General features: G+C 43.2%; 6 protein-coding genes across 9 annotated transcripts in view; 4 read left to right on the top strand and 2 right to left on the bottom strand.

The window, feature by feature from the left end:
* tnksb (tankyrase, TRF1-interacting ankyrin-related ADP-ribose polymerase b) overlaps nt 1–6,101 on the top strand; it is a 38,836-nt gene extending 32,735 nt beyond the window's left edge. For both annotated transcript variants that reach the window (XM_030791234.1, XM_030791233.1), the window contains exons 23-27: nt 888–962; nt 1,088–1,193; nt 1,536–1,722; nt 2,478–2,634; nt 6,015–6,101. In XM_030791234.1, coding sequence (XP_030647094.1) covers nt 888–962; nt 1,088–1,193; nt 1,536–1,722; nt 2,478–2,634; nt 6,015–6,101 — 612 coding nt within the window. The remainder of the gene's footprint in view (nt 1–887; nt 963–1,087; nt 1,194–1,535; nt 1,723–2,477; nt 2,635–6,014) is intronic.
* A 3,142-nt stretch (nt 6,102–9,243) lies between these two features.
* Nucleotides 9,244–11,079, top strand: LOC115827932 (leucine-rich repeat extensin-like protein 5). 2 transcript variants are annotated; one of them, XM_030791828.1, is made up of 4 exons: nt 9,244–9,470; nt 9,745–9,811; nt 9,903–9,947; nt 10,112–11,079. In XM_030791828.1, exons 2-4 carry the CDS (start codon nt 9,758–9,760, stop codon nt 10,724–10,726), a joined length of 714 nt encoding a protein of 237 aa, XP_030647688.1. In that variant the 5' UTR covers nt 9,244–9,470; nt 9,745–9,757; the 3' UTR covers nt 10,727–11,079. The 2 variants fall into 2 exon arrangements, with proteins under 2 accessions (XP_030647688.1, XP_030647687.1); XM_030791827.1 differs by lacking the exon at nt 9,244–9,470 and adding an exon at nt 9,564–9,623.
* Nucleotides 11,080–11,932: 853 nt separating this feature from the next.
* On the top strand, nt 11,933–19,512 carry idua (alpha-L-iduronidase). The gene is made up of 14 exons (XM_030791674.1): nt 11,933–12,320; nt 12,609–12,749; nt 12,900–12,982; nt 13,235–13,342; nt 13,422–13,517; nt 13,649–13,851; nt 14,562–14,741; nt 15,747–15,963; nt 16,337–16,543; nt 16,908–17,029; nt 17,530–17,655; nt 18,370–18,446; nt 18,541–18,641; nt 18,810–19,512. Exons 1-14 carry the CDS (start codon nt 12,166–12,168, stop codon nt 18,911–18,913), a joined length of 1,920 nt encoding a protein of 639 aa, XP_030647534.1. The 5' UTR covers nt 11,933–12,165; the 3' UTR covers nt 18,914–19,512.
* Nucleotides 19,513–19,755: 243 nt separating this feature from the next.
* Nucleotides 19,756–24,022, bottom strand: kcnv2b (potassium channel, subfamily V, member 2b). The gene is made up of 4 exons (XM_030791698.1): nt 22,721–24,022; nt 22,027–22,275; nt 20,258–20,312; nt 19,756–19,859 (listed from the first exon to the last, which is right to left on the bottom strand). The coding sequence occupies exons 1-4, from the start codon at nt 24,020–24,022 to the stop codon at nt 19,756–19,758; spliced, it is 1,710 nt and encodes a 569-aa protein (XP_030647558.1).
* Nucleotides 24,023–36,908: 12,886 nt separating this feature from the next.
* Nucleotides 36,909–41,276, top strand: rchy1 (ring finger and CHY zinc finger domain containing 1). Of its 2 annotated transcripts, XM_030791373.1 has the most exons (9): nt 36,909–36,966; nt 38,013–38,132; nt 38,363–38,478; nt 38,685–38,763; nt 38,859–38,903; nt 39,029–39,087; nt 39,399–39,428; nt 39,730–39,850; nt 40,561–41,276. In XM_030791373.1, exons 1-9 carry the CDS (start codon nt 36,913–36,915, stop codon nt 40,699–40,701), a joined length of 765 nt encoding a protein of 254 aa, XP_030647233.1. In that variant the 5' UTR covers nt 36,909–36,912; the 3' UTR covers nt 40,702–41,276. The 2 variants fall into 2 exon arrangements, with proteins under 2 accessions (XP_030647233.1, XP_030647234.1); XM_030791374.1 differs by lacking the exon at nt 39,399–39,428.
* Nucleotides 41,277–46,824: 5,548 nt separating this feature from the next.
* Nucleotides 46,825–61,243, bottom strand: lrp13 (low-density lipoprotein receptor related-protein 13). Its single transcript, XM_030791696.1, has 19 exons — nt 61,210–61,243; nt 60,247–60,408; nt 59,599–59,819; nt 59,125–59,349; nt 58,661–58,790; nt 58,157–58,344; nt 57,755–57,941; nt 57,310–57,522; nt 56,532–56,715; nt 56,012–56,213; nt 55,669–55,842; nt 55,230–55,430; nt 54,298–54,841; nt 53,902–54,021; nt 53,541–53,648; nt 53,054–53,309; nt 52,566–52,853; nt 52,058–52,160; nt 46,825–47,481 (listed from the first exon to the last, which is right to left on the bottom strand). Exons 1-19 carry the CDS (start codon nt 61,241–61,243, stop codon nt 46,825–46,827), a joined length of 4,197 nt encoding a protein of 1,398 aa, XP_030647556.1.
* Between the last annotated feature and the right edge of the window lie 1,229 nt (nt 61,244–62,472).

The following is a 62,472-nucleotide window of genomic DNA, read 5'->3' as shown; positions in this document are numbered from 1 at the left end:
ATCTCAGATTTAAAAACTACAGATAAGAGTGGAATACAAATGGGGAAAGTGAGAGGGGCAACGCAGACAGGCAGACAGACAGACAGACAGACAGACAGACAGACAGACAGACAGACAGACAGGCAGGCAGGCAGGCAGGCAGGCAGGCAGGCAGGCAGACAGTCTCTCACACTCTCCCCCTGCCTGAGTTAAGAGCAGTGAGTGGGTTTGTAATTTTATATTTACAGAATGACTGGTTTTACTTAGATGACGGCCAGTATATTTACAGAATGACTGGTTTTACTTAGATGACAGCCAGTATATTTACAGAATGACTTGTTTTACTTAGATGACAGCCAGTATATTTACAGAATGACTGGTTCTACTTAGATGACAGCCAGTATATTTACAGAATGACTGGTTCATGCTTAAACATGCTTCTCTGAAATGTCAAAAGAACTTAAACTTTTTTTTAAAAATTTCAATAAACCCTCTCCCAGAGGAGTACAACAGCTGACTTAACTCCTTATATGTAAATGTATTTTGGATTGCACTATATTTAACTGTACTTTTAAGACTCAGTTCTCTCAGCCTATCAGCACGGTCAGTAGCACTCAGCAGCATTCAGTAGCACACTGGCTAATTACTGGCCGTGTTTCTGCCTGGCACAGGCCAAAGGCTTGACTAATTTTGTGATTTGTACTGAACCTCACGCTGAGATGTAGAGTAATTCTGTGATTTGTACTGAACACAAGCTGAGATGTGGAGTAATTCTGTGATTTGTACTGAACACAAGCTGAGATGTGGAGTAATTCTGTGATTTGTACTGAACACAAGCTGAGATGTGGAGTAATTCTGTGATTTGTACTGAACACAAGCCTAAAGAATCGGATATGTTGGTTTATCAGATGCAGAGCACAATCCGTGAACATAGAGATGGTGGAAATGCAGGTGGCATCTTTAACAGATACAAGGTCATTAAGGTAAGATGTGTGTGCTTACACTTCCTGTTTATCTATGTGTTTACCCTTCCTGTTTATCCTGTTTTTGCTTGGTGTTGTCATGAGTGGTGGTATGAAATCAAAGACTTTTGTTTGTATTTGAGTAGATCCAGAAAGTAGTGAATAAAAAGCTAAGGGAGAGATACACACATCGGCAGAAAGAGATCGGCGATGAAAACCATAATCAGCACAACGAGCGCATGCTCTTTCACGGTAAATCCTCCTCTCTTCCCTAACCACTGACCAAAGACACTTTACCACAACTAACCACCATGACAAATGCAGTACCAGCCAATACCAAAATTACGTACAAAACTAGCATCCAAGGTAATTAAGCAGTTTACCGAGCTGTTTACCACAGTGAGTGTACGCACTTTCACATGGCCTCCCACATCAACTTAAGAAAATATTTGTGTCAACCAACATCAATGAACACTCAGGGATGTTGTTATACTGTGCTAAATGTCATATGAAATTTGGAAAAATTGTGAATATTTTCTCATGTCAGACCAGAGCAGAAACATCATCTCATAATCATTGGGTTTCCTGCTCCAGGGTCTCCTTTCATAAACGCCATCATCCATAAAGGTTTTGACGAGCGGCATGCCTACATTGGCGGGATGTTTGGAGCTGGAATCTACTTTGCGGAAAACTCCTCCAAAAGCAATCAGTATGTGTACGGGATTGGAGGCGGCACAGGTTGTCCTACACACAAAGACCGGTCCTGCTACACCTGTCACAGGTACACCCTCCTCCCGCTGTCCGACACCCCAACCAGCACATGCTTCCATTTCAAGTCAATTTGTATCGTTTGTTTTTTTGTATAGTTATCTGTTTACTGGCATTGCACTTTTTATAGTCAACAGCTGTCTTAGAGCAGCTTTACAGAGATCAGTCCCTAAACCCCCTAGGAAGCAAGACCAAAGCAACAGTCGCATGAAAAAACTAGAAATGAAGGGGTAGGCTGAGGAAACCCTGTTAGGAACCTGGACTCAGCAGGGGGAGCCCATTCTCCTCTGGACAGCACATAAAATATAGATATTTACAGTATATAAGAAGTCCAGTGTTACTTATAAAAGACAGATCTTGGTTCCACAGTCAGGTTGTGACTGCATCACAGGTGGGCCGCTGGCTGTGAGTAGGGGCTTGCAGAAGGTCGGGGCAGGAGGTCGGGGCAGGGGGGGGTTTGGTACTGGTATCTTCTAGAGCTCAAATGTTGAGGCAGAGAAGATGAGAGGGAAGAAAACTGTTATTTATGTTGAAACATGCAGCGCAGTAATTTAAAATATCTTAAAATGATTTGATCTAAATTTGAATCTCCATTGTGGAGCAGCTGCAGTAGCACTGCCTAAGAGGTTTTGAGTGTGTGAGGTCGTTCTCGTCTTGAATGCCTTCATATAGGACCACTCTGATGTGTTAGTGGAAGGTGAGAGAGCGGGAGAGTGTTGTGTTGTAAGTGTTTCTGGGCCGTTTCATTGGCCTGTTCTCTCCCGTCAGGCACATGCTGTTCTGTCGAGTGACACTGGGGAAGTCCTTCCTACAGTTCAGTGCCATGAAGATGGCCCATGCCCCGCCCGGACACCACTCTGTGATTGGTCGGCCCAGCGTAAATGGCCTCGCTTACGCTGAATACGTTATCTACCGAGGAGAACAGGTAAGAGAGAAATCCTCGACACTCTTTATGTGACCAGAATCAACTAAAGATAAATAGAATAGAGAAAAATAGAAAATAGAATAAAAACAAAAACTTGAACTTGAAGAAACAGCTACTGTCACATGTCTTTATAGAACATGGCTTTGGCACCATTTTTGTTTTGTTGACAGCTGCAGTGGTGTATTCTGACTGTGTGTGTGTTTATTCTGACTGTGTGTGTGAGTGTGTATTCTGACTGTGTGTGTGTGTGTGAGTGAGTGTGTATTCTGACTGTGTGTGTGAGTGTGTATTCTGACTGTGTGTGTGTGTATTCTGACTGTGTGTGTGAGAGTGTGTATTCTAACTGTGTGTGTGAGTGTGTCTTCTGACTGTGTGTGTGTTTATTTTGACTGTGTGTGTTTATTTTGACTGTGTGTGTGTGTATTCTGACTGTGTGTGTGTGTATTCTGACTGTGTGTGTGTGTGTGTGTGTATTCTGACTGTGTGTGTGTGTGTGTGTGTACTCTGACTGTGTGTGTGTGTGTATTCTGACTCTGTGTCTTTGTATTCTGACTGTGTGTGTGTGTGTGTAATCTGACTCTGTGTGTGTGTGTGTGTGTGTGTGTATTCTGACTGTGTGTGTGTGTATTCTGACTGTGTGTGTGTGTATTCTGACTGTGTGTGTGTGTGTGTGTATTCTGACTGTGTGTGTGTGTGTGTGTATTCTGACTGTGTGTGTGTGTATTCTGACTGTGTGTGTATGTGTATTCTGACTGTGTGTGTATGTATTCTGACTGTGTGTGTGTGTATTCTGACTGTGTGTGTGTGTATTCTCACTGTGTGTGTGTGTGTATGTATTCTGACTGTGTGTGTGTATTCTGACTGTGTGTGTGTATTCTGACTGTGTGTGTGTAATCTGACTGTGTGTGTGTGTAATCTGACTCTGTGTCTTTGTATTCTGACTGTGTGTGTGTGTGTATTCTGACTGTGTGTGTGCTCTGACCATGTGTGTGTTTTTGGACAGTGTATTTAGTAGGGCTGTTAGGCTTAACTAAAGACATTCATGTTTAAGGATTCTGTTAAAACCAGTTCATCTTGACTTTCTCTCCCCTGGAACGATTAACGATTTAAGTGGTTCCGTCACCATGCGTCTGGCATTTTGTCTTCCCTTAAACGGCCAAGGTGAACCGACGCTTTACGTTCACGTCTGTGAGTGAGAGGGATGTCAGCCGCCCAAGCTGAGATGGTATAGACCCTAAAACGTCCAATAACAGCCCAGTCTCCAGTAAAGGCAGGTTTCTCATAATCGGCGGTATGCGTGACCCTTTCAGTGAAATAACCGTCTGCCTCAAATAAACGCCGAGGAGAACTACACCGGTATTTAGTCTTCATGACTATAAAATCAAAGAGCAGTGGATTACACTGCTTACAGTAGTCATGTTTATTTTTAGTGGCTAAAAACATAATAACACTTGTTTTGAAAAGGAAGCCCCATTGTTTCTCCAGGCTAGGAAAAGGAACGCACATGGGTTAAAAAAAACAGCGTGAGGTTGTTTTAATGAGTTCAGTTTGCCTGATGCCTGTTCATCTGGTCATGAATTAGATGAAACATTAACGAACAAAATAAGCGGTCTTTCGGATCATGGTCGCCTGAATTCACAGTGATACCGTCATTTAGACTGTGCTTCCCCATCATAGGTTGTGAGGACAATGGACTTACTTTATTAGTGAGGACTTTATTAGTGAGGACAATGAACTTACTTTATTAGTGAGGACAATGTTGGACTTACTTTATTAGTGAGGACTTTATTAGTGAGGACAATGAACTTACTTTATTAGTGAGGACAATGTTGGACTTACTTTATTAGTGAGGACTTTATTAGTGAGGACAATGAACTTACTTTATTAGTGAGGACAATGTTGGACTTACTTTATTAGTGAGGACAATGTTGGACTTACTTTATTAGTGAGGACTTTATTAGTGAGGACAATGAACTTACTTTATTAGTGAGGACAATGTTGGACTTACTTTATTAGTGAGGACAATGTTGGACTTACTTTATTAGTGAGGACAATGTTGGACTTACTTTATCAGTGAGGATTATGGACTTACTTTATCAGTGAGGACAATGTTGGACTTACTTTATCAGTGAGGACAATGTTGGACTTACTTTATCAGTGAGGACAATGTTGGACTTACTTTATCAGTGATGCCTGTTTCAGCTGCTACCAAAAAGCACTGTATATTGTTTGTTAAGAAGGCTACTTGGGGAAAAAACATGGTGAATTTTCCTGGTCAGTTCTGCTACCAGTATCTTACAGAAGCCTGAGGGCTTTAGGTGAAATAAACACAGGTCTCTTATTATGGCTGAGTCTTCAATAAACGCCAGTAAAGTTAAGTCACTAAAGTGAAGAAATGCCTCTGCGTTTATTGGAAGTTTTACATTATTTCCACATTTTAACAATGCAATTAAAATCTATAAATATAGTACAAGAATGTGCTGACAAAATGTAATTTGCAGTTCGCCCTTATTGATAGCCTACATTTAGCAAAACAACACAAAAAACCCCGAATAGCCGAATCCCAACATTGAAAAAACCTACCCAACGAACGAATATCCAAACAGTGGAATATTTGGGGCCAGCCCTAGTGTTTAGACAGGGAGTTGAGATGCTGACTGTAGACTACACAGTGTTGCTGGACTAAAACCACAACTCCTAACGGAATAATGCACACATCACAGTCTCGGTAAATGTCATACGCTTCACGGTTGTGGCAGATCTATGACTACGCTGTTACCCTGGAACCCCAGCGACATGTAAATGTGATTGTGTCCAGTGAGGATGCTGTCTGACATAACAATCAGGATGACATAATGAGAGACTGGCCGAACCTTGCAGAGTGAGACATTTAAGTGAACATGATTAGTGACCATGACTGTGCTGAGAAAGCAACTAAAGTCCACCTCTGTGTATAACATAATTAATATATTATACATGTATATATCTGTATATATTGCTCACCACTGTCTATAATGCTGTATATACTGTAAGGTATAGCATCACTTACTGCTTTACTCACTTATACCTGCACTTATCTGTAAATAATACTATGCTTTTGCACTTCTGGTTAGATGCTACTGCATTTCATTGGCTTGGTACCTGTACTCTGCACAATGACAATAAAGTTGAATCTAATCTAATCTAATCTAATCTAATCTGCGAATGCCTGTCGTATGCATCGTTCCATCTGAGAAGGGCAAGCGGAGCTTCTGTCCATCTAATGTTGTTTACACAGCTCTAGAGCCCCATAACAGAGGGGGTATTCCAGAAGTTTAGTGAAGATGTCTGATGGTTCTTTGAGGCTTTCATCAGTGTGTTGTCCGTTTGTCTTTTCACAGGCCTATCCGGAGTACCTCATCACATATCAGATTGTCAGACCAGAGAGCACGACCCAGTCTGCAGCCGGAGCTGAGAGCAAATCATAGCCCATCAGCCTCCACATACATTCACCTAGTCTCACTTACACACATTCAGTGGTTCTCTCTGTCGCCCACACACTCAGTCACTGTCTCTCTCACTCCACATACTCACCTAGTCTCACTTACACACATTCAGTGGTTCTCTCTGTCGCCCACACACTCAGTCACTGTCTCTCTCACTCCACATACTCACCTAGTCTCACTTACACACATTCAGTGGTTCTCTCTGTCGCCCACACACTCAGTCACTGTCTCTCTCACTCCACATACTCACCTAGTCTCACTTACACACATTCAGTGGTTCTCTCTGTCGCCCACACACTCAGTCACTGTCTCTCTCACTCCACATTCTCACCTAGTCTCACTTACACACATTCAGTGGTTCTCTCTGTCGCCCACACGCTCAGTCACTGTCTCTCTCACTCGGTCAGCCATGTTCACTCATGGTTCATGACTTAGTCTGTCACTGACACCCTTTCACTGGCTGTCTTTCATTCACAAACGTATTCATTCACTCCTTCCTGCGCTCTCTCTCTGTCTCTGTTTCTCTGTCTCTCTGTCTCTGTCTCTCTGTCTCTGTCTCTGTGTCTCTCTCTCTCTGTCTCTCTCTGTCTCTCTCTGTCTCTCTGTCTCTCTCTCTCTGTCTCTGTCTCTCTGTCTCTCTCTCTGTCTCTGTCTCTCTGTCTCTCTCTCTGTCTCTGTCTCTGTCACGCCCCCTCCTTTATTCAGCCCCTCCCCTCACTGACATTGTCAGATACGTGTAAATTCCATGTGTGAACTCAGAATTTGCACTTTGAAAAAGCTGCATTAAGTTATTTGAAAACAGGCTCAGTTGTTGAAGTCTAATGTACAGGTAGTATGAATGCAAAGTGAAAAACAATCTGTGTTTACTGTTTTGAGTTTTATTTTATTGGAATCCATTTTTTTTCTTTTAATGCTCTTGAATTTCTTTTAAATAAACTTTGTGACAACATAACCATTGCTTTGTTTCATTTATTAAACATTTACAAGAAGACATAACGGTAATAGATAGTGTGTCTGGTTTTTCCTCAATCAGTGGAAATCAACATAATAAAGCACTTCAGCCGTCAGCTTCAATGCTGATGCTCAATAATACACAACAGAATGCTCTACAAAAATGATATCCTGGAAATCACATTAGGCATGAGACACACATTCAGATTCATCTAGTCATGTCACCAAATCAAGGTCAGTGACCTCAGTCTTCACTGACATCAGATAATCCAGCCATATCTCCATTCTAAAATAATCCAGCCCTATTTCCATTCTAAAATAATCCAGCCCTATTTCCATTCTAAGTGACAGCAGGTTGGCAGACATGCATCCACTGGACTAAAGTCCTGTCTCCTCTGTGTGTGTCTGATTGGCAGGTGTTGTTCTGTTGGCTGGCCTCTCCACGACTATGATGGGAGGTTGGATGGCAATATTAGGGGTGATGAGAGGGTTGTAGGGTGGAGAGGGGTGGAGAGAGTAGGCGGGGCTGTATGTGTAGCAGAGGTATAAGGAGTGATAGATGTAGCAGGGCTGGAGGTAGGGGTAGAGTAGAGAGTATGGGTTCTGGGATACGGAGAGCAGATTACTGGGAACAGGAGACAGGTCCTGTGACAAAAAAACGAATCATTTTCTCATTTCAAAGATGTCTGAGGGTGGAAGCATGTTGTAAAAATAAATGCATCTTTAAAGATCATAGGAATATTTTTTTAAGAATTGTATCTTTATATATGAGCACACAATTATGAACGAACCATCACCTGATTCAAAAATTAAATCTAGACTGATATACAAAACTATGATCAAAGGCCATTTACAGTACATTACGTTACAGTACAGGACAGTGCAGTACAGTGCATTACGTTACAGTACAGGACAGTGCAGGACAGTACATTACGTTACAGTACAGGACAGTGCAGTACAGTACATTACGTTACAGTACAGGACATTTACCTTGGTGCTTAGCGACCTGCTCCTCCTGCTTTGTGTTTTCTCAACCTTGGTCAGTCACAAAGGGTTGCGTTTACAATTCATTTGAATATTTAGAATTTATTTTTAATGCACCTTGCAATATATGAAATAAATGTTGGTATGTACTTACAGGAGCAGGAAGGCAGGAACTCAGGAGAGCCAACAGGAAAATAAATGTCATCATTTTTGCCTGTCACCTGGAGAATAGTTCACAGCTAAGGAAAAATGATTTGACAATTCTCTGAGTGAACAGTCTTAAAACAGGAACTATGTTTTTACATTGTATCAGTAATAAACCCAGTTACTTCACTAATATGTTGTGTAATGTTTAGAATGTGCCGACTGACTTACCCTCTGGGTTTTACAACAGAGTTTTCGGGTTCTCTTCTGTGTTTGACTGAAACATTTCTCACACATATATATCCTCCCCTTACCTCTGTGGGATTTGAATGCAGGGGAACTCCGGACACTTCACTCTGTTTCACGTAAATGATCTTCTCTAGCACTCCATGTCAGATTAGGAAGGTGTTTAAGGCAATTATGTGGTTTGAAGTGAAATGGAGTTTAATTTAAATTTCATACTTAGAGGTGAAGCCGAACAGTTTGATCTGAGGTGGGAGGAATGTGCCCAGTGCTGAAACCACACTGTGCAGCGCTCTGTCTGCACAGGCCACTGGCTCATTTCCAAAGTCATGTTTGTGTCTGTAATAAAATCAGATGTAGTAATCACATATAATTGTCTCTAGGGGCGTTTTTCCCTCCCGGTTTATCCAGACCTGTATAAGTAAATTAGTCTACGAGTGTGACATTTTAGGAAAAGCTTTTTTGTTTTGAGTAACTCATGTGAAGTTTCAGTACTGGAGTTACATATGTATTTAATTCAGGTTAAAGATCAGCGAAGTTCTATTTAGTTAAGAGAGAAAGCATTAATGTGTCTGTGGGTTGGGATTGGGAAAGCGTGTAGGAAGCCAGCCCTGTGGGACTTATTGCACCATGCAGGCAAAGGGCACTAACCGTCATTGTGGTTCTGCAGTAACCATGCTACAGCTGGAGGACATTCTCATCTGTACTTGAGTAATGCTGGGCTAACCTCAATAACATGACTTGGCAGGGAGAGAGCTAGTAATAACTATTCCATATCCAAAGGACATATTTGGGTGGATAAGACAAAACAACAAATGCATTACAGAAAGCAGAGTGACAGTTGATCTTAAGGACAGAAAACAGGTTGGGTTAAAAAAAAACGACTCTGTAGAAACCAAATAAGACTGATACTACCTTTAATTGGTAGTGTCTGCAAAACAGTGCGGTCTTGGAAAGTTATAGGGTTTTTTTCTCCTAAACAAACACTCTTATTGCCCTCTCCTCCTGATTAGACCGGCTATCCAAAAGGTAACGCGCAAGACCAAATATGATTGGTTCTCACCAAATCAGCGCTGACTTTATAACTGATCCTTCCCTCTGAAAAATTAGTTAAAGATATTTTATGATTCTACAGAATGTTCTCTCATCATTAATATTTATCACGTAGACCATAACATTAAGGTGAGGTTTGCATTTGATTGTTCTATTATGATACCGTTATGACAGTGATGCTATACGTGGCGTGAGGGCTGGAGGTGATCCAGGTAACAGTTATGTCTATAAAATGTGAATGATATTGCAGATTGAACAGAAAGATGAGGACGCTGATGTTACTGCTGGGTACTGTGTGCGTTTGTTTGGCAGCGCCAGTAAGTCACGCGATTTTATCAATTTATTCATTTCACCGTAAGTGCTAAAACAACAACAAAAAGTTTTAAAAGTTCCTTATTTTCTCTCCAGGTAGAAGAACAGCATCCGAGGAAAGCGAGATCTGCAAGTGAAGAGGTGACTGAACACTTTCTGTTATAAAATAATCTTTATCGCATAGCCTACTGGTTTTACAAAACAAGCGAAGATGTGTTTTAGGTCTACATATACAGACGTGCTTTAAAATGTTATTAGACCTTCCAAATGATACAGATGATTTCCTTTTCCCTCAACTGTTCTAGGATCTGCAACTGCTGTTGACTCAGATGAAAGAAACTCTTGCGAACGTCAATAACCGTCTGATCCCGCAACCCCCGCATCCACAAAGAACTACAACACGCCAAGTCGACGCTCAACCTACCGCTGTCCGCATCCCAACAGCAAACTTTAATCCAGCCAGTGCTGGGAGTGTACCAATGTTAAACCTTTACATTTCCCCTCAACCTCCGGCTGGTGTAAGCCAGAGTGCTATGCCGCAGAAAACAAACCCGGAGTTCGTGTTGGCCACACCGGTCGCCTTAACAGTACCATCGTACCCCTCGGCAGTTGTCCCACAGGGAACCAGGTACGCTATACTGTCCCCTCAGCAAAGTATCCCCATTCCTGTGGCACCATTTCCCGACGCTGCCGCTATTTCGCCTCAGACGGTGCCGGTCCCGGTCCAATACCTTCCTCCCCAGAGTCCAGCACTACTCAACCCATCATTCCCAAACCCAGGATTTCCTTATGGGAACCCTTTCCTACCACCGCCGGGAAGTCAAGTTAACCCCTACTCTCCGTACGATCCACCAACTATTGGGATAACACCTCCGATCATATTCAGAGAGCGACAGCCAGTGATTCAAGCTCGTGTTTAGATGACAATTTAAAGACAGTCAGTAGTCTTTGACTGAATGCGTTTTTCTTTCTACAAGCGCTGGGGAGGTCTTTTTAGAGTCTTCTAATCTATGCTGTAGCTGGGCCTGTTTTTTTTTTCCCCCTTCTGGATTGTTTACTGTGGATTTAGGCCTATTTCCCATTTACCTGTACGAACCTTTTCAAAGATTACAATAAAACGTACGTTCCCTGTATGGAGTTTTGTAAAATTATATGCATTGGTTTGGGCTGCAAGATAGAAACAATTTAAATATCAATAAAAGAACGATTTCTGATAGATTGTAATGAACACATAATGTTATTTATTTATTATTTGATTCATATTCACCCAACTTTCACCCACCACACGTTTTGTTCTGCAGCGGAATCAGAACTGAATGCAAATTCATTAAAATGTGTATGTGTATAAATTTGTATTGAATATGCATATTGCATGCGTATTGAATAAAAGGTTCTCGCAAAACAACAAGCAAACTAAAAAAAAAAAAAGACTTTTTATTGAAGTAGCTAGGCCTATAAATCATACAACAATAGGCTACACCTTCTTTTTCGTATACTTACAATAACCTACAGTGTAAATTCCTTCAAACTTCAAACCACCAATAAGAGGACTGTTTTAATACATTTACATTTATTAATTAAAAAAAATCCAAAATACTTTTATACTTTTTGATCCCCGAATAAAATTCCCAAAATAATTTATAGTAATCTGGGACAGATCGGAGATTTTAAAATCAATCAAACATATCACAGAAAATATTAGAACATCACGTTATTGTGATCAGTCTTCAATAATACGTCTTCCTCATGTGTATATATAGATATATACACAATTTAACGCTTTAAAATGAACCTCGTTTGCTTTTGGGGGTAAAGGTAACGTTAAGGGATTAACACATAGCTTCTTTAGCCTGGATCAACTACAATGCAAAGTGAACAGCTACTAAACTTTATTGTAGGCTACATGTTTGGCGTAGAGGCTACGGATTAGTTTGTTTGACAGAATCCTACATGTAGAATCATGAACATCGGTCATTAGCGGTGAGAGAGAAAGGGGGTAGTCGAGTGAGGAAGTGCGTTTTTCGTCGTCATATTGAAGGAAAAGTGTATACTCATAATACCCTTTATTTATTGTGTATAGAACAGGAACGAGGTCCCACCAACTAAACCATACATAGTACCGCGCCTGCCATGACGATGTCGCAGGGTGATGACGCAGATTAATTCCGATTTGCGCACAGTTTGTGTGCATTTTAAGGATTTGTTCTCTATATCACTAAATTATAATTCTTTATTTTTCTAAATGGTTGCCATTCTCTCTTGACTGGACCCGAGGGCGGATTTGGCGGGATTAGTTTTCAATGTGATTTTGGAAGTCCATGGAAGTGAGGCAGTCAGTTCGTTACGGATATCCAGCATAATGCACAATCTCAGACACAGCGGTTCAGTGTGGAAAAGTGTTGTTGTGTGGTTAGCGGGGTTGCAGTTTGGCTTGTGCTCGCTCGTTGATGTTACTGTGGATGTTCAACAGACACTACGAGAACTGAAGCACTTTTGGAAGAGCACTGGGTTTTGGTAGGTAGATGACAGAACCCGATTCTGCAAACACACCTTTGTCTGTGAACTGTATTTGTCTTTAAATGGTTAAAAACTGATTTTCTGGTCCCTGGTCCCTCAAGCTTTCTTCATCAAACCACACATCGGCCTCAAATATTTCTGCAGTTCCTACTGCGAGAGGGCTGAACTCAGCATGTTGAAGCCCTTCTGTCCGACCCCGACGGGGGAGTCAAACCGCCATCTCTAGAGCTGTTTTGATGCAAAAATATGACGTTTCTTGAAACTCTGTGTTTGTCATCATTCCAGTCCTCCGCTGCCGCACACTGAAGCACACCGCTTCGACCTGAGCACGGACCAAGAGATTAATCTGGCTTTGGTGGGATCCGTTCCATTTGGCGGAATCCAGCAGGTACGGATTCACTGGCTCCTGGAGCTGGTATCTGTTAGGTAAGTGCAGCATGTTCTGGGGTCACAGGTCGTTTTTTGAACTTGGTGGTGCTCAGATGCAAAATGCTCCTCTTTTTCTCTAAAGTTAAATGTTATGAGTTGAACAGGCTGGTGTTTACCTGGGGCTGTGTTTTTGGTGTTGGATTTTAGCGACGGAAAGGGGGGATTTCAGTACAACTTCACTCATTTAGACAATCTAATGGACCTCCTGTGGCACAACGGCTTAAAACCAGGTGAGTAAATCACTCAGATTTATAAACTGCACATTTATTAAAGGAGTGTAACCTACAACTTTCTAAAGCACTTTGTAGATTTGAATCCTTATTGCTCCCCCATCAAACTTATTTTTTGTGGCATTTTTGTAAATATTCTTAACTGCAGTGTTTCCTACCTACGTAGGCCCAATCTCTTGTTCCATCAGATTTAAGTTATCATTGAAAAATAAGTGAACTTCATATTACTGATGCGGTGAAGTTGTGTTTAAGGTTTCGAGCTGATGGGGAGTGTGTCTAATGCCTTCAGTAACTTTGAGGACCAGAAGCAAGTGGCTGAGTGGAGAAATCTGGTATATCTCACTGCTAAGAGATACATAGGTGAGTCTGTGAGAAATTCCCAGAGCTTCAGAAGCACTGTATTGTCTTGTTCTTCATTGTGTGTTGCGTGTATCTGCAGGGAAATATGGCCTGAGCACTGTCTCTCAGTGGAATTTCGAGACGTGGAATGAACCCAACAACCATGATTTTGACAATGTCACCATGACAATTCAAGGTACAGTTATAGTCAACCTTCCATTGGTCCAGTCTGTGTTCCAAGCCACTCATAGGCATTTGATGTTGAGAAGTAATAACAAATAAATCTTTGATACTCTCTGCATGTGAATGTAAACACTTGTCCCCCAGGGTTTCTGAATTACTATGACGCATGCTCTGAGGGCCTCCGTGATGCCAGCGCCACCTTGAGGTTTGGAGGTCCAGGTGACTCCTGTCATGAGCCTCCTTCCTCTCCGTACTGTTGGGCAATGCTACAGCACTGTTACAACGGCACCAACTTCTTCACCAGAGAGACGGGCGTGCGCCTGGATTACATCGCTCTGCACAAGAAGGTCTGCTTTACCCCCTCCCCACATTCTGTCTTTTGGAATATTGACAGCCCGTGACAGCCAATGACAGCCAATGACAGCCAGTGACAGCCAATGACAGCCAGTGATAGCCAGTGACAGCCAGTGACAGCCAATGGTAGCCAGTGACAGCCAATGAGAGCCAGTGACAGCCAGTGACAGCCAATGACAGCCAATGAGGGCCAGTGATCATAGATTACACTCAGTTAGTTTGCTCTTGACTTAAACAAACAGTGTAATGGAGGGCATGGTGCTGGCAAGTTGCACTGTGATGTGACTGTTAGTATCTGGCAGTGTGTCTACATTCACATTTACATGTATTCATTTAGTTGATGCTTTTAGACAGTCTGAGGGTGGTGTGTGTAGGCCTCTCTCTGCTTTGGGAATGTGTATTGCACTTGAAAAGTCAGACCTACATTCATTTTATTTTACTCTGCACTTTTTATGGTCTTCAGAGAAACCTTTTTCATAAAGGACTTTGATTGTGTTTGCCCAGGACTGATGTATTGTAGGAGAGAGCTGTTCTTTAGCTGTTGAATTAAATTCTATGTGTCAGTCACTGATCTCAGCCATATTCACACACTGCTCTGAGATCAGTCATACAGCAGCCACTGACTCACAGAATCAGCTTTTAAATTGGATCTGGTTCTGAGCCCACTGCTTGGAGTGTTTACATTGTTTTGTTTCTGTCCCAGGGTGGGGGCTTCTCTTTACCAATACTGCATCAGGAAACTGTCACTGTGAAGGAGATCCAGGCCCGTTTCCCAGGGTTCCGCTCCCTGCCCATCTTTAATGACGAGGCAGACCCGATGGTGGGCTGGTCCAAACCCCTGGAGTGGAGAGCAGATGTGACGTACGCAGCGATGGTGGTGAAGGTGTGAGAACGTGTCCATTTACTCCTCATCTCGAAAAGCAATACAGACAGGAAAAGATCAGAGGAACTAGCATTTTAAAAAATGTATGTGTACACTGGTTTTCTTTTTCACCTGATAATGGAAGCGTATTATTAGTGTTCTATTATAGTGTCTCTCCCGTGAAGCTGATTCCAACTTCTCCTTTAATTTTGAAGGTTGTGGAGTTTATTGTGGGCTAATGGATAATGAGATAAGAGGGAGTGTGTCTGTGCATATGCATATGAGATCAGAGGGGGTGTGTCTGTGAGTCTGCATATGCATATGAGATAAGAGGGGGGGTGTCTGTGCATATGCATATGAGATCAGAGGGGGTGTGTCTGTGAGTCTGCATATGCATATGAGATAAGAGGGGGTGTGTCTGTGAGTCTGCATATGCATATGAGATAAGAGGGGGTGTGTCTGTGCGTGTGCATATGAGATAAGAGGGGGTGTGTCTGTGCGTATGCATATGAGATAAGAGGGGGTGTGTCTGTGCGTGTGCATATGCATATGAGATAAGAGGGGGTGTGTCTGTGCGTGTGCATATGCATATGAGATAAGAGGGGGGGTGTCTGTGCGTATGCATATGAGATAAGAGGGGGTGTGTCTGTGCGTATGCATATGAGATAAGAGGGGGTGTGTCTGTGCGTATGCATATGAGATAAAAGGGGGTGTGTCTGTGCGTATGCATATGAGATAAAAGGGGGTGTGTCTGTGCGTATGCATATGAGATAAGAGGGGGTGTGTCTGTGCGTGTGCATATGAGATAAGAGGGGGGGTTTCTGTGCGTATGCATATGAGATAAGAGGGGGTGTGTCTGTGCGTATGCATATGAGATAAGAGGGGGTGTGTCTGTGCGTATGCATATGAGATAAAAGGGGGTGTGTCTGTGCGTATGCATATGAGATAAGAGGGGGTGTGTCTGTGCGTGTGCATATGCATATGAGATAAGAGGGGGTGTGTCTGTGTGTGTGCATGTGTTTCTAGGTCATTTCTCAACATCAGAACCTGCTCATCGCTGACAAGAACAACACCATCAACTACACGTTGCTTAGCAATGACAATGCATTCCTAAGTTACTACCCACACCAGTTCACCCAGCGCACTCTCACTGCCCGTTTCCAAGTCAACAGCACCCAACCTCCACATGTCCAGTTTTTACGGAAACCGGTCCTGACTGCGATGGGCCTGCTGGCGTTGTTAGGTGACCTGCTCTCACTTTGACCATTTGATTGCCAGACCAGTCTGGGTCACTCTTCCCAGTTTTCATGTTTTATACTAGTTCTTAGGTGGCTGACAGTAATGTGTTCCTGGGTAGTGGAGTTTCATTTTAAGCCACAATGGAATGAGATTCACTTTTCCATCTGGAATGAAAACTCAAAGTCTTGGAAAGGTTGCTGTGAGGTAATTGCGGGCAGTTTTCTTTTGCCTTTTGATTGGACTGAAAAAGGCCTGACCACTTTTCTAAACTTTCTTTGATACGTTAGGTTCCCTGTGTTTTCTGTTTTTGCTCTTTTGAAACTGCTGTCTGAAGCCTGAAGCTTGACCTCCTCCCTGTGTTTGAACTGCTTTTCCAGGTGAAACGCAGGTGGAGGCACAGGTGAAGTGTGACTCTTGTGAGAGAGACTCTGTTGGTGTCCTGGCCAGTGTGCACCACCCTCGTGTCCCCTTCTCCACCGACAGCTGGCAGGTCACTGTTCTGCTCTACAACAGCAGAGACACCCAGACTCCGACTGCTCCACATCTGCTGAGTCTGCACCTCACAGGCTTCTCCTCACACAGGAGTATGGAGTAAATGTTTGTCCTTTCTGTACATTTATGTGATGGAGAAGGACAATACACAATACTGACATTTTTCTGAACGTCTGGAAACACTGAGAACATTAATGTCAAAAGCCATAAACAATCTTTCCCACAAATGCCAGCCCATGTATAATTATGTATAATGTATTACTGATGTTTATAATACTCCTAAATTAACATTACAATCCTCAAAGATGAACCAGAAAGTAATCTACAGTCAGACTCGTGAAATCACTGTAAGTCATTTGTAAATGATTTTTTTTTAAACAGAATTTAAGATAATCTAATTTGCAAATAACTCTTGGTTTTGACCCCAGGTTTGATGTATGTTGATTTTGACCACAGGTTTGATGTACGTTGAATACCATCTAAACAATATTCAGTCAAGCCCGTACAGCCTGTGGGTGAAGATGGGCAGCCCGGCCTATCCTACAGCACAGCAGTTCAGAGAACTGCGAGACTCCGAGGTGTGACCTACTGCCCTCAGCCTCTGAATACATCTGGGACCTTTAGATCTTTAAATCATCCCTCTAACCTCTTTTCTCCCAATGTGAACCAGCCAATCATTTTCTCCCAATCTGAACTAGCCAATCATTTTCTCCCACTATGAACTAGCCAATCATTTTCTCCCACTATGAACTAGCCAATCATTTTCCAACCCTTGTCCTCAGACATAATCATTCACAGACAATAAATATACACTATGCCACCCATCCAATCCACCACAAACCTTTGGCAGTAAATTTAAGCTCTAATCCAGCACAAACCCTATACAAACAGTAAATTTAAATGTCTGTATCAGCTACTATAACCAGAGCTAATCCTTTTCAGACGATACCTTTCCTTCACTAGAGTGTCAACCTATTCCTTTTCAACACAGCTACAGTATTTCAACATCCACATACAGATTTTCAGAACATGTGTGAAATCTGGTCATTTGTGGGGGGGGATTCTGCATATTTCCCAGGATGCTTTGCGGTATGATCCTGTGCCATTCCCAGCTGAGGGAAACCTTACCCTCAGACGGACGTTTCCCGTTCCATCGCTGATCCTGATCCATGTGTGTTCACAACCTGATGTCGCTCCAGACCAGGTCAGTCAGATTATGGATTAGTCATGTGATCTGAATAAATCACAGGCCAGGATGAACATGACCTCTGCATCTGGTTTGGTGTATAGGGAACATTACTCTTCCTTATGTAGACTGCAAAAGTAAGGGCTTTATAGATATACATTACATAGTATGTCTGTACAAACTATGTTAATCAATTTATGCATCAAATAAATTCTGTCAACATATACCTGTGACACTGATAGCTACTGAGAAGCGGCTGTGGTGTGTTAGTGAGATGGTAAATGGTGTACAGTGGTGTGTTAGTGAGATGATTAATGGTGTACAGTAGTGTGTTAGTGAGATGGTTAATGGTGTACAGTGGTGTGTTAGTGAGATGGTTAATGGTGTACAGTGGTGTGTTAGTGAGATGATTAATGGTGTACAGTGGTGTGTTAGTGAGATGGTTAATGGTGTACAGTGGTGTGTTAGTGAGATGGTTAATGGCGTACAGTGGTGTGTTAGTGAGATGGTTAATGGCGTACAGTGGTGTGTTAGTGAGATGGTTAATGGTGTACTGTGGTGTGTTAGTGAGATGGTTAATGGTTAACTGTGCTGTGTTAGTGAGATGGTTAATGGCGTACAGTGGTGTGTTAGTGAGATGGTTAATGGCGTACAGTGGTGTGTTAGTGAGATGGTTAATGGTGTACTGTGGTGTGTTAGTGAGATGGTTAATGATGTGCTGTGGTCTCACAGGTCAACGGTTTGCGGTTCATCTCCATCACTAAAGGCCAAGTGCTCATTATCTGGAGGGACCACTGTATTGGCACAAAGTAAGACTCTGTTTAAGCAGTTCAGCAGAGCTGTCCTGCGTAAATATTACAGACCTCTCTGTTATTTAACACACTTCTCTGTTTGCATTTGAAGATGCATTAAGACGTATGAGGTGGAGTTTTCAAAGGACAAGTCTGTGTTTCACAGGATCAATACCAGAGATACTATATTTACATCATACACCTTCTCTCCAGGTAAGACCACTGCTTTTTCATACTGACCCACACAGAAATGAATCTTGAGTCAACAGCAGTAAAGTTCCACTGACTGACAGAGGAAGTCTGCATTGAGACCTAGCTGATCTGCACTGTTTTGTGGTGACTTACTTTGACACACATCTAAACACTTGCCCACCTTTTCAGAAAACCTGGATGTCACTGGCTTCTACAGAGTGAGAGCGGTAGACTACTGGGACAGATCTGGAGAGTACTCCCTCGTCGAGTGGTTCTCCCAGGAACACAGATGACAGACCTCTGGTCCCTTTACCAGCACATTGTGTGTCTGTCAACCTGCACCTTTTGTTGGATGACTTTGCTTCTAATATATACAAACACCAAAGTATTTTGGGTTTCCCCATTCTTACCATGTCCTTAAAGCAAAACATAAATCTATATGAAATGCAAGAAATTCTGGCCACCATACTGTAAGAAACTGCCTTTACTTTCATGTGCTGTAAATAATCCATCCTCAGTTTCAAATCAAGTTGGAGTGTGGAAAATACACCATTTAGACACACAGTCACACACATATGCATGTATTCAGTGAAAGTAGATTAGGCTCCAAATAAATTATGCACTCAAAAGACCATAAGCAGTAAATGAACACAGAGACAGATGTCTAAAGACATGGCTGAATAGAGGCAGTATGTGTAATTCTGTACAGGAGGGCACGCCCATCTTCTCTCCAAACCCATCTCACTTCAGGATGGTGTCTTCATTCGCTGTTGAGAGAAAACATTCAAAGTCAACTGAAGGAGAACTACTAAGGAACCTGAAGGCTTATTAACCAACCTTAATGACTGGCTGCATGTAAGCAGTTCTTGCAGTCAAACTGGTGTGACATATCTGTGGACTAAATAAATCACTTTTAGAATCTAATCTAGACTGCCCACACTGTATAATTCATTATCATGTAGTGGAGTCCATATTATTCAGGCCTGAAGTACAGTCTGCATCAGTAAGTGGATAAAACCCCTGGGTGAGCAAGCCCAACTCCATCAGTGGGCTCAAGGCATGAGGAGAGAACCTCTGTCCACCTTCTGTGTAAGATTCAATTCATGATTAGTCAGGAGTTTGTAACAGCTAAACTCTAACCCTCCGCAAGCTGTTTGGCAATTCGCTCCTTTTCCTCTCGAATCTTCTTCTCCTCCTCTTCAATCCTCCGCTCCTCCTCTGCGATTGGTTTCAGGTGATCTAATGAGGGAAATATCATCCAGGAAGATAAAAATTAAAGCTGTTCTCAAATGGTCCCTCAGAGGGATTAACACAACTAAATTACCATCATATTCACCAGATAAGTGCAGGTGATCTCCGATTTTAAATACAGGGCTCAAGACTGCACCACAAACGATACATGCAGTGCAGGAAAGTTTCTCAACGCCGCGCATTGTGTCAGACTGAGCCTCTGTGGAGCAGGTCCCATATGCACTGGTGTCTCTCAATACGTCTTACTGTGGTGGTTAGCTCAAGTATACACCACTGTAGCAAACATTTAGTGTCAATGCTGGAATTACCGAACAAACATCTCTACACAGCTGCCAGCATGAGTAAGGACCCGCCGCACTAATTCAATGTCACACAGAGTAACCCACCATATCGCCTCTTCCCATAGATGATTCCTGCCACCAACGCTGACCATCTGGCCGTCTGAAATCCGAAACAGTTTTGTGACAAAAGTAGAACTGCATATTTCCAAACTAAGAAATTTTGTCATTCATTCGCTGTATTAAACCGTAACACCTCACACACCTGGCGTTTGCGACAGACACAAGTTAGCGTTAGCATTGCTTTGACTTTTGAACGCGTCATGATTGGAAATAAGGTGCCAAATTTTCCGGCAGACAATGTTGCTCACACACAAAGGTATAAAATGCTTAAAATCACTAAAAATATATATATTTATATAGCAAACCTTAATCAGTGGCGAGACCTGAACCGGAGGGACCATTTTCCCGAATTCTGGAGGTCAAGACAGCAAAGGAGAGTGTTGTGGGACCGCAATGACGTTTCAGATCCTCCTCTTGTAGATTCCCCGGATCCTCATTTGTGGGATTACTGCCACCTAGCGAGGAGGAGTTTTCTGCCTAGAACGTTACCATTTGACGTTTTATACGGGTGGAATCGTGCCTCACAACACTTTTTCAAAGTTATTTTCGTTACCTGTAAAAAGACAGCCTTTTCAGATTTTGTAGTCCGCGAACACAATTTAATTACTGCACTGATCAGCTTCATTACAGCGATTCCGGACTATGCGCACACCCCGAGCAGCAGTCATTACATAATGAGAAGGTACACGTGCAGGGCACGGTGGCGCGCCTCATGTACAGACATAGATTAGTTATGAATTATGGAATAAATTAGGAATATGGCACCGTATTCTTGTCTCTCTCTGTGGGGCTGCAGAAGCATTAAAACGCAGTAGTGACTCCAACTCGCAATCAAAAATATGTGTTAATCCTCTTTTTAATTTTTAACTTTTACAACTTCATTTCATTACAAATTTAATATTAGCAAGCATATTTTAAGTTTAATAACGCCATATTTAATAAAACAACAAAGACATGTTTGCAGTTTAAAATCTGACAAAAAGAGGACAGTGAAAAGATATAAATGTCATCACAGACAAAAAGGGTGTTTAAACAGAGTATGATATGAATGTCATCACAGACGAAAAGGGTGTTTTAACAGAGTATGATATGAATGTCATCACAGACAAAAAGGGTGTTTAAACAGAGTATGTTTGGGTTAGGGTTAGGGTTAGGGTTAGAATCACTGAGTATTTTTCAAAACGATGATCATCATCATACAATAACTAACGTTAGAATAAGATTTCCATTCTCTGAAGGTACAACACTTTATGTCCCATTTGGCAAACTATTTTCCTCCAGATTATTCACCTCACACTGTGTAGCTCATCTCTCTCTCTCTCTCTCTCTTTCTCTCTCTCTCACCATATACAGAACAGGTGTCTGCATCTGTGTTGTGTGTGTGTGTGTGTGTGTGTGTATTACTGTTCCAGTGTAGAGTGGTAACTTGGATCTGTCCAGGCATCAGAGTTTGTCCTCACAGGACCTCTCACCTGAAACATTGTTCCTGGAAGGCCTGATAAACCAGGCAGGCTGAAGAAAAGGACCACCCTCCCCCTCAAACACTCACTAAATGTTTTGTTTCCTTTCCAGTTATGGATTCCAAAAAATGTGTCATTTTTCATTGTAAATATTTCAAGCATCAGATCTGCTTATATGTATTCTCAACATATTATACTTGTCTAAATCGCTCTGTTTTAATTGCTACGCTGTCTCTCCAGACTGGGTTTGACTGGTCCATTATGCTGTTGATTATAGGGCATTAGTTAGGACACTGTATCCAGACAACACTTGGTCATTCTTCTTTTTGCTCTCTGCATGAATTGGAGCTTTCCTCTGTTTCTCAGGTTGGATGCGTATTCATGGTCCTTCAGCTTGGCATAATAGTCTGAGAACTTGTTGAAGAGCATTGAGATGGGGAGGCCATTCAGGATAATCCCAAAAGAAATGCATCCAAAGGCAAAACTCCGGCCAAGCAGAGACTCTGGGAACACGTCTCCATAGCCCACTGTAGAGATACTCACCTGAGAGGGAAACACAAGACTCCATTAGACACTGATAGACTCCACAAGACTCCATTAGACACTGATAGACTCCACAAGACTCCATTAGACAGTGATAGACTCCACAAGACTCCATTAGACAGTGATAGACTCCACAAGACTCCATTAGACAGTGATAGACTCCACAAGACTCCATTAGACAGTGATTTATCACAGCTCAAGCTGGGCTCTGCTCTGCTGCATTCAAAGACTTAAAGCACTACTGTTTTTTTGTCAAACATTTATTTTTCATTCTTGAGCTTTCAACCTAAGGACATAACATACATTATTAAATGACTGTATCACATTTCAAAGTTGAAAGGAAATAAGACCATCTCTAAGTACATTTTCTGTGTAATTTCTCTAAAGTGTGAAATTTTTGACTGCTTTTAGTGTCTGGCAATGTGTGAAAATCTGTCATCCTTACTGCTGCCCACCACCAGGCCTGGGGGATACTGGTGAAATTGGTATTGGGGACATCATGTTCCACAGAGTACACCATCGCAGAAAAGATGAAAATCCCCAGAACGATGAAGAGGAGGAGGCAGCCCACCTGCTGATAACACTGTCGCAGCGTAAAGCCAAATGCCCGCAGCCCTGTGGAATGACGGGCAAGTTTCAGGATTCGGAAAATGCGCATTAGTTTCATAATGCACAGAACCTGACCCAGTTTCCCCATATGTCCTACAGTTTTGATGTCACTGCTAGGGTTCTCCACCCTCTCCAGGACCATGTGGAGATACTGGGGGAAGATGGTAATCAAGTCCACGATGTTTAGAGCACTCTTTGCAAAGCGGCTGAGGTCAGGCGTGGACATAAGTCTCAGGAGATACTCCAGAGTGAAGAAGGTAATGCAGATGGTCTCAACAGTTTCTCCATATGTTTCTGTGCTACTCTGGATAGACTCGGGTCTGTATTCCATCTCTTCCACGGTACTGAGTGTCATGGCCACCAGGGACATCAAAACAAACAGGCTGGAGGCCACTGCCATGAGTTTGGCAGGAATGGAAGAGAAAGGTTTCTCCATGAAGTTCCAGATCATTCTACGAACTGGTCCCAAGACCATGTCCCCAAATACTTCTTCATGTTCCTCTATCTCCAGCTCAGCCTCAAGTTCCCGCTGAACTTTGAGCTGCTCACTGACCTCATCATGACGCTCCTCAAAGGAGATTCGACAACAGCGATGCGCTGTCCTGATCCGAATGCCCCAGTAGCCGATCTCCTCCAAGAAATTTCTAGGACAAAGCTCATCTTTGATCCAAAGCACTCCAGTTCTGTGGAAGTTGAAAATATTGTTGAAAATATCTGGATCTCGGTCAAAGAAATACTCGTTGTCCTTCACAATGTAGTCATCACACAGATGCAGCTTTTTACTGTGGTCTGTGTAAGTGGCCAAGCGCCCTATTCGAGTCTTAGGGTACATGGCAGCCATCTTGTAGGACAGCTGATAAGACTTTCCTCCCACGTTGATGTTGAGCATGTAATTCTTTGCAGATGTGCTGAGCTTCAAAAGAGGCATTAATGGCCTTTCATCTTCCTCATCCTCATCATCTGCATAGATGTTGTAAATATCGCTTGTCAGTTCACTCCACGAATTCCATTGTTTGATCATACTCTCTTGGGCAAAAGGAACAGTGTTGTCCATTGACTTGTTACCAGAGGTGCTCGTTCCTGCAAGTTTGCAGTTTGGAAAAAGGCTTTGTCTCCTGTTCTTTCTGTTGCTGCCCATCATTGAGGCTTTTCTCGGGCTGGTCCCCTTGGCCACACAACAAAAGAAACATCTAAATCTTCATCGCTGATGATGCCATGACATGAACAGAGAGGATACTGACAGGTTGTGTTGTCTGACTGCACCAAGAGTGTTTATGCAACGTTTTAAATGCTATTACCCCCCCCCCCTCCCCCCACACACACTTTAAGCTGTGACATCATCTCCCTGGCTGTGTCTTGAGTTCCTTGAGGTGAATGGAAAAACTATCAGTGAAACCTCTAATCAATGTAATTTTGTGTGAAATTTTAGCTTTAACTAATCTTAACCTTGTCACAGAAATAATTATTACCTAAATTTATAATTATTTGGGTAATAATTATCTCATACTTAAAGAGATGAAAACATCTTTTCTGTGAGTTTTTCCACTCTATGTTTCTATACAATAAGCTGCTGGACCTTTGACTCCTGATTTGGCTCTGAGTGTGGAACTTTGGAGCCCATGCCTGTGTAGAGTCTCTGATGTGGACACACTTTTATAGCAACAAATATTTCAACACGGAAACCGTGTGGCAGTGCCCAGGGAGAGCGCGGTGTTTATTAGAGATTAAGTGATCAGCTTCTCAAAGCTACTCAACAGGGAATCAGTGGGTGTCTTGGCATTCACAAATACAGAAACTTAATGAGTTTTTTGTGGACCATTTTTGAACTTTACAACTACTGATCAAAATAACTGATTACAATTGTGATGAAACGCAATGTTATGCCAAATTACTGAAAGTATGACAAATAAATTCTGGCAGTATGCACACAAAAGGAATACAGACAACGGACTCACAGATAAATGGAGAAATCATCATCCCTCCTTCTGATGCGACTCCTGAGGTCTCAGGTCCATGGTCATCTGACATGAGGCAAGGTCTCAGTCAAATCAAGTTAGACAGCAGTGCTTGTTTAGACCAGTCTACTGGGTCGATCAATCTCCATTAACATGACTTTTAACCAATGTCATGAGGAATGAACGAATAAACAAAAATAAGAGTAAACTAAAAGACACCCAAAATCGGATGCTTTACATATAATTAGCAATTCACATTTCTGTTTTTCTAATCCAAATGCACTTCATGAATACACATTTTACAGTAACCAGCTTACAGCCCCTTAATTTGTTACATCTTACAATATATGAGCTTACCAATGGTTAACACTTGAGAACAACAGAAGGGACAATAGAGGCAGCTTTAATCTCCTTTCAGTCATAGCAGATGCACTAAATGTCTGTTGTCATCTGTAAAGGTTTAAACCGATCAGCTAAATCAGACTAATTTTAGGCACTTACGTTCACCTTGTGGCCATGGTGCTGGTGAGAAACTGGCCAGGGGAAGCTTAGTTAGGGGGTGAGATATCTTTAGGCACCGGCACCGCGGCAGTGGAAAAGGAGCCAAAGTGCTGCAGGGTTTTAAAATCGTCACACAGAGGGTTAGGGTTAAAGTAACCCTGACCCATGCAGTCTGACAGAGGCCTGCTTACACTTTCTTTCATTGCCTTGCAAAATCACACAGTGTTTTGACTATGGAGGTCAGTGTACAGAGGTGTGTCTGATACTCCTCTAGTTAATAGGATGAAATACTATAGACAAAGACAGAACTGAGATAAACACTTGACAAATAAAGGTGGTTAAGGACAAGACCTTTGGTGGGCGTAACTGAAATTATAACTACTTATAGAGATGTGGATCCCTGTCCTCAGATGCTGCTTCACAGCAAAACACATATTCTGAAAACACTCAAGAATTGACATCACAGATCTTCACTGCCTCTTAAACTGCAGCAGATAAACTGGTAAGAAACCCAATGAAACTAACATTGAACACCTTTTATTGTTCAAAGCAACTAATAGGTGATTATAGACCAAACAGTTCTAGGTTCTCATTTGACAGGAACTACCCCCTGGGGAGCTTCCCCTAGAACTGCATACATTCATGGGCCTTTTTTCTGTTTGCATTCGCACTGCCAGTAGGAACACTGAAGTGACGTAGGCCGGCCGACGGTATAGCAGCTAAGAGCTATTGTTTACGACTAACCAGGATAGCTGCACATTTTTAAGTACAAATTCAATGACTTTTAAGACCTTTTAAATACCTCCAAAAGGAAACAAAATACCATTACTGCGGCAAAAGAAATCGACAAACTAGACCACAGTATACACAATTAACCAGTTTTATTGAATTTGAATGACAGAAATATTGAGTGCACATTAGATAATATATGATTGCTTTCTCATTAACAAAAATAAAACTGTATGGTGATTGTCACGCTGGTGGTGTGGTGCAGAACCCATGCGCAAGACACGATGGTTGAAGGTGGCAAACGGAAGACTTTACTTAAAATGAAGACCAAAATACAAGTGCAAACTAATAACAAAAAGGTGCAGCGTGACTGTTGTGCAAACTAACACAAACAACGATAGACAAAAGACAAGGCAAACACTAGGACTTAAATAGAAGGAGAAACTAAACAGGGCAAAACAGGATTGGTTGAAACTAAACAAGGTTAATGAGACAAACAGATACAGGTGAGGGGCGGAGACAGACACAGAACGGGAGCACAAAGACATATCCAACTAAAAGTCCAAAATGGCGGTGCAGGTTGTGACAGAGCCCCCCCCTTAAGGGGCGGCTCCCAGACGGCCCAAAAGAAAAACAAAGTCCAGAACAGACCGGGTGGGTGGGGGGGCGCACAGAGGGATGACCAAAAGGTGCTGCAGCCGACGGGCCCCCTCTGCGGCCGAGCAGGTGAGGGATTGGCTGGAACAGACTTTCCAAACCGGCAGAGGAACAGGAACGGAGCAGCAGACTCTTCAAACAGCCTCGACGTCGGCTAGAGGGCTGAGCTGGGTCGGGGAAAGGGCCTCGGGAACAGGACAGGGCGTCAGCACGGGAGCTGACCAGGACAGGGCGTCAGCACGGGAGCTGACCAGGACAGGGCGTCAGCACGGGAGCTGACCTGGGCCGGGAAAGCGGCCTCGGGAACAGGGCAGGACAGCGCATCTTCCATGGTGCGCCGGGCAGCGCATCCTCCATGGTGCGCCGGGCAGCGCACTCTCCATGGTGCGCCGGGCAGCGCATTCCTCGCGCTGGGCAGCGCACTCTCCATGGTGCGCCGGGCAGCGCATTCCTCGCGCTGGGCAGCGCACTCTCCATGGTGCGCCGGGCAGCGCATTCCTCGCGCTGGGCAGCGCACTCTCCATGGTGCGCCGGGCAGCGCATTCCTCGCGCTGGGCAGCGCACTCTCCATGGTGCGCCGGGCAGCGCATTCCTCGCGCTGGGCAGCGCACTCTCCATGGTGCGCCGGGCAGCGCATTCCTCGCGCTGGGCAGCGCATCCTCTGTGGTGCGCCAGGCAGCGCATTCCTTGCGCTGGGCAGCGCACTCTCCATGGTGCGCCAGGCAGCGCATTCCTCGCGCTGGGCAGTGCACCCTCCATGGTGCGCCAGGCAGCGCATTCCTCGCGCTGGGCAGCGCACCCTCCATGGAGCCTTCGGAGTCACTGTTTGAAGGGGATTCAGGGTGGCAGAGACAGGAGACCCAGGAGCGGACACAGCCCTAGAGATGGTTGGGCCCAGCACCACAGTCCATGTGGTGCCTGGGTCTAGGGCTGGGAGCCCCCCCCAAAAAATTCCCCCCCCGGGTTAGGGGCTGGAGAACCTACCGAGAGAGGGAGCCCCGCCGCACCCAGGTCAGGAGCTGGAGCCGTTTCTGCCCAGGAAACAGAAGTGTCTTGCTGGGTCCTTGTGTGGTCTATCGTTCTGTCACGCTGGTGGTATGGTGCAGAACCCATGCGCAAGACACGATGGTTGAAGGTGGCAAACGGAAGACTTTACTTAAAATGAAGACCAAAATACAAGTGCAAACTAATAACAAAACCAATAACAAAAAGGTGCAGCGTGACTGTTGTGCAAACTAACACAAACAACGATAGACAAAAGACAAGGCAAACACTAGGACTTAAATAGAAGGAGAAACTAAACAGGGCAAAACAGGATTGGTTGAAACTAAACAAGGTTAATGAGACAAACAGATACAGGTGAGGGGCGGAGACAGACACAGAACGGGAGCACAAAGACATATCCAACTAAAAGTCCAAAATGGCGGTGCAGGTTGTGACAGTGATAGACCCAGTCCAATGGAAAAAAAATGTCCTCCTGCATTTACCACCGCAGTAGCAGTGAATGACTTGATGGGCATATAGTACTTTTCGGGCACGAGCATAGCGCTTGTGCCTGACGCTTGCTCGCAGCATCGTGGTTTTTTCCCTTTTCCCCACCGCCACCATCAAATCGTAAGCTGGACAAACACATTCTTATTTTAGGTTAAAATGCGGATCACAGCCACACAAGCACCTACCGAAGCGGAGTGTACGCTACCTCTTCAATGTACAAATATACATTGGACGTTGCAAAATGGTCATTGTTGGGGGATATAAAATACCGGTAAAATAAAACATAAAAACTATGTCTCCCCTCCTACAATTCCAGACATTTTAAGACATTTTTAGACATGAATATCAAAAACTAAATGTAATACGTTCTAAGACTTCTTGCTGGAGTCTCTGCCTGCACTCGGCACACAATGTATATTTACCTTAACCATTATGTGGAAATGAACATCTCTCTCTCTCTCTCTCTCTCTCTCTCTCTGTCGAGCCACACATGCTACTCCTGAGACACCAGTGATCCTGACTCCTCCTGCCCTGTGGACTGATCCATCCTGGTGTTATCATCTTCCATCCCCCGTCAGCCTCCTGTCTACATCGCCATCCCCATTGTTCATGCCCCAATTTACTTTCAATTGTAACTGCCCACGTGGTCGGCACCTATTGCACACCTGTCTGGCCAAGGAGGGGTCTCCTCTCTCTGTGGTCCTCCTCAAGATTTCTCCCATTTTCCCATTTCCCCTTTTGGATTTTTGGGGAGTTTTTTCTTGCCCGCCATGAGGATTAAGTCAGGGGGTGCTGTCATATTTTGATTTGACTGTTGTGGCCTGTAAAGCCCTTTGAGACTGTAAACAGTGATACTGGGCTCTAAACTTGAACTTTATATTTTATACGGATCTTTAAAAATGGCGGTTGCAATCGTCGTATACCTGCGTCTGGACCAATGGCCATACACCTACGTCACAAGGTTCCTATTGCGCTGCGAAAGTACCTACCCTGAAGCAGGAGCTAAAAAAGCCCCTCAAAACAGCGTTCTAAGAACTATGATCGTTCTAAGTTCCTGCGGTGCGAACACGCGAAAAAGGGGGTACTTTCTCCAACAGTTCTAAGAACTATGGAAAAGTTCCTCCAGTGCAAAAGCGCCTAATATGAACACTTTGTGTACAGTGAAACACAGACAGACCCATGCTATTTATGTCATTTACCTATCTCACTAACACCACGGCACTGATCACAGCAAAGGTTGTTTTTCCTGAGGATGCTGAAGAAAGCAGGTCTGCTCCAACAGATGCTGGTCTAGGGGTGGGCCATATTTCATATATACTCGATGTATTGTGGCTTGTTCTACATGCAGTATAGTAAATGACTATATCACAAACATCGAGTACAAATTGTCACGTAATTTTTTTAAGCTGCTGGCATGAGACTCGCTTTGGCGTTTGGCTTCTCTTGCTCTCTCCTGTGGCTCTCTCCCTCTCACACACACAAAAAGAAAATAACTCACATACATACGTCACACACACTCGCCCGCCCATCCAGACCACTCTCCTGGGCAAGTGTGTTTTTAGCCATTTCTCAATATGCGCTCTCTCTGTACGTGTGTTCTCACTGAATTAAACTGAAATGTCATCAGTCATGGCCTACGTACTGTTCCAATTCAATGTTCGCATCTAGTCGAGTATAGATCAAATACCCGGATGTGTCCTCGCTTTGTGGGTCCTATCAAGGATGCATCAGAAAGTGACTTGTGTGGACTTGGGCAGTCAAGTTTCCCAGACTGCATTTCACACAAAGTCTGGACTCCTGAGCTGATCTTAGCAAATCCGAACCCCCAAGAGTGGCAGTCCATACTTGACGTACTGTGTATTGAGAAACAGCTTTAATATCTGGAGGGAACAGGGAGAGTACAGAGCCCCCTAAGGGTCATGAGGACATCTTTTTTGAGCTACTTTTTTGTTCCCTTGCAATATGTTTTGCATTAAAGATTTATTTAAACATTTAAACATTTGTATGCTTTGATCCAAACACAACAAAAATTTACAGGAGGTTGAGTTTTACAGGAAACAGATATTTTTACAATCTAACCATTACTGTTTATTTTATTTACAAAGTGGTTGAAGTAGCCTGATATTGAAATGCATGCATCACATTAATCTGACACCCTCTACATCACATAGCCACACCCTGTATCACACTGTCAATCCATACAGTTACAACACACAGACACACCCTGTATTATACTGTCAATCCAAACAGTTACAACACACAGTCACAACCTGTATCACACTGTCAATCCATACAGTTACAACACACAGACACACCCTGTATTATACTGTCAATCCAAACAGTTACAACACACAGACACACCCTGTATTACACTGTCAATCCATACAGTTACAACACACAGCCACACCCTGTATTACACTGTCAATCCATACAGTTACAACACACAGACACACCCTGTATTATACTGTCAATCCAAACAGTTACAACACACAGACACACCCTGTATTACACTGTCAATCCATACAGTTACAACACACAGACACAGCCTGTATTATACTGTCAATCCAAACAGTTACAACACACAGACACACCCTGTATTACACTGTCAATCCATTCAGTTACAACACACAGCCACACCCTGTATTACACTGTCAATCCATACAGTTACAACACACAGACACACCCTGTATTATACTGTCAATCCAAACAGTTACAACACACAGACACACCCTGTATTACACTGTCAATCCATACAGTTACAACACACAGACACAACCTGTATTACACTGTCAGTCCAAACAGTTACAACACACAGACACAACCTGTATTACACTGTCAATCCATACAGTTACAACACACAGACACACCCTGTATTACACTGTCAATCCAAACAGTTACAACACACAGCCACACCCTGTATTATACTGTCAATCCAAACAGTTATAACACACAGACACACCCTGTATTATACTGTCAATCCAAACGGTTACAACACACAGTCACAACCTGTATTACACTGTCAATCCATACAGTTACAACACACAGACACACCCTGTATTACACTGTCAATCCATACAGTTACAACACACAGACACACCCTGTATTACACTGTCAATCCAAACAGTTACAACACACAGCCACACCCTGTATTATACTGTCAATCCAAACAGTTACAACACACAGACACACCCTGTATTATACTGTCAATCCAAACAGTTACAACACACAGCCATGGCCTGTATCACACTGTCAATTCAAACAGTTACAACACACAGACACATCCTGTATCACACTGTCAGTCCATACAGTTACAACACACAGTCACACCCTGTATCACACTGTCAATCCAAACAGTTACAACACACAGACACACCCTGTATTATACTGTCAATCCAAACAGTTACAACACACAGTCACACCCTGTATTACACTGTCAATCCAAACAGTTACAACACACAGACACACCCTGTATTACACTGTCAATCCAAACAGTTACAACACACAGCCATGGCCTGTATTACACTGTCAATCCATACAGTTACAACACACAGACACAGCCTGTATTACACTGTCAATCCAAACAGTTACAACACACAGACACACCCTGTATTATACTGTCAATCCAAACAGTTACAACACACAGCCATGGCCTGTATCACACTGTCAATCCAAACAGTTACAACACACAGACACACCCTGTATCACACTGTCAATCCAAACAGTTACAACACACAGACACACCCTGTATTACACTGTCAATCCAAACAGTTACAACACACAGCCATGGCCTGTATTACACTGTCAATCCATACAGTTACAACACACAGACACAGCCTGTATTACACTGTCAATCCAAACAGTTACAACACACAGCCATGGCCTGTATCACACTGTCAATCCAAACAGTTACAACACACAGCCATGGCCTGTATCACACTGTCAATCCAAACAGTTACAACACACAGACACACCCTGTATCACACTGTCAATCCAAACAGTTACAACACACAGACACACCCTGTATTATACTGTCAATCCAAACAGTTACAACACACAGCCATGGCCTGTATCACACTGTCAATCCAAACAGTTACAACACACAGACACACCCTGTATCACACTGTCAGTCCATACAGTTACAACACACAGTCACACCCTGTATCACACTGTCAATCCAAACAGTTACAACACACAGACACACCCTGTATTACACTGTCAATCCAAACAGTTACAACACACAGCCATGGCCTGTATCACACTGTCAATCCAAACAGTTACAACACACAGTCACAACCTGTATTACACTGTCAATCCATACAGTTACAACACACAGACACATCCTGTATCACACTGTCAGTCCATACAGTTACAACACACAGTCACACCCTGTATCACACTGTCAATCCAAACAGTTACAACACACAGACACACCCTGTATTATACTGTCAATCCAAACAGTTACAACACACAGTCACACCCTGTATTACACTGTCAATCCAAACAGTTACAACACACAGACACACCCTGTATTACACTGTCAATCCAAACAGTTACAACACACAGCCATGGCCTGTATTACACTGTCAATCCAAACAGTTACAACACACAGACACAACCTGTATTACACTGTCAATCCATACAGTTACAACACACAGACACACCCTGTATTACACTGTCAGTCCAAACAGTTACAACACACAGCCACACCCTGTATTACACTGTCAATCCAAACAGTTACAACACACAGCCACATCCTGTATTACACTGTCAATCCAAACAGTTACAACACACAGCCATGGCCTGTATCACACTGTCAATCCAAACAGTTACAACACACAGACACACCCTGTATTACACTGTCAATCCAAACAGTTACAACACACAGCCACATCCTGTATCACACTGTCAGTCCAAACAGTTACAACACACAGTCACAACCTGTATTACACTGTCAATCCATACAGTTACAACACACAGCCATGGCCTGTATTACACTTACACTACAGTTAGGACTGCGACTGATGATTATGATCACTGTCTATAAATCAGCCAATTATTTTATCAAATAACTGATTGTTTTGTTTACATACTGTCACAAAAGTGTGACAATTACACATACGACATTTGAAAATATGATTTGACAGTGTTGCCTTTTGTGAAGAGAGCTTATGGGCTGCACTGGCAATCCCTAGTTCTATACTTATGGGACAATGGGCGATTTGTACTTATTACAGAGAAAGTCTCGCAAGCCACTAGTGGGTCGTGACCCACTGGTTGAGAAACTGTGCTTTCGAGCAGATTTCAAAATTTCGAGATATATAACGTGTCGTGATGTAATCTAAAAATATCGTGATTTTATTTATAGGCTATATCGCCCAGCCCTACGGTGACTTCCTACCGATGCACCACAGAGAGCATCCTAACATACTGCATCTCTGTGTGGTATCCTAACACACTGCATCTCTGCGTGGTATCCTAACACACTGCATCTCTGTGTGGCATCCTAACACACTGCATCTCTGTGTGGCATCCTAACACGCTGCATCTCTGTGTGGCATCCTAACACACTGCATCTCTGTGTGGCATCCTAACACACTGCATCTCTGTGTGGCATCCTAACACGCTGCATCTCTGTGTGGCATCCTAACACACTGCATCTCTGTGTGGCATCCTAACACACTGCATCTCTGCGTGGTATCCTAACACACTGCATCTCTGTGTGGCATCCTAACACACTGCATCTCTGCGTGGTATCCTAACACACTGCATCTCTGTGTGGCATCCTAACACACTGCATCTCTGTGTGGCATCTCAGCTGCCCAGCAGCTGACAGGAAAGCTCTTCAGAGGGTCACCTCTAGAGCACAGAAGATCATTAAGATACAGCTCATTGGAGGACATGTACAGCTCACACTGCCTCAGAAAAGCCACCGGCATCTGTAAGGACTCTACAGACCCACGCCGTCATCTGTTTGAACTCCCCCCATCCCATGTACTTCACTGCACATGTAACAACAATCTATTGCACATTACACACAATAGTGATAATCTCACTACTACTGCTCTATATTGTGGCATATTCATTATATTCATTATATACTATGTATATAACTCCTGCACTATGGCAATAACTTTCTATCTGCCTCACTATTCTCACTTTACAGCTACTTATTACATTACCAATTACTGCACTATGTACAGAAACAACCTATATTTTATCTTGTTTTATTTTTATTTCTATTTCCTATGTATCTTATTATATTCTACTATTTTATTCTATGTTGTGTTTGGTGTGTGCTGACGGTGTTGTTGCGACACTTGAATTTCCCTCGGGATTAATAAAGTATTTCACATTCCTATTCCTATTCCCATTCCTATTCCTATTCCTATTCCCATTCCTATTCCTGTTCCTATTCCTATTCCTATTCCTATCTGGCAGACGTGACACGGCCTTTTGTGCCCGCACCTCCAGATTAAGAAATAGCTTTTTTCCAAGAGCCAGAACTGCTCTGAATTAGTCCACCAAGCTCACCCCATAATCTGACTGACTCCCCCATAACTGTCTGGCACAACTGACTCCCATACACACACGCTGCACTACACCACCAAATAAGCTATATGATACACAGGGTCCACTCTCATCATTCTGTGTTACTGTCTGGATATCGTGTTCAATATCTGTGTCTACAACACAGTGGCGGCGGCTGTAATTAATAACCTCAGTGCATAGAACTAATACATTCACCCACTTTGGGTTTTTATGAAGATTCTATATCTACATTTCAGTACTGTTTTGGTTTTGTTACTGCATTGCAGATTTGAGCTGTTTGCACTATTTACTACTGCCGGACACTGTTCACTCCGCCTGTTACTTTTTCTATGACTTATTGCTGTTTAATCTTATGTGTTGTTCTATTTTTACCTCATTTATTGTTTTTAAATAACATCAAGTATGGAAGCTGCGAGCTTAATCTCGTTGTACTTGTGAAGTGACAAATGTACAATGACAATAAAGATTCTATTCTATTCTATTCTGTTCTGTTCTATTCATATATTTAGGCCAAATAATTTCTGAATCAGAAACTGAATTCAGAAACTGGATTTTTTGTTTTTATTTTATCAGTTATAATTTGTAATAACCATGCAAGGGTGATTCTTCATTTTTGTGTCCCTGTAAGAAATAAGAAAACCAAAAAAACATTTCTACATTTTTATTTTTGTCACACTTACTTCACACCAAAAGGAAAAAATAAATAATAGCTCAGTCATTAATTTCTTATACAATAAGAGGCCTTTTTTGTATGGTTTTTATTATATTGCCTTTGTCCCTAAACCAGACTTTGGACCTTCAACCCATTCAATACTGAAATAATGTTGAGTTCATATACAAATTAGACATTAATACCTATTTTAATGAAACATATTATGTATTGTAACATTTCTTCACATTGTCTTGTATTTTTTTATAAAATGAACCTCTGTCCCTTGGGTTCACTGTCATTTCCACCACACTGTACAAAACAGAATTCTGGGATCATGTTTTAGGGTTTGTATACTTGGTAACCATGGCAACAACCACTCAACAGGGGAACACATGGCTGGAGAAAAGAGTGACCTGCACAGGGGGTAATAAAAAGAGGAAAAATCAAGGCAAATATGAAGTAATTGAGAAAATGTATAGTGGGTGTCATTTCCAAACAGCTCATATTTCATATGAATGCAAAAACAACTGGACCAGTGCTAATTCAAAAACTTACATTATCAAGCTAACATATCGTGAGATTTTAAAAGAAATACGATAAAATGTCATTTCCACAACAGGAAATGATGATTTCCTCTTAATATTAGAGTGAAATATATATTATTTACCAAAATCATCACAGCCACTATCAGGAGGTGTTTCTACAGAATGGAGAAATAAACCATAGCAGTTATATATAAACGAACCATTGTTGAAGAATTACCCGTAAATGAAATTCAGTAAGCAAAACATTAGAAATTACCATTGGAAACACAACACATACACAGAGTGAAATGAACCGTGTAGCAAACTGCTATTTGATACATAGGGAAAATCTCAGCTCTTTTTCAGATGGTTTCCTTGGAGACCAGTTTTCGTCTGTTTTACAGTTTTCTATCTTATCTAGACCAATTGTCTTATTAGAAAACACTACACAAAAGCCTGGAGTTTAAACCTGATCCTATACGTTTCACCAGATATTTTCATTTGATCATCCAACATTTTTCTCTTTTAAATCCTGAAGCAACTCGACACAGGAAATGTCCTAGCAGTTACGAAGCTACAAAACCTAATTTCTATAACAGGCTCTAACCGGCTGTCCTGTGTTATTCACTAAATGTTCTCCAAGCTTGGAGCTGGGTCAGGGACACCCGTTACATAAATCTCTCTTAAAGCTATCTTAGTCCAAAAAATCCTAACGGAGTTAAGAAATAACATCTGCTTTATTGATCTAACCCTTCGATTATCCCACGGTACGGAGCAAGGTCTCCCAGGACACCTGAATGTTGCCGCATGGAATACAGAATCAGCGACACCAGCTTCCGTGCGGTAAACGCAGGTTATTGAAATGTAGGACGGAAATGACGGCATCCCTGGATGTGGAATAAACAGTCGCTTGAGAATTTTGTACAGCTTCAGGTTTTAAATAAAGCTTTTTTGTCTGAATACAAGTATGGCCGCTACCGAGTCAGGATGCGATCATTATGTACGCAATTGTTCTCTGAAAGTGAGTTAACTGATCTCTGTTTCTCCACAAGTTGACCCTATAGAGTGTGATTCAAATTATGGAAGAAGCGTATTGTTAGGTCTTCTCATAGATATTCAGTCTCACTTGTTTATTCTTTCTCCTCGTGAGGGAGAGTTTAGCTAGCTTAGCTGGTCAGCGCTGAATTACTTTTTAAGTGATCTTATGGTAAACCATAATCAATAGCACGATAAATTCTTAAATGGATGATCCACCATAATTAATAAAGGTCTAAAATATATTAGACTTGTCCAGGGACAGCATTCATGAGACGAGTACGAAGTGTCTCTGATACCGAACTCCGTAGCTTTCTTCTGATGGTAACCGAGCAGCCAGACTGATTTCATACTGCACCAGGGCTATGGACAACGTATTGAGAGTCAGTGTAGTGTTTGTCGGACTGCGGCACAGGCATCAAGAATATGACATTTATCATATTTTAATGATTTCAGCGAGCGAGAACGAGAAGGAATAGTACGGTGTTTGGTCGGTGTAGTAGACGATTAATTTGTGGGTAAGGGTTGGTTAGCCCACGTCCAGAAGGTTACAGAGGCGGGCTTGTGACCGAAAGGTCGTCGGTTCGATTCCCTGGACTGGCAGGAAACATCCTTGAGCAAGGCACTCTTCCCAGGCGCTGCGGCTGCCCGCTGTTCCTAGTGTGTGTGTTGGAATAGAGTAGAATCTCCATGATTACACACATGCAGTGAGCAGTGAATTTAACTTCACATTTAAACCATCCTACACCCGGTAGTGGCCATACCTGCGCCTGGGGAGCAGCTGGGGGTTAAGTGCCTTGCCGTGAATGGGCACTTCAGCTGTGGATGTTGAGGGAGGGGAAAGCATGTTCACTATAGGATGGGTAAAATGCAGAGGGTGAAATTCACTACAGCGATCTAAAGAAGTCTGATTTCTGTTTCTATTTCTAATCAGGATGGATAGCTGCAAACTAGTGGCTTTGTGTAGAATCAGACGTCCTAGAATGTGGTTGTATTTTGTTTGTTTGTATGTTTGCATGTTTGTGTGTGCAGGCACCATGCTGTGGGAAGTTTTATGTGTGTCGGCTGTGTCACGATGAAGAAGAGTCTCATCAGATGGACCGTTTCCACGTGAAGGAAGTGAGATGTGGCGTCTGTAGCACAGTCCAGGAGGTAAAGAGTTAATCTGATTAAAAACATCACAGTCCAGGAGGTAAAGAGTTAATCTAATTAAAAACATCACAGTCCATGGGGTGAAGACTGAATCATTACAGCTGTTGTCATTTTGTTTGTATCATTAGCTGTAATTAGAGATCATTCAGCCATTTGTCTGTAAAATGTCAAAGATCTTATTAAAGTCATCATCAGTAGTATCATACTCATCATTTGCTGTGCTCCCATAGGTGCAACAGTGGTGCCAAGAGTGCGGTATTAAATTTGGGGAATATTACTGCCATATCTGCCATCTGTTTGACAAAGACAAGAAACAGTACCATTGCCAGCCCTGTGGGATATGTAGGTGAGTATTAGTTAATCAGTCACTCTGTGAATTTCTCTGTTCCTCAGAAGTATTCAGTCTTGTGTAATTTGTGCGATGTAATCTAATGCCATTGAATATCTCACTACATAGGACATGATCTTTCAAACTGTCCATGTATTGAGTCAGCAATTATGAAATGGCCAGTTCTATACTGATTCCCTTGAATTAATTTTATACCATGACAGGATTGGTCCAAGAGAGAAGTACTTCCATTGTTTGAAATGCAATCTGTGCTTAGCCCGTGACCTACAAGGGAACCACAAGGTACCTGGCTGTGTTGATTTAGAACCGTAACCTGGTCATAGGCCTGTTGCAGCACTTTGTTCAAATCATAATTGATTTTTCCCCTGGCATTCCAGTGTGTTGAGAATGTGTCAAGACAGAACTGCCCGGTCTGTATGGATGTAAGTTTGTCTGGATCTTTGGGCCTACTGTGGTATGTAAATGTGTGTGAGAGAGTTTATATTTGTATGATATAGTTTAAATGTGTATACTTACAATTCCTTTTCTCTTCTGTCTCACATTCAAGGATATCCACACATCCAGGATAGGAGCACATGTTCTTCCCTGCGGTCATCTCCTGCACAAGTATGTTCCCAGTATGAGAAGAGATATGTTTGTATGAAACTGTACATCAGCTTTATGGCAGACTTCAGGAATGATCTTTCCATTGTCAGTTCACTTTTCCTTTCACTCTCATTCATGTACTGGTTAGGAGATAGGGTCTAGGGTTAGGGGTTAGGGTTGGTCTCAAAACGGGGGTCGAGGTTCACCAGCGTGACCACTGAATGCTTTTGTCTTTGTTGTTACAGTTTTGGTTTGATGACAGGGAAACTTTGCGTTGTAAGGTAGAAAATCCTGACCGAGCAGAGCTGAACTCTCTTTCTCTTTGTCTGCAGAACTTGCTTTGAGAACATGTGCACAACTGGGTAAGATCTGCTGTGGTTTCAGCTTGTCAATATTTATGCATCAGTGTCTGCGGTGTAATGTGTTTGTCAGCTGAACTCATTCCATCCTTCCATCTCTCCACAAGCTGCTCTTCCTTTATTTCCGGATCTAATGCTACCTTTGCTCAAACCTTCCTGGTTTTCTTGCTAAGATCAAACATTTTCGAAATGAATATTTTTAAATGCATTCTTTTTGTCAGTGGTGGCCTGTTTAAAGGGTAGAATCTCTGTTGTGTGGTGTGTGTGACTCTGTGCTGTGTGTCATGTCTTCCATCCTATGCAGAGTTTACCGATGTCCTCTCTGCATGCACTCGGCGCTAAACATGGAAGAATTCTGGGAACAGCGAGATGAGGAGATCGCTCAGTCTCCCATGCCCAGCGAGTACCAGGATGCCACTGTGAAGGTACAGCACTCTGACCAATCAGAAATCAGTGTTATCCTCAGCCTTTCTTCTGACCATGTTCAGGTTCTCATATATATGACAGTTTAAAGTCCAGCTGAATGGCCTGTTCAGGTACTCATATATATGACAGTTTAAAGTCCAGCTGAATGGCCTGTTCGTGATTTTGACATACACAGTAAATCGTCCTTAGTCACTCTCCGCATGTTCAGTTACCCGCGGTTAACCGCCGTTCCAAAATATTAAATGGAAAATTCCAGAAATAAACAATTCATAAATTTTAAATTGCGTGCTGTTCTGAGTAGCGGGATGAAATCATCTCGTGCTGTCCTGCTTGGGACGTGAATCAGTCTCTTTGTCCAGTGTATCCACACTATACACGGCACCCGCAGTTAGTCATGTAGTATGTATAGGAAAAGCATATATAGGGTTTGGCATTCGCCGCGGTGTCAGGTACCTGCGGGGGCTCTTGGAGCGTATCCCCCGTGGATAAGGGGGACTACTGTATAAATATGAATAATTTCTATACATTTCAGTATCTCAGGCAGTGTCTCCTCTGTGCAGACATTCTGTAGATGGTTCATTCCCTGCAGGTGGTTAATGAAACTAGTATGAGAATGTCACGTCGAGAGCAACTGCACAGTTTTGTTGTTGTGTTGGTGCAGTGAAGGTGCTTCTGTCGGTGATGTTTTGGGTCTGTGTTTTTTTTGAAGATCATCTGTAATGACTGCCAGGCCAGGGCCACGGTGCCCTTCCATGTGCTGGGGATGAAGTGCATCAGCTGTGGCTCCTATAACACAGCTCAGAACAGCGGCCTCATCCAGTCGCTGCCTCCCGACGACCAGCCAGAGTGATACCATGGCAACACGACGACCAGCCGGGGTGATGCCATGGCAACACGATGACCAGCCAGAGTGATGCCATAGCAACACGAGGACCAGCCAGGGTGATGCCATGGCAACACGACGACCAGCCGGGTGATGCCATGGCAACACGACGACCAGCCGGGTGATGCCATGGCAACACGACGACCAGCCGCGTGATGCCATGGCAACACGACAACCAGCCGGGTGATGCCATGGCAACATGACGACCAGCCAGAGTGATACCATGGCAACACGACGACCAGCCAGAATGATGCCATAGCAACACGAGGACCAGCCGGGGTGATGCCATGGCAACGCGACGACCAGCCAGAGTGATGCCATGGCAACACGACGACCGGCCGGAGTTCTGCCTTTTCTGAGCAGTGCACTGGCTCCCAACAAGAAACCTCAAGATGACCAGTCTGTGATTAACCAGCACTACTGCATTCAACCATTCACAACTCTCAAATGCTTTGTGCTAATGTAGTTTAAAAATCAATACCAGTGAAGCTTAAGCAGCCAAAATGAATTTGATTGACACTTTTTCCATTTGTACATTGACATGTTTGTGAGGAAGTCTGAGTCTTTGGAATTAAATTGCTATTTAACGCTGAGAGGTTTCTTTGTACTCTTTTAATGGCATTGCTATGGAATCTGGTCCTCTGATTGGCTGGTCTGTCTGTCCAGGACTGTGTTTCTCATTGAAAATGGAAAGTGAAATGATCCTGAGACCTGTTTCACTGACATTTGAATCCAAACAGGCGTGAGTTTTATAGAATAGAACAGATGATCAGCTTTATCTGCTAGATTCTTGATAGAAATATACACCTTGTGTTACTGTAAGGATAGAAGTGTACACATTGTGTTACTCTAAGGACAGAAGTATACACCTTGTGTTACTGTAAGGTTAGAAGTGTACACATTGTGTTACTCTAAGGACAGAAGTGTACACATTGTGTTACTCTAAGGACAGAAGTATACACCTTGTGTTACTGTAAGGTTAGAAGTATACACATTGTGTTACTGTAAGGACAGAAGTATACACATTGTGTTACTGTAAGGACAGAAGTATACACCTTGTGTTACTGTAAGGACAGAAGTATACACATTGTGTTACTGTAAGGTTAGAAGTGTATACATTGTGTTACTGTAAGGACAGAAGTATACACATTGTATTACTGTAAGGACAGAAGTATACACATTGTATTACTGTAAGGACAGAAGTATACACATTTTGTTACTGTAAGGTTAGAAGTGTACACATTGTGTTACTGTAAATGTGAGGCCGGCACGCTGCTTGGGTCAGTGGAATGATCTGGTGTTACGACAGTTGAGAAACAAACAGAAGCCCATCTGCTGTTTGCCAAAACACTCCTGATCATGCCAAAATCCTTCTGGTGGGATGTGCTATAAACACATTAGAGCTTTTTGGTAAAGCACACCATCTCTGTGTTTACAGAAAACAAAACGAAGCCTTCAATTAAAAGAACATCTTTCCTATAGTGAGACATGGAGCAGATTCTGTGAAGTTTCTTTGGGGTTTCTTTGCTGCTTCTGGAATGTGGTACCTTGAGGGTGTGAGTGGCACCATGAAATCAGGAGAATACATTTGGAGCAAAACATCATAGTGAGTGTCAGAGAGCCAAATATTTAATATTTAGTCCAGGGTGGCAATCATGTTGTCAATGCTATCTGTCGTTATTTTCTGATTTAAAAGGATAAATTACGGTAAGTTCTGACTCTAAAACAGGTTCTGTGACATGAACATTGAAGTAGGAATTTTGGAGACCACATAGTTTGGGCAAGTTCAACTTATTTTTATGACAAGTTATATTATTTATGGATTTAAATTTTATGCATTATATAAAATTTATGGGGTTATTTGCAACAGTAACCATATTTTTGGCAGTGAGTGTATGTTAGTTCATTCCTAGCTTGTGGACACCTAGTTCAGGAATCTCTGTGAACTCTGTAAATTCAGTCATGTCTTCAACTGTCAGGACTAGAGTGAAAATACATTTTTTTGTTGGACCTCAAGACTGGAGTAAAAGGCACTGCTGTAGAGCAGCTGAGACAGGACTAACGTGTTAGCAGATGAATGTGTTTTTTATTCAGTTCAGTGTAAAAACAGCAGGCCTGGGAGCTCCAGGGAATGTAAGGGGTTTGCTAGTGCAAAGGTATGGCAACACTTAACAAAACTGGAAACGGTGTATTATTGTAGAGCTGTATTGCTGCAAATGTGAACAACATGTATTTCCTGACTACTGTGGCAGATTTATCTGAGCTGGGCTTGCTGACGGCCTGGAGAAAGTTTAAAACTAATCATTGGTGTTTTTTCAGATTAAATTTTTACAGTCTAATTTACATATTTCCTTAACACTTTTAGATGAAAAACATTCACATGCCACAAGTTACATCATACATACGTACATGTGTATGTATACACACACACACACACACACACACACATATATATATTGTATATACTGTGTGTGTATATATATATATATATGCAGTGTGTTTACACATATGCAACATGTATGTGTATGTGCACATGTGTGCAGTGCATAATATAAAACCATTCAATACCACAGACTGTTCCTTAATCTGACTCCATTTCCCTCCAGAGTTTACGATTTAACTCAAAACTCTAACCCATTTAAGACTGGAGACTTGAAGAAGTACAATAAGACAAAGTAACATAGACTCTTTTTTCCCTTTCATATATATATATATATATATATATATATATATATATATATATATATATATATACACATACACACACATATATATTAGATACAGATACACACACACACATATATATATATACACACACACACAGACAAAGGGTAGGAAATTAGACATGTATGACTATAAACAGTAGGGTAGTGATAGGTTTTATGCCTGGTAATAACGTCTTTCAGAATCTAACAATACTCAGCATAACAATCTGAAGAATAACAAACACCCTGTGATGCACTGCTCAAACTGTGCCCAGCAGGTCTCCCCTACTGTAGTCAACGTGATAGTACATTCTGAAAACAAATGAACAATATTACAGGCCCCTCCCCCCACAGCCCCACCCCACCCCTCCACACTCATGGGCCCCTGCCAACTTTCAAACCAAATCTACACCCCTCTGTGTAACTCTGACTCACATAAATCAGAAAGTTATATGAAAAACACGTATCCCGTGGCAATACCAAATCTTTATGATATTGTGTAATTCATAATACAGCTAAGAGCATGTTTGTGTAATTAGATGTTATCGCCACGGCTGGCAGGTCTGGGCCCGGCGTTCGTTACATCGATTGTGAAACATTCTGGCGGTCGGGTTACGGTTGTGTAGCCGGTGGTTACAGGTGAGCGCTCGGTAGTGACCTCAGAGGTTGGAGCAGTGTCAAATTCCTTTACTGTGTTTTCATCTGGAAAGACTGGAGGGGTTTGATCTGAGTAAGGTGGTGAGGGTCTCACGCTGGCAAAATGTAGAGCGTTGTCAGTTTTCGGAGAAAGCAGCTCTTCAAGAGTTTGTGGTGTGGCAGTTAGTAGCAACATGGGCTGAGGCGTCGTCTTTGGAGAAGTGAGTTCCTCAGAGGAGCTGGACTCATTGGATTCTGAAGACTCCTGGCTGCCGTCAATGGCGTTAGTGACGTGGCGTTGATACCAAATCACCTATTGAGAGATGTTCAGTGCACACACCTAGTCAGAGGCGACGTTTCCTTTGATTGCATGTTTTTTTTAAGCTTCTGCATGCTGGCTGAGCTGAGGTTTGCCACAGCTGTGTGGTAGTGAGAAAACGGAGGCCATGAGTATGTAGAAGTGAAATGAACGTTTCTCACCGGTTTTGAGGTCGTCAGGGTCACCACAAAAAAGACAAAGAGTGCTATTCTCACTCCCTCCATTTTTCATGGAATCTTTCAAAAATAAATCAATAGACAGATAAAGAATTACAGTCACATAATCAGACGAAACTAAAAGGAGCAAACAGCCCCGAGAAAAGCCACGGCTCACTCATCACTATGTAGACAAGCAAAAAAGCTATAAAAGGACGTGAATACTTTACCTTCTGTGATTTAAATGTTGGGTTAGAGAAGAGAGAAAATCCTTTTTTCTTGCCTGATAGAAGAGGAGACAGCCTGCGTACACACAGTGCGTCTCAACCATTCAGTGGCTGTTTATCAGGCAGATGGCTGTTTATAAGGCAGATGGCTGTTTACAAGGCAGATGGCTGTTTGTTTGTCAGCTAATAATAATATCACGTGCAAAACATGGATCTCCAGTCAGCTACAATTTGTGAACTATGCTTCTCTCCACTTTAATCTTTCAAGTGTGTAAAGAAAATGGATGTAACAGAATCTTAATTCGGAGCAACAATTACAGAGGGACAGTCTCAAGATGACAGACCCACAACCACACATCCTATTGTGAAAAACAAGACAAAGAGTTGCGTAATATGTGTTTAAACATGTTGCTGAAAGTTTCTGTTGTACCAGCGTTAACACATAATGAAAGACAGTGATTCATCCATCAAGAAATGAAAAAACAGCCCACACCCCAAACTGGACCTTAACCACAGCAGTTAGGGTTCTGCCTGGAACAAACTGGTTTTAGCTGCGCTGCCGCAGTCTGGTGCCTCCAGCACAAACAACAATGAAAATCCACTAACAGAACCGCCACAGGATGGCTAACGGCACACACAGACCCGCATCAATGGCAAACCACAGCGGGGGTGGCAAACAGGACTTACCCGACAACATACCAGCATACTCCCAGCTCAGACAGTTCTAAATTAGGTTTACACTTATTCATTTTCTACTTACACTATTTATTCCACATTAAACCAGGAGAGAAACCCAACAGATCACTCTGTTGTTTTCAGTGGGGTGTCTTCTACATGAAGACCGAGCACAAGAAAATATTAAAAAGCTTACATATGAGAAGAATAACTATAAAGAATTTAGGGACGGTGATTAACTTTAATTGGTCTGAAAAGTTAGAGTAAGCAGTGGTGTTATCAAACGTGTGTATCCAGTGGTTTTCTCAGTGTGCTATTCAGATTACCTGCAGTGTCCAGCATCCGTAGGACCATCCTCTGAACAATTCATTTTCCACTATGTAAAGAGAAACATTTCTAACATGATCAGATGCATTTAGTTCTTAGTTTCTCTTTAGTTTGTTAATGCATCTTGAAAGACAGCAAGACGCCCAGTTTTCTACACGACTGGACGGGTCTAATTCTCCATTTCGGCTCAGATTTGGGGAAGGCCATATGATAAGTTTCAGTGATTGCACACACACACTGAACAGCGAGCAGTGAATTTGTCCTCTGCATTTAACCCATCCAACACACCAGTAGTGAACACACAACAGACACAGGAGCAGTGGGCAGCATTCCTCTGCACCCGGGGAGCATTAGGGTTAAGTGCCTTGCTCAAGGGCACACAGCCATGGATGTTGGGCCTGGGAATCGAACCGGCAGCCCGGTTCTCTAACCTTTAGACCACGGCTGCCCGGAGGAAGGAACAGAGGAGGAACAGAGATTTGCTTTCTTTGTCTTTTCACCTTTAGTTTCAAACAAACTTAAAATCTACAGCATTTATAAGATGCTGAACTGCTGTACCTTGTGAAACAGTGTGGAAACTGCTGCGTTGTGACTTTTGACTGCTGTGTTGTGACTTTTGACTGCTGCGTTGTGACTTTTGACGGCTGTGTTGTGACTTTTGACTGCTGTGTTGTGACTTTTGACTGCTGTGTTGTGACTTTTGACGGCTGCGTTGTGACTTTTGACGGCTGCGTTGTGACTTTTGACGGCTGCGTTGTGACTTTTGACTGCTGCGTTGTGACTTTTGACTGCTGTGTTGTGACTTTTGACTGCTGCGTTGTGACTTTTGACTGCTGCGTTGTGACTTTTGACGGCTGTGTTGTGAGAAGCCGTCAGATACTTTACTCTTCATTAGTTGATTTACACAAACATTTGACATTTCAAACTTTCTTTTTATTGTCAAACAGCATAAAATGGTAAATTCCTAATAACAACATTCAAATAACTAAATCAAAATTAAAATCACTACCAAAAAAAAAATCCAACAGCATCACACCACGTCCTCTTCACCTCTGACCCTGCCTTCTGCCCGTCCCGCCGGGAGCTTTGGCATGTCGGGGTTTATTCTCCTGTGGATGACGGAGAGGCTTCAGGCGTGACTTAGTCTTGGATTGTCCACCACTCACGTCAGCAGCTGGAGACTGACCGGCGTCAGGGCCGGCAGGGCGAGCCTTTGGCAGGAATATCCCTGGGAAGATGAGGATTGGTGTCTGGGGGGAGTCCCTCCCTGCTGAGGGCGAGGACGGGCCTGGCTGTCCGGACCCGGAGTCTGAACCCAACTCTGTCCCAGGATTAAAGGAGTTCTGATCTTGGCCTGCAGGGAGCAGAAAGAGTTGGATGGGATTCCCAGAGGTGAAGGTCCCAGTCTGGCCATTGGAAGAGGGAGGGGGCATCATGAGGACCTGAGGAGTCTGCCCCCCCTGGCTGTTCGCTGCAGGGAGGAGGAAGAAGAGCGGGCTATCCTCATTACGGTCGTCAGGACACGCGGCGGGCCCCGGGGTCGTGCTGCCTTTCGCCCGTTCCTTGCCAGTGGATTTGGCTGGTGCAGGACGTGGTGGGTCCTCCAGGTAAAACACAGGGGTGAAGTCATCAAAGTCTCGCTGAAGGAAAGAACCGCCTGCCCAACTCAGCTGACGACGCTGTCTCACTTTCTGTGACGCCAGCTACAAAAGAAGTTTAGATTTTATGTATCAGGTGATTTAACCAATATACTGATTATGCTGAATACAGGCAATAGTTCCTACAGAAACACATCCCAAAAGAGGAGATACTAATATAATAATGAGACTAGACCGACAGAAATGCTCGTGCTTAACTGAGAGAAAAAGAGAAAACAAGGGAAGAATACTCACTGAGAGACCTACGGTTACACGAAAAAGACCCATCAAAAGGATGAGGCTCCTCATCTTCCTCAGGAGAACAGGCCAAATTTACCAAACAGGAAAATAAAGCACAGCTGTGCCCAGTTTGAAAGCTTTACTGTAAAAAGGGAAATAGCATAAAACTAAACTTTAAATGAAGTCTATTGCATTTAAATTGAATTCCCTTAATAATCCCCTCCTATCAGCTGCACCTCCCTTTACTCAAAAGTACATTTAAAGACCACGCCTCTGAGGTAACCTGAGACAGACACACCCCTCCACCCAAAAACATGTCAGCAGCAGGAGCCTTGTCTGACCTCAGGTCTGATCTCAGGTCTGATCAAGAGCTTTACAACACTCCCCCGGAGCCCTCTTCCATTTCTCCGCATAAAGTACATGCAGTTTTTTGTCTGGCAAAGATTAGATATCTAAACTGTTTCTCTTATTTTGGTAATGCTGCTGAACAGAGTTACCAACTAACCACTGAATCTGACTAACGAATGATAGAAACTAAAATCAAACCGCTGTCAGCTGTACACTGGTTTCTAATGGAGCAGTGAAGGTTCCTAATGAAGTGGGATGTTATCCAGGTGAGAACACTGAGCAATGGGCACAAAGCTTTTTATGTGTGTGTGTGTGTGTGAGAGTGTATGTGTGATTATGTGTGTGTGTGCACACATACATACACACACATAAAACTGACTCATGTTGAACAGTAAATGAGATGGAAGTAACAAGATTTATTTCATTAAATGATCAGCGATTTATGAAGAGACCAAATCACTTGATAATGTACCACTTTAGAGTTCAGTTCATGCATTTTCATGATTTTTTTTTTTTTTAAATCGAAGAATACTTGTTACTTTCATACTTACAGAGACCACCTTAAACAATAATGTTAATTATACGGTATGGATGGTAAATGATGAATAACACAAAATAGTTAAAATGAATGAATCTTTTAAATTTATCAAAACAAATGACTACCAGCCACATTTTCAGCTCACATGCATTTTTATTGACTCCAGTTTTAATTCACATGCATTTTACACCAACTCCATTTTCATCACTTCTCTTGTCACATCCAACCCACACATCCCCACAAGTCTAACCCCCGTTAAACACACAGCCCTCCTCCCGTTAAGCACACAGCCCTTCCCCCGTTAAACACGCGGCGCTCCCCCCGTTAAACACACAGCCCTCCTCCCGTTAAGCACACAGCGCTCCCCCCGTTAAACACACAGCCTTTCCCCCGTTAAACACACAACCCTCCTCCCGTTAAACATGCGGCGCTCCCCCCGTTAAACACACAGTCCTTCCCCCGTTAAACACGCGGCGCTCCTTCCGTTAAACACACAGTCCTTCCCCCGTTAAACACACAGTCCTTCCCCCGTTAAACACGCGGCGCTCCCCCCGTTAAACACACAGTCCTTCCCCCGTTAAACACGCAGCGCTCCTTCCGTGAAACAAAAGGGTGACACAGTGGGAGATGTGGGATTAAGGATTACAGGATTTTTCAGGGGCCCATTTTTTCCCCAGCAGCATAAAGCAACATGCCTGAGGAGAAACCCACAAAAGCACAGACAACCCAGGGAAATATTTCACAATTTTTAATGCCTCACAAATCACCAGGGGCTGATATTTAATCTCCATGATTGCAAACACATGCGCACACACACACAGTGACTCTGATATGATTTTTCATTGTATGTTGTGTTTAAGTTTAGACGTCTCCCTCTGATAATCTGTAAGACTTCTTAAAAGAGTGATTGGAAGGTAGCTTCATACAGCTGAGAGCGCTCAAACTCGGCTGTGTTAGACCTAATGTCAGATTTGCCTGTTTCACTGTTATTATTTCAGTGACACCTGATTCAGCTCATTACATTTTACTGTAGGATCTGACATCGTTTAGACTTGCACATAGATATTAACCTCAGATTTGTTTTATGTAAGACAAAGTAGTCCAATTTGCATTTCTAGTTGTGTGTAGACTACACTGGTCTCTGCTTTAGCCACTGGCTACAGAAGTACTGATCATCAGTAAAAGAACTTAACTATAATGATGACATTTCCAGAGTGATTTGATATTGCTGAAACAACAAACAGTCCACATACATAAACTTCATATTAAAAAGCAAAGCCTAAATACAGGTAAGTGTGGTAGCCATTTATACCAAGTATAAAAACTATTTTTTAAAATATGGTACTATGAAGTCCCACACTTTTTACTATTCCAGATGTCAGTTTGAGCACTAGGGGGCGCTAGTTTCCCAGTGGTTTTCTAACCACTCACTCACCCTGCAGTGGAACCTGTGCTCTTTGAGAAAGAGAAAACAGAATGAAGAAAAAGCATTGTTACTCTTTTTCTGTGCAGTGGGAACAGTCACAAAGCACTGGAGTAGCGGACTGGGAACAGTCACAAAGCACTGGAGTAGTGGCTTTATTCGGTTAACGCTTTGCTGCTACCCCCCTGTTGGAAACAGGCTTTTTTTTTTTTTTTTTTTTTTGCTTTTCAAGATAATACAGAGCAACTGGAAATAAAAGTAAACAGGTAAAGCCAGGTTCAGACCACACAACTTTAAAAATCCTAAACCCGCTCAAATTACACAATATTCTTTCTTGTGATCTGATGTCTTGTCGACATTGTGGTGCACACGATACACAGCTAAGCGCAGTCAAGGATTCAGCCAAGGTAGAGCATTCATTTCAATCCTACCATGTAAACCTAAACAAAGTGGGGACCATCTTTTGAGATGATGCTTAAGATTATCTATACAATTATGATAACGTTTTATCTGGAATAACTATAGGGGAACCATCATCCTGAGATAAGTGTAGCAATGAGACAGAAATCATAGGAGGCAGAGTTCTGATGTCTGAGTTTTAAGCTCTCTGGAACACTCCGTGATCAGAGATACATAAAGGTCATCAGTGTAAAGTGAAATTTTATGGGTTGTATCTGTGTAGACAATAGGAGATATTATTAAGCTCAGTTGTAGTGTCTGAGTGACAGGTTCTACTGACGAGTCAAATAGCAATGCTGACGGGTGGGCGGGGTGGTCTGGGCAGGTCTGCTATGGTTGGGACAGCAAAAGGCCTGAGTACACAAGCTAATGATGTTAGATGCTAAATCAGTATATGCAGTGGTGTGACTGTCATTCATTTGTATAATAAAGAATTTAACAAACCGTACATTCAGAAAATATATTTATTTCAGGTCCTCCAGAAATGTTTAATAATATTCAAATCGCTTTCTGAAATGTCACAAGAAATTAACATTAATGTTTTTTTTTTTTTCCTAACATAAATCCATCCCTAGTAAGCACTGACCCCCTGACCCCCTAGAACAGTGCCCTTATTTCCCTCAGCTGAAGTTGGCAACCCTGACCCTAGACAACCCTGACCCTAGACAACATTAACATTTGCCTATAGAGTTCAACTGGTTATGTTTGATAACATAAGATTCTTATGGGAATCTAAGATAGTTAAATAGAGTTTATATGATCAATATGGAGATCAGGTAGTTAGTAAGTGACCAAGTGGGTAAACTGTAAGGTCAGCTTGTTGAATTCCATCTTTATTAGACAAAAACACCAGCTAAACTTAAAAGACTAATTAATATAGGCCCTGATATTTTATGTAGTTTAAACAGTAGCAGCTACACTGCATGTAATGCAGCATCACATCTGATGGTTAAATTGGATACTGGACAGCTGGAACAAAAGGGGAAGTGCTACTTCACAGGTTAGCTCAAAAGCTAATTACCCAAACTGTACAAGGACAGGACACTCAGATAAAACTAACTATAGGGCTTAGCAATACCACAACACAGTCTGGAATTTAGCTTATACTGTTGGCTAGAAAAGAGAGCCCAGATTTGATTGCTGCATAGGCATGTGGATTTCCTCCTCTCGGTGCCCATAGACACTATTCGCCTGCGCATTATCAAGAGGATCCACATCCAAGACCAGTCATGTCCTACAGTCATCTGCATTTGTAGACCTACTTTAGATTTGATTTGTGCAGTTCACATATCTTCGTTCACATGTGTGATTCTGAAGTCAGGAATATAAATAGTACAGGCACAAAGAAAATCACTCCATTTCATGCCCAATAAGTAGTAAAACTGTGTGTGTGCGTGCGTGTGTGTGTGTGTGTGTGTGTGTGCAAGAATTCTCACTGTCTTGAAGCTCTGAGAAACTTGTGCCACATTCTTTATTTCCCAGAAACCAAGATGCAACACAGAACTGCCAGGTTAGCCTACAGACGACACCATGTCCTGACCAAGAGAAAGAACAACAAAACAAAAACCCCTGAACAATGACGATTAAAACAGTTGACATCCACAGAAGAAGAGTGGGCCAGTCTTGGTCATTACCTCAGTGAACTCTCCTGCCTCGGACAGCATTTGCATTTTTGACTTCTCTTTATTTTCCCCCAGGTCCTTCATACTGGTCTCCCTCTGTACAGGCTCTGCTCGCCTGCCAGCAACACCAGTGCATCAAGTTATTCAACACTACAAGTGAGGGAGTCTGTGTGCAAGTACGGCTCTTAGAGAATGTGTATGAGAGAGACAGGGGTGGAGAAAGCCTGCATGTGTGTACGGAGCAGTGCTGGTCTCTGGGGGAGAAAGCCTGCATGTGTGTATGGAGCAGTGCTGGTCTCTGGGGTGAGAAATGTACATGTGAGGCCAAGGTGAGTTATCTAGTATATCCTTTACAGTCTTCTTCCAAACTATACTTTAAGTCTATGTACGATCATTAACATGGTCACTGTCAGCATGGCTCTCTCATATCCTTCACTCTTAAACCCAACACACACACACACACACACGTTCTGTACAGTGATTCGTAAACTTGGCATTCTGGTAATGAGTGCAAGCGTACCTGCCATTCACGCTCCTCTTCTTCATGACGGCAATAAGGACACCCAGCACTACCACCCCTGCAGCCACACTGACAGACACATACATGGTCAGGCTGTTCCACGTAACACCCAGGTGGTCCTGGCAGAATTCTCCTCCAAACCCATCTGCACAGGTACAAGACATGGTGCCGTTCCCTGCCACGCAGTCACCCTTCCCATTACACAAATTCTCTTTACAGGATCTGGAGTCTAAGGTCCAGACTGGAGTGCTGTTATCCAGAGACGTGATGTCAGATTGTACTTCTGGTCTAGAGCCAGGACGACCTTCAGGAAAATTAGAATCAGTGTCTGATTTTGAGACATCTTGGATACTTAGAATTTCCATTAATATTATTTGGAGGGAGAGAGGCATTAGTTTAACACTAATTGCGAATTCAATTTTCTCCCAAACTCCCCCACCACCCCCACACACATTCGAGGGAAAAAAAAAAAAAACCCCACACATCACGAGAAGTATTTCAAATCCTTACAGTTCTCGTCAGACTGATCTAGGCAGTCTGGGTGCCCGTCACAGAACTGGGAGGGGTGAAGGCATGGGTGTCCATGGGGGCACGGTTTGGTGCCTGGCGGGCAGTGGTGCTCTGAGACACAGTCTGTCCTGTTTGTAAGAAAATGGTCACGCCCACACCGGCAGGTCCGGCCCCCCGGGAAAGGCAAACAGAGGTGACTGCAACCCCCGTTTCCACTGGCACACAAGTTGCTTCCTTTAAATGCACATTGAAGTATACGGTCAAAAAATGCACATGCCACACACACACACACACACACACACACACACACACACTGTATAGAATAGCTGATCCATCTTTTCAAATGAAACGTCCATCTTACATCCTTCACATGATCATGAACTCCAGGGTGATCAGACTGACCAGGAGCCCTCGGTCTGGCCGTTAAGTCTGATTCCCTCAGTTCCCTGGCAGCGTGTCACTCACCTCTCTGGCTGTGTTTACTGAAGGCCTTCATACACATGACATCAGCATCCACCTCAAACCACGGCTGAGCCTCCTGCCGCTGGGCTCTGAACCAGAACTTAGCGGAGGCTCCTAGAGAACGCCACACAGTACAGGCTAAAGTTTAAAACCTACATGCCCTGAGAAATTCAACACTTCTGAAACATAACTGCTTCAAGACCGATCATAAATGCCAGTTTTATATGCAACTAACATTTTAGCTAAAACTATTAAGTGATTTTGTTCTGACGGGGACTGTCACTCGTCCACAACATAAAACATTGAGTAGAGAGTTGTAAAATCCTGTTGACCTTCAGCTTTAACTGAATCGTTGGACCTTTACCTTGTCTGCTCACCCAGAAGAGCAAGTCATCGGCCAGTGCAAATGCCTTCACTTCTCCTTCGGTCTTGATTTCTTTGTATCCCGAACCATCGACGCCAACCCATGCAATGTGCCCGAGACCTGGAGAAGATGCGCCAAACACATCAATCCAAAACAGGAATCTAAACATTTCCACAAACCTCACTCACACATGCTCTCTGTCCGTCTCTTTCACACACACACACACACACCAACCCAAAACAGGAATCTAAACATTTCCACAAACCTCACTCACACATGCTCTCTGTCCGTCTCTTTCACACACACACACACACACACACACACCAACCCAAAACAGGAATCTAAACATTTCCACAAACCTCACTCACACATGCTCTCTGTCCGTCTCTCTCTCACCTACATCAGCCCAATAAACCTCTCTTCCCTGGTCTGAGAGTGTCAGAGAGACTGGCTGAACACAGTTCCTCCACAGTTCCACCCGATTTCCTCCATCCATAAAGGCACACTCCACCCGAGCGGGGGCTCCACCCTGGCCGCCCACACTGATGAAGCAGAGGCGGCCGCTGGGTGGATGAACAGCTACAGCCTGCACACCGCCTACATCAACACGAATTAACATTGCAGTGTAGCCGACTTGGGAAGAGGTGACCCATACACTGGGATGTTTGGTACCAGACCAGTACACATTGAGAGTGATCCAGTCCAGAGCCAGAGCTGATACAGAGTCCTTCTGAAGTAGGGTCAGCTTGGCTTGAGGGACAAGGGCAGAATCTTTCATCGTGAAGGTCCCAACGGTGTTCTGACCCTCGCTGGTCACGTAGAGAGTAAGTTCACGAAGAGACAGGTCAAAAGTCATGGGCTTATTCTGGGAAGACAGCCCGAATCGACGGTGACTGGGCCAAGACTGTGACCCCACACTCAGTCTGTCCTGCAAGTGGATCTGAACCAAGGAGCAAAACAGCACTCAACACTTTCATTTTCCAGCCAATAGTATCACTTCAACCACATTAACAACTCAATTTCCAGCCAATAGTATCACTTCAACCACGTTGACCTGAGTGAAGGCAGTGTGTGAGTGTGTACCTGAGTGAAGGCAGTGTGTAGGGGCATGTGTGTGAGTGTGTGTGAGGGCATGTGTGTGAGCGTGTGTGGGGGCATGTGTGTAGGGGCATGTGTGCGAGTGTGTGTGAGGGCATGTGTGCGAGTGTGTGTGAGGGCATGTGTGTAGGGGCATGTGTGTGTGTGTGGGGGCATGTGTGTGCGTGCGTGTGTGTGTGGGGGCATGTGTGTGCGTGCGTGTGTGTGGGGGCATGTGTGTGCGTATGTACCTGAGTGAAGCCAGTGCCTGATAACAGAAGAATGAAGGAGTCATCCATGGGTTTGGAGCAGTTGAGTCCATCTTCATCAAGTTGTAAATGAGGAGGACACTTGCACACACTCTCTGGCCCTGGGGCCAACACACACAAGTGAGAACAGGCACGAGTCTCACAAGGGTTCTCCATACTGACCTGCAACACAGGATGAACCACCTGCAACACACACACACACACACACACACACACACACACACCCCCACATTAACACACAGCTACAACCATTGCAGAAGTGTTTTGATCAGCTAATGGGTTTAAGAATACTTATACAAAATTAAAATATGCATGTCTTGATTGTCAGTGATTTCTAGACTAACAAAGGGATAATTTATAGAATGATGGCATTACAGATGGAAGTAAATAAATACTTATTTAATGACAATGTGCATAAAACTGTACTTTCTTTCAAGCTGAAAGGTTGTCTGGGTTGTTTAAGAAGCACTTTGTGTTTTTTGCCTGTGCTTTTCTGTGCCTGCTGGATGGTTCCTCTGCGAGTATCAGACCACAGCACAAAGTCATCAAACACAGACACAGAGAACGGGCTGGGTGTCTCGGCCAGCTGCAGCAGCTGGAGGGAACAGATGTGGAATAACAATGTTTATAGTCAGATTGATTTTACTAGTAATGTGTGGACCAACACGCCAGTTAAAATGGTACTGAACTAAATTCAGCCCCTGAATTCGAGTTCTTATGCAGAACAGAACCTGTTCCCTCCTTTCAAAACAATTACACAATACCTGGATCTCTTCTCCACGCAGTGTTGCTGATCCGATGTATCCGAGCTTCTGGTCCGCCCAGTAGATGCGGTCCTGGAGCGGGTCCACAGCAAGGCCAGTAGGCCACCTGAGGTTCCGACTGATCAGAACTCTCCGCTCTGACCCGTCCATTCCGGCCTTTTCAATCCGAGCCTTATCCCCGGTTTCACACCAGAACATCAGCCTGGCGTAAACAGAGAACAAGAGACATAATGAGGTGTGTTCTGGTCCAGTACAAAGTCAAACCATCCCTCATGTCAAAGTCCTGTCCCCTGAGTTTAACGAAACATAGTGCCTTGTTACTGCCCACAGTTTCTTAAACCCATAAACCATCTTCTGACAGCATCTTCAGATTTTTACCGTTCATTTTAACAGTCTGTTTTACTGTTCATTTTAACAGTCTGTTTTACTGTTCATTTTAAAAGTAGTATGAGAAACCAAGAGATGAAGAATTCGGTTTCCTGGATTGCTCAGTGTTAACTCCCTGACAGACGACCTTTACCCTTTCTGTGGAAGTAAAGCCAACGCGCGCGGCTGCTCCAAATCCTCATCCATGATCACCGCGTAATCCCAGCCATTACTGGGTGTGCTTCCCAGTGCAACGGCGTTAATCTGACCGCCCACACCATCAATCCAGTACACGTTCCGTCCCACCCAGTCTACACACACGTAGTCTGCGTTAATGCCTACAGGAGAAAGAGACTGAACTTATGCATGCACCTTTTTCAACCACCCAATTTTACTACCCAACCACCCAATTTTACTACCCAATCTCAATTTCAGGCTCAACTCCACACGACTACATACAGCTGACGGCACCGGCAGGGCTAAGACACTGACGTAGTTCAGCGGTAACTATGTTAATTTCTCATCTTGCAGGAAGACCTACTGCAACCCTTTAACACAAACACCACACACGCAGAGTCAAAGCACCTCTGTGATGTTTAACTGACCAGAGTCACAACAAACACATTTCATTTCCACCCTCTTCCAGTATTTATGATAAATTGTCGAATCAAATATTTCTAACTATTGTCATGAACAGTTTTACTCACGTTCTTCCCATTATAACTGCATGAACTGAAAGGTCTTTGCCGACAATTCTCATTACGAATTTAGTTGCTATGTCAAAGCGCATAGTGATTTGCAGAGAACAATTTAAACTTATAGGGTGACCACTGTAATATACCATTACAAAAGAATGAATTCATCCAAATCTTGAAGGGCTCTGTCCATTTGTAATGCTGGAGGGAGTATTTCTGTTCTATCCTATGACTGACCTCTGATCAAGCTTCCTCGACTCTTCATGTCCAGTGAGGTCCATTCAATGCTTTCAGCGCTGTGGTTCACCCAGTAGGCCTTCTGTTCCTTCCAGTCATAGTCAACGGAGAGAATGAAGCCCCTCACAGAGGAGAGGAGAGCATCCAGCCTGTCGCTACCAAGCCCCAGGAGAAAAAGCTCAGACTCTACAGAGGCCAGCAGGGACGGCTCACCTGTGACATCCAAACCAGAACAAGGCAAGAAACATCACGCTTCTCCACATCGGGGCCCTTCTTCAAGACTTACCGACGTCTGCAGGATGCCTCTCCAGCCTGAATCTCATACATGTTCAGTTAATCTAGATCTTTGTAAAAACCTACATTTTAGAGTCAGGTGGTCATCCTACAGAGGCCAAATCCTCAGGGGACGAATGACTAACCCCAACATGAAATGTCCACATCCCACCTGAAGTCTTACAGCTTCGGCCATCGGGCTCCAACATGTAACCTTGGTTACAGCCGCACATGTATGAGCCCTCAGTGTTTTTACAGATTTGGCTACATACACCTGGACTGCCCCCGACACACTCGTTTACGTCCACACACGTCACTCCGTTCTTCTGAGGCCTAAAACCAGCCCGACACCAACACCTCTGAACAGAGAAAATGGCAAACGCAGGACAAAAACGTCACTGAGAAACTGTACAACATTACTTAATATATAACATATAGTACATAACATATGTACCATTGTTCTTCACTGAGTGACCCCAACTAAGGCTATACTGTGTATATAGAGCAATCTCAAAGAGAGTAATGTTATTTCATTATGTCTGTAAATTTTGACGGCATTAAAGGAAAAACCTACTGTGCCCTCTGGTGTTCTATGGCAGTCCTGACTGCATCCTGACTGGCTGGTGCATTTAGCTGTCGAACAGTTCCCACCTTCATCAGACCCATCTAGACAGTCAGTGACTCCGTTACAGAGCTGTGCTGGGTCCAAACACTCAGAGCTGTTACACTGGAACAGGTGAGAGTCACATGACCCAGAACCACCTGAAACCAAAACATGCACACAGAGCAAAGTTCAGAGTCTTCACTGTAATCACATTAATACCATTAATGTGGAATGATATCCTCTATAAAGAAACGCACCCTATAAGCCTGCTTCCAACTTCACCATGATCAAACAGTACAGTGAAAGAGTATCAAAAGGCTCACAACATGCAAATGAACATTCCTCAGTAAATCTTCTGAAATTAACTGTCTTTAGCGAACATCCAGGAGAACACTGGTTCATTTTACTACCCTGACAGTCTCTGACTTTAATGAAGAGCGTAAGTGTGTGTGTGCATTTAATGGTTTGACTCACATTCAGTCTCGTCACTCTCATCCCTGCAGTCTGGAACGCCATCACACCTCCAGGACAGAGCAACACACTGAGAACCAGAGGAACAAGGCCACTGAAATGTTCCGCACTTCACTTCAGTCTCCTTACAATCCTACAGGACAGACACACACATACACACGTACCAGACATGCAAGCGCACCAAATCCAGGTTTAACACACATACATTTCATTAGATACAATGCTGTAACCCACACCCACATTTTAACTTCTACCTCCAGCCAATCTCCCCTCCCGACCAATCACATCCCTAGATGTAAACGGCACTTTGAGAGAGCATTCTAACAATGTCTAAAAACACTACACTTGGAGTGAAACTTCCATTCATTCCAACGAGACCAAAGATTCTGTTGGAACCATGTACAGATCCAACAGATTCCATGATGACCTCATTGTTCTGTCTGTCAGTTTGCTTATGCCAACAAGACCTTTTCATCTGTGCTGTCTCTGCAGTCCCTCTCTCCATCACAGATCCACTCTGGCAGTAGGCACTCATGGCTGTGTGGGCAGTGGGTTTGGGTGGCACAGGGGGAAGGTTTGACACAGCCTTCCTCGTCCGAGTGATCTCGACAGTCGGGATGCCCGTCACAACGTACGCCAACAGGCACACATTGTCCATTACTGCAGCGGAACTCTGCAGCACCACAATTCTCCTGCTCTGTCAGGGACAGACACCCCAAAAAAAGACATTTTGACAAGAACGACTAGTCCCGATTTGCCACACATATGCAAAATGAAAGACTTCTCCAAGTCAGGTTGGGACATTAATGTGCTGGATTAGATAGTCACCTGAGCTTTTAGGATAACGATCACAGTCAAGGTCGCCGGCAAAACTCAGCCCAACTCTTCTGTAATAACCCATCCCCTGATAACATTAGTAATCCATTCATCTGAACAGAAACCTCACCACAGTTGGCTTCATCACTCTTATCCATGCAGTCGGGCTCCCCGTCACAGACGAAGGACTCCGGAAGGCAGCGGGTTTTGTTGTCACAACGGTGAACACAGCTCTCATCCGGTCGCAGGCAGTCGGCTTCATCCGACCGATCCTGGCACTGTGCCACCCCGTCACAAACCTGACCAGACTCTATGCACTTCTTGCCATGAGCACACTGGAACTGCCCTGTGAAAAGTCAATGCCCAGAGAGATGAACAGTTTCATTCTCTCAATACCAACTCCACACAACTGTATCAACAATTCTGACAGCGAGTATCCGCTTCCCTCGACAGGTCACTTTTCAGACCTCTTTCAGCTTAAAATGTTCACGTCTCTCTTCCAGTTATAACAGCTCCAGGAGTTCTTTACTCAGGCCTCTGAGCCGTGCAGTAAAGATACCTGGAGTTTTCAGACAATAAAAGATCACACAACAGACCTGCCATGATGTCCAGTTTGACTGAGGGGTTTTGTTTAGGGTGCTGATATATAACTGTACTCAGTGACTGAGCTGGGTGATTAACTGTACTCAGACCAGTTATACGCAGGAATAGAACAAATATCCTGTTCATAGCACCTCAGGACTGGCTCAGTGCATCTGCAGTGTTCATCTTACCATTCTCACACACAATGGAGCAGCCCTCTTCATCTGAGCCATCCTTACAGTCTTCCTCACCGTCACAAACGTGACTGAAGAGCACACAGTCTGAGCCGTCTCGACACGGCTGAGATCCCAGACGACATCTGACAGGAGCAGACTGAGATGCTACTGGGCCCACTGCAAAACCAGACAACAACATTTACCCACGTAGGTCTGTCCTCAACCAAACTTCACTTGTATCTGGTAAATATTTTCTCACAACAGTGAAAAAAAACTACAAAAATCCACTACTACCAGTCAAATTACAATTCAAGTCTTTGATGGTAATCCAAAAGGAGTTCCTACTGAGACTAAAGGTGCTTTTCGAACAGTTCTAGGGAGTCACTGAGAGGAACTCCCCACTAGGGAGCGCCCCCTAGAACTACATACCCTCAAGAGCTTTTTTCTGTTTGCACTCCAGTAGGAACACCGAAGTGACCTTAGTATCGCGGTGTGACGCTAAGAGCAGTTGTTTACATGGCTGACCAGGGTTATCTGCACATTTTCTGAGTCCAGATTTAATGACTTAAGACCTTTTTAATATCTCTAAAGGAAAAAAATAATACCGTGCTGCGGCAAAAGAAATCGACAAACTAGACTACGGTATACATCGTTAACGAGTTTTATTGAATATGAATGACAGATATTCAGAGCATTAGAGAACAACTGCCTTCTCATTAACGAAAATAAAACTGTATGGCGGTAGACCCAGTCCAATGGAAAACAATGACCCCCCTTGATTTACCAGTAAAAGTGAACAACTCGATGGTTATACTTTTACGGGTGGTAGTAATTGTGCTTTTCAGATTTGAGGTGAGAACCCAATGCTTTACAACCCACCGTCTAAAGTTTGAATGTTTTGCGACAAAGTTCATATCGCGCCCCATACGAATCACTGGATGGTTTCAGCCAGCCACTTCTCATTGAATATATATTTACCTGTGGCTGAGTCTGCCTTGCTCGCTAGCAGCATCGTATTTCTTTTCCCTTTCCCTGTCGCGGCCCTCACATCATAGATAAACATGTTCTAAAGGAGTTATACTGAGACTAAATCACAAGCTTAGGCAGCAAGAGTATGCATTCTCATTACTTCACATTTTATTCAAGAAAGGATTTCAAATAAAGAGACCTTGAAAGTAAAAAACCGTGAGACTTTCGTCCTAAAAAGTAGTAGGCTATCGAAGGATCTGTTAAAAGGGTTGCTTAAGTATTTACATTAAAAAATGAGGGAAAAGTTGGCAAAAATATTGGACATGAAGCATCTCACCTTGCAAAATAAGCGATATCCCAAACGCGACAAAACCTAAAGATACAAACATGGCGGCAAAGAACAGCACTTCAAACTAAAGGAGTGTCGTCTTTGGCACTTTATAACGTACCCAGCTGTGGCAATTAAACTCTAATTAAATCGATTCATCTGAAGTGGCCGTATTTTGAGGCGGTTTGTTTTGCTGTTCAAATTTGTTTTCATTTATGTTTTATCTCAGAAAAAAGTAGTCTCTTAAAATTATTCAATAAAATTTACGTCAGCGGTGGCGAGCATGGACACCTCTCTGTATCCTCGGTGTGCGATTGTCCCCTTAAAAGCCAAGGCATTTAATCAGTTATCAGCATCGGCATATTCTTTCATTTTGCACAGGTTTTCCACTAGCAGTTGGCATCGTTATTGCTACACCAGTATAAAACCACGAATATGCCCTTTTTGGCTAGTAATTCATACGGAAGCGGACCGGACTGAACGATATTTGTGAACAGGTCGTAGAGAGCACTACAACTGAACAGGTGAACAGATGGTGAGGTAAACAGTGTTTAGTTTAGACTAAAAAATGTTTTAGAGTGAAGTCACTGAACGGCAAAGGAAAACGATCGAGGAAAGTGTCAAGATACTGTCGATCGATCCGTTAATTCATGTAGGCCTTTAATCGGTGTCTCAGGCCACTAGTGCAAACTTGGTGGACAGGCAGGGCGAGGCATACGAATGTAGTTGCCAACTGGTTTAGCGAAAGTACTAGTTTTAGGTTTTGTTGGTCATTTTAATCACATTTAGCTGAACATATCAGTAGAATTGGTTTAAAAAAAATTGTTCACATCCATGAGAAAGAACGTGTCAGCATGCGAAGAAGTTTCGTTGCGAAAGTTCCGTTTGTTGTGTCAGCAATATTGTCGAGTAGGCCTACAGTGAAGTGGTTGTGTGCAGCTAGT

This window comes from Chanos chanos, chromosome 14 (genome assembly GCF_902362185.1).
Source record: "Chanos chanos chromosome 14, fChaCha1.1, whole genome shotgun sequence".
Classification (NCBI taxonomy): domain Eukaryota; kingdom Metazoa; phylum Chordata; class Actinopteri; order Gonorynchiformes; family Chanidae; genus Chanos; species Chanos chanos.
The sequence above is the reverse complement of the archived record's forward strand: the minus strand, read 5'-3'. Positions and strand labels throughout refer to the sequence as shown.

What these genes read in the sequence shown, in the direction of transcription:
- LOC115827932 (XM_030791828.1), top strand. Translation starts at nt 9,758, where the DNA reads ATGAGGACGCTGATGTTACTGCTGGGTACTGTGTGCGTTTGTTTGGCA. An exon ending in GCGTTTGTTTGGCAGCGCCA is followed by an intron (nt 9,812 to 9,902) that starts GTAAGTCACGCG and finishes TTTTCTCTCCAG; the next exon opens with GTAGAAGAACAGCATCCGAG. An exon ending in CGAGATCTGCAAGTGAAGAG is followed by an intron (nt 9,948 to 10,111) that starts GTGACTGAACAC and finishes CAACTGTTCTAG; the next exon opens with GATCTGCAACTGCTGTTGAC.
- idua (XM_030791674.1), top strand. Translation starts at nt 12,166, where the DNA reads ATGCACAATCTCAGACACAGCGGTTCAGTGTGGAAAAGTGTTGTTGTG. An exon ending in CTGGAGCTGGTATCTGTTAG is followed by an intron (nt 12,750 to 12,899) that starts GTAAGTGCAGCA and finishes GTTGGATTTTAG; the next exon opens with CGACGGAAAGGGGGGATTTC. An exon ending in TGTCACCATGACAATTCAAG is followed by an intron (nt 13,518 to 13,648) that starts GTACAGTTATAG and finishes CTTGTCCCCCAG; the next exon opens with GGTTTCTGAATTACTATGAC.
- kcnv2b (XM_030791698.1), bottom strand. Translation starts at nt 24,022, where the DNA reads ATGGGCAGCAACAGAAAGAACAGGAGACAAAGCCTTTTTCCAAACTGC. An exon ending in AGGCCTGGTGGTGGGCAGCA is followed by an intron (nt 22,276 to 22,720) that starts GTAAGGATGACA and finishes TTTCCCTCTCAG; the next exon opens with GTGAGTATCTCTACAGTGGG. An exon ending in CCAAGTGTTGTCTGGATACA is followed by an intron (nt 20,313 to 22,026) that starts GTGTCCTAACTA and finishes TTCGGATTTCAG; the next exon opens with ACGGCCAGATGGTCAGCGTT.
- rchy1 (XM_030791373.1), top strand. Translation starts at nt 36,913, where the DNA reads ATGGCCGCTACCGAGTCAGGATGCGATCATTATGTACGCAATTGTTCT. An exon ending in ACTGCCCGGTCTGTATGGAT is followed by an intron (nt 38,904 to 39,028) that starts GTAAGTTTGTCT and finishes CTCACATTCAAG; the next exon opens with GATATCCACACATCCAGGAT. An exon ending in ACCAGGATGCCACTGTGAAG is followed by an intron (nt 39,851 to 40,560) that starts GTACAGCACTCT and finishes TTTTTTTTGAAG; the next exon opens with ATCATCTGTAATGACTGCCA.
- lrp13 (XM_030791696.1), bottom strand. Translation starts at nt 61,243, where the DNA reads ATGCTGCTAGCGAGCAAGGCAGACTCAGCCACAG. An exon ending in CAGGCACTGGCTTCACTCAG is followed by an intron (nt 54,842 to 55,229) that starts GTACATACGCAC and finishes TCCTTGGTTCAG; the next exon opens with ATCCACTTGCAGGACAGACT. An exon ending in CAGTAAACACAGCCAGAGAG is followed by an intron (nt 53,310 to 53,540) that starts GTGAGTGACACG and finishes GTGCATTTAAAG; the next exon opens with GAAGCAACTTGTGTGCCAGT.